At 35.3% G+C, this 72089-nt stretch overlaps 1 protein-coding gene across 2 annotated transcripts; it reads right to left on the bottom strand.

Annotated features, from left to right (window-relative positions):
• Nucleotides 1-22366: 22366 nt before the first annotated feature.
• LOC121427394 (segment polarity protein dishevelled homolog DVL-3-like) lies at nucleotides 22367-65401 on the bottom strand. 2 transcript variants are annotated; one of them, XM_041623762.1, is made up of 6 exons: nucleotides 65040-65395; nucleotides 59582-59651; nucleotides 55740-55867; nucleotides 47646-47722; nucleotides 24790-24825; nucleotides 22367-22413 (listed from the first exon to the last, which is right to left on the bottom strand). In XM_041623762.1, exons 1-6 carry the CDS (start codon nucleotides 65198-65200, stop codon nucleotides 22382-22384), a joined length of 504 nt encoding a protein of 167 aa, XP_041479696.1. In that variant the 5' UTR covers nucleotides 65201-65395; the 3' UTR covers nucleotides 22367-22381. The 2 variants fall into 2 exon arrangements, with proteins under 2 accessions (XP_041479696.1, XP_041479695.1); XM_041623761.1 differs by lacking the exon at nucleotides 22367-22413 and having other exon boundaries at nucleotides 24007-24825; nucleotides 65040-65401.
• Between the last annotated feature and the right edge of the window lie 6688 nt (nucleotides 65402-72089).

Here is a 72089-nt window from a genome sequence, read left to right as displayed (position 1 = left end):
ATGGTAATGTCACATGTTCAGGGGGAATAAAACTTTGCTTCACAGGACAATGAGAAGAAAATTGAAATATTTCATATAATAAGATATAAAAGAAATAGTGATGTCATCAGTCCCCTCATTTGCATATCGACCATGATGTGCATATAACTGTTTTGTGTAATTAAGCGAAACTTTCAAATGTCATAACTTTCTTATTTTAAATCCGATTTTTACATCAGATTTTGATGAAATTTTCAGTGTTATACTTGTTTGATTTTTCTCTTTTTATTCTAATCAACTTTTTGTGGGGTGGACTTGTCCTTTAAGCATTCAATTGCAAGGCTGCCTTTATGATGGATTACATAATGATTATGTGCAATCATTCATTCAAATCATCATGATCAATCAACATTACTGTTTATCGTTAAACCTTTTGGTTTAAAATACATCTCCAGGAGATGACTGGAATTGATAGTCAATCAAGGGATTCTAGAAATGCCAACAGAATGAATTGACATCTTAGGCCTCTTAAAAGTAACTTATTATTCAAGTAAATGAGAAAAATATTTTATGTGCATGACAGGTAAATGTATATTACAAGTTACTTACTACACAACTACCATGGTAGTTCTAATAAGAAATAATTCAGAGTTCAATTAGATCAGACATTCTTAACCTTGAATATGGTAAATGAAGGTAAATATAACCAGACCGATCACACATCTAGTACATGAAGAAAACAATGGAGCAGAGTTTGAAGAGAAAGCAGAACAAGTAAAAAAAGGCGCTACCCTCACGTTTGATGTTCCTTTCAAAAGAGTTTCACGAGCTACTGTTCTGAAACTAAACATCAAATATAAACACCAAGGGACGATGGATGGATAGACAGACAAAAATATAGGAATGTTCCCCATAAGATTCCCAAGCTGATCTTCTTTAATTGTTAATAATTATGATATTCAGTCCATGTATAACGTATACCACATACCATGTAATGTCTCTATGCACTCCCAAAGGAACATGGATATCATTACCCTTGAGCCAGCAAGTTTCCACTATTCCTTCCTGGATACCCATAACCTCTGCCGGGTTGAGTGCAGCATAATGTGGATAAATTTCTCGCTTAAGGAATTTACACTGGCTATGATTTTAATAGCATTCATTTACTGAAATAATAAAATCTGAATTATATCATTTCCTATTAAATACCCTTTATACCCCTTTATTTTATCAAGAATCAGTCTTCATCTTAAATACATGTATGTTGAAAAATAACTTGGTATTAAGGAAATTTTTAAATGTCATCTAGTGCACTTCAAATTATAAATTCTTTGCTAATGACCCTTACATCTTATAATTATTCCATCAACCCCCCCCAAAAAAAAAAAAAAAAACTTTATCTCTGTCACTTTCGTTCCTTCATTATTTATTTTCTTTCCTCTGACCCGATTCCCAAGAAAACCATCTGTCCATCACCACCTCTGCCTTCGCTCACAATATTTATCGACTGCATGTCACAATAGACATCCGCCCTCAACCGGAACTCATTACCAACACCAGGACAATTAGCCTGGGACTACACAAAGGTCCAGCTACCAATGGCTGTATTGATTTCTATGTTAACTGGCAGCACCGAGGCTAGCCGCCGAGGCTGGTTACTACAGACACGACGTGGCCAATTTGAATATCGGGATGGGTATGGATTGATCAAGTACGGAATCTAATTAGGCCATTTGTTCTAATGAAGAGATAACAAGATTATATTTAGTGGCATGAAATGTACATCTCTTTTTTCCATACACGTCAATTCAAGCATTACACCAATGAGGATATTTGTAAATTCATTTCTATACATGTACACTGTAGGAAATTTTCATGAGGTAGTTATATTTCTTTAGCAAAATCATTGGGTATTGAGTTTCCTACCAAAATTAATTCCTAACTAAATTTGTTTTTTAACAATATTAACCATACAAAAGTTATTTATTATTCCTAATTCTGATCTATGAACAATAAATCTGGTTTAAATAAATACAGATCTGGATAGTGGCAAGGAACATTAATCTAAATGAAACTGAATCAGCTTATTCTTTAAAATTGAAGTTCTATCATTTCATCAGATACTAGGATCAATAGGATGACCATTCGGACCCATAAATGAAGAAAAAGTGTCAGTCATTATTAATCTATATTTAAGAAACAAGACAAAAGGTTGCTCTTTTTAGAGAAATAGCATGTCTTACACTCACGTCCATCTAACAACATTTGTCATTAAATTCACTTTCCACTTATGACACTCTCATCCTCTCTACCCCCCTCTATTGTTCAACTCAAGTAGCTAAACCTGCTTTAAATCTCTTATGGAAGAGATTTTCCTCTTCAATTTTCAAGGGGTTATTCTCAATTCTTGGCCAGCAGGTGTCCTTTGTAAACATTTACCATTAGTATTTAAATGGGACATGATGATGTAGGAATATGAACACCTGGATATCAGTAGTGTACAAGATCTTGCAAATTTTAATGAAGTGATTATGGAGGGAATCTGACGTGAATTTATGAAAGCTTATAGCATAACAAATTACAGTAAATTACATGTATACACAAACATTGTAAATATGCTACAGCAACAGGGCCGAAGTCAAACAAATTTTTCTTCCATGGAATACCGGTAGGCCTATAGTCTCTATCATGCATGATTGAATGGAGAATCGCATTATGACCATGCATTTGAACCCAAACTATTTTAAACCCCTGATCCTTGGCCAAATTTGATTGCCAGAACACGTTCTTTTACTTAGGCTATACCAATTTAGAACCAGCGAGCAAGAATACCTCTGCGAACGATAACAACCCAATGCCTTTTGTTTCTCGACCAAACTTTCTAGGGTGAAAGCGGTTTCTCCTGTCTGGGTAGTTGAAACTGCATGGTCAGGATCCATTAAAGGATGGATATAAATTCACACCTTGTCAGTTGTGTTTACATATCTCATTCAGTAAATACTTCACTGCACAATATTAACACTAACCCCTGCCCTCCCCCCCCCCCTGCATGTAACAAGTAAAAAACCCTCAAGCCAACTTTTAAATCTTGAGGAGAGAGGCAGAGAGGGTGAAAATCCTATTAAAACCTGGTGGGTGTTTCATAAAGCTGTTCGTAAGTTAAGAGCGACTTTAAAGAGAAATGCCAGTTGTTGCAGTAAACACTGATTTCATGACAAAGTCTGTAAAACCAGGCTTAATTGTCAGAATATCATCCAGGATCTAGATCTGGTACAGTTACGTAAACTGAACTTGTGAAATCTTGAAATCTACGCTGAAAATCGTTCACACTGAAGAGCACCAACACAGATAGGCACACGTGGGACGCTGTATTATTATTGCTGGAATAAAGACCCGACGGAAGTGACCGAATCCGCGCTTATTTTGCTTATTTCTCACCAATTACACAATTTCTTCCAGAATCCTTTGGCACATATTTTTCATTCATACAGACACTTGGGTGGTCATTACATTAGATTCTGTTAAAAGTCATTTTGAGATATTTACCAAAACTGGAATTTATCTTTAAGAACGACTGGTGATCCGTCTTGTTGTAAATGGCAAATTCATTGGCGATGGTTAATGGCGCGAAAAAAGGATCACCAGTCGTTCTTAAAGTCGCTCTTAACTTACGAATAGCTTTATGAAACAGCCCCCTGATCTAGCCAGCATCCAACCTTGGTCATATTACTTTTGAACCTTTGGATGAAGGTTATATCAACATATTCATCAACTTCAAGCCAGTATCTCAATATTTTGTTTACTTGAATCAATAAACAAGTCATAAGGGAGTGGCAGTGGTTGACTTAATGTGTCAATTAGTGGGACAAATGATATTGTATTTACTAGATCAAATCTTGCCTTTTATCATTTCACTGGGAGAAGAGGGGTTAAGAATCTTGGGAAATTTTTTTTTTCTTTTCCTCAATCATTAAAAGTCTTCCTTTCAAATTTCGTCACGGTGCAGGAGCGCCCTTAGCATCACAATTTCGCGCACCCCATTAGTGCAGAAATGCCCATATGCACGCAACTAAGGGTGTTCGTCGCGCAGGAATGCGCAAACGTGTGACGCTACAGAGCAATCCTGGCAAATTCAAATATTATGCGAGATTATCAGACAAACCAAAATCTATCAGTCTCCAAAAAATAGACTACCCAATGCATAATCACTGATGGTTGTAGTAAGAAAAAAAGGACTTACATGACAGTGCAGCTCAAAATGTGGCAGAAATTTGAGTCGATTGAAATTAAGTCCCAAATCAGTAATATGACCCGGGTTTGTGGAAAAATATAGGGCTTCATAGAGGACAAAAAGTTGGTGGAGACATATTAAATAAACAAGAAAAATAAAGAAGAATGAAAATCAAATAGAACTTGAAGCAATTAAAGAACCTTAAAAAAAAATATGAAGCTATATTGATGAGCTTGGTGCTTCAGTAGGGTCCATAGCTATATTAACGTCGCCAGGCAAAGATGTACGATTTAAATTGAAATTACTGTACACAGGGTTTGTATTTACAGGAGCCCAGCTGCACTGATACTATCATAACATCATCATGGATCGGAATTCTGACTATGGTCAGACTGTTTGGACACATTTAAAAGGATCCCCATCAGTGCCTGCAAGGTCTTTGAAATTGAAGTGATGAAATCATATCTCAACACAATAAATAATGGGTCAAAAGATAGAGAGCAGGGCCCTCGTCTTACAAAGAGTTACGATTGATCCGTCTTAGAAAGAGTTACGATTGATCCAATCAATCTCAACTGTATGGAGATCCATCCATACCATAATATTTTTCCAAAGGACATTCGCATTTGCACAATCACCTTAGTAAACAAAGAGAATCAGACTAAACCTTCAAGAGAACGATGAATGTATAAATATACATTATAGTTTTCAATATCATACTTTATCCATATTATTTATTTTGTAATTATCTGTGTTATTGTTTGAATATTTGTGTCTTTATTACCTTGTGAATACATCACAATTCGGACTTAGCCGCGATGATGTCTTGACTTTTATTAATAACCATTTATCTATCTATCTATACATCATACCTTAAAACTATTTTGAACAAATATGCATTTTAGATATTGACGTTGCTGGCCATCCATAGTTGTAGTTGATCGGATCAAACGCAACTCTTTGTAAGACGGGGACCCAGGGGTGTTTCATTCAATTCTTCTGTTTGTTTGAATTGGTTTGAGTGTCTTTGATATCATACATTGTAACTGAGGAGTGCATAAAGACAAGCCTTTAATTCAAAACAAAGAAACTTTTTTAAATGCAGATAAAACACTACTTTAACTTCCCCTTTGGTTTCAAACACAATGAACTCCTGTTGTTCCAACGAAACTGTCAGATAATTAAATGTAAAACTGTCACTTTTCTGTAATGAAGTATGATATAATTGCTTTCTTTTTTAATCAATCTGCTAACTCTAATATGGATGATTATAATAGCTTTTCAACAGAAAGCATAATTTTCATTAAAGACTCAAGCGTGACAAAAAAATGAATGGAAAATCTAATGTAGGGGCCTAAATGTACACACAGCACTGTTTTTCTTTTTCTCAAAAATACCTAGATTCTTCAAAAGAATTCTTAATTTGGCAATAAACTTCATTACTTCATTACAATCAATTTCACTGCTTCGTTATGAATGGTACAAAATAAAATCATAATTTGTTATATTACAACTGCAAACCTGATTTTTCTTTCAAGCCTTTACATTTCTCAACAAAAATCTTGAAAGGAAAAATTATCCTCATCAAAAAGATATTCAACATTCATTATCTATTCTTTTCCTTCTAGATCTTGGCTTCTTGATCATTTTTTTTTCAGCCAAAGCTCTTTCCATGTTCAAGAATACCATCAACACAGTGTGATGATAAGACCACCATCGTTTTGAGTTCAAAACCTCCCTTCATCGATATTTCTGGAGGTCAAGACAGCTCTCCCAAAAGTGTGATATTGTCTTTCATCCATAAATAAAACATCTGCTCTCATTACATTCTATTTCCCACTGAAATCAAATACGCAAATAAAAACAGAAATGCAAGGAGGCTGTCTAACGGAATCCCACATTCTTTTTGTCATCTAGAATTTATGTCTTGGTTGCCGTTCCTCTCAATTTATTATGAATGAATCTAACTGAAAAAAAGTTTGGAATAAATTTTTGTTAAATGTCAAATGCACTTTATCAATTGCATCATTAATTCATGAGGTTTAAACTACATTGACGGATGTACTGCCCGCTTCTTGATTACTGCATTACTCATTTCCAATGTTTGTTTATTTTCCTTTGAATATTCCGATTGAAGTCAAGTAACCACCAATCTTAGGCCCATTGATTATAATATAAATTAGTGGAAACCACAGAATCCATATAGACAAATTCCATGCTTTGAATTATAACACCAAAGCTAAGATGCAAAATATCTAAATAATATACATATGGAGCAATCCTGCAAAGTTATTGAAATGCTGCACTATAATGAAAAATTGTACGATGAAAAGCAAATGAAAAACATGATTCTTATATCATTGATTTCAACAAGGACTGGGTATGGAATAATAGTCTGCTAGTCTCTGAATGAAAATTGAACAATAAAAGTGGAGATTAGCTTTAGTGCGGATGAAGAGACTATTATGAAGAGAAGAAAACTGCACCTACATATTCTGTTCTGTACCTTTCATTTCCTAATTCCAATGGAAGTATATTATTTCTGAACAAACTACAAAGCAACTGTCAGAACAATCCCTCTCATAACAAAATTCCATGCCACTGACAATTCTAGAAATACAGTGATTTGTTCACATTTCAATCAGTCAATCAAAGTTAAAGATGTTCATGAAATAAAATCTAACCCCGGGTTTGGATAAACCTAATCTCAAACAACATTTCAGCGTTCATCCAGCTTACAAGATTTACAACAAACATTGATATTTTGAGACATCCCAGGAAAAGTTTAAATAGCCCGGGGAGAAAACAATCAAAGAGAGTTTAAGAAAAGACAGAAAGTTCAGCAGGTTATATTTTCAATCAATCTATTCAGATATTTAGAAGGTTCTTAGAGTTTTGAACTTTTTCTCATCTCTTTTTATCAATTTTAAAGCAGGATCCAGCTGATAGGGTGAGTGACCTAAGGATATCATGGGAGCCTGTAGGGCTAGAGATTTGCCAAGGGACTGCTTGGTATTTTTCTTACTCCCTCTCAATTTAATTTACCATCACGACTAATATCCCTTCTTATTTTGATATGAAACTGTATCAAATTTGAACAAACAGATATATTATTATACCTTTGTTGGTATAGTATAAATATATTTGATTCAAACAAATTTGAAAATAAAATTTGTCTTCCAAACCTTTCATTTCCTTGAATACACTTTGGCAAGAAAAAATGTAGGCCTATATTAGATTGGGGGCATTAACAAGCTATTGAAATACATAACTAACAAGTCAGAGCACTATTTCACAAACCATATTTAAAGACAAAGAAATTTGATTTTTACAGGCCTATGCCTATCTATTTCCCGAAATATGTCAAGGTAAAAAATATGCAGGTATTTTGTAAACTAAGGACAAAAGTGTTGAAATTATAATATAGGGACAGTGATTTTCCGCGATCGCGGAAAACGGACGGAATTCACGGAAAATGCTTTTTGAAACGGAAAGTGGCATTTCAAACGGAAAATCACGGAAAACGCATTTTCCCTCAAAATACACAGAATAGCAACAGAAATTACTCCAAAATCACAACAAAATGAGAATATTAAATGGCCACAAAACCCCAGAAAACACGATCTCACTTCGCTACAATCATGACAATTCACAAATCATGACTGCACCCGACATCAGCACACTCGATTGTACAGTACCCCACGCCCGTACATAGGGTTGGGCTTCACTGCACTGTACCAAAGATCGTTCCAACTATGAACGGTCGTGTGTTGCTGCCCTCTACATTTGAAGATGTAACAGCACGATATCGTGGTCTTAAAATCCAAGATGGCGGATCGGCAAAAGCCGTTGACTGATGATAACGATGTCAAAAAACCCCCCAAATTATCGATGAAAAATCATTTCACCGTGAAATAATGCTAATGATGTGAGAGGTGAGGATGTATGCATGCTAAATGTCTTTGTAAAAATATTATTTACACCCGCATAGATCCGATTAGAACGGATTCTATTGTGTTGTTGGTACAGTAGCAGATACAAAGTTGGACTAGTGCGAGTGTACGTGTAATTTTGCTATTCAATGTGGAAACGGAATTGTCACTTTTCCGTGTGTACAAAGTCTATGGGGAAACGGAAATTCCGTTTTCTGACGTGCTGAAACGGAATTTGAGATTTTCTGAAACGGAAAAGGCAATTTTTTGAAACGGAAAATCACTGTCCCTAATAATAATATACAGTTCTTGTATAGCGCATATCACATGAATAATGTCTCTACTCTCTATGCGCTTCCAAAGGACTTGGATATTATTACCAACAGCTGTAGCTTGGCAGCCATTATTACTCAGATTACAGCGCACACCATTTCAAGGAAAAAATTCCTGGGTTGAGTGCAGCACAATGTGGATGAATTACTTGCTGAAGGAAACCACGCCATGGCTGGGATTACGGCTGGGATTTGAACCCACGACCCTCTGTTTCAAAGTCCAGGGACTAATCCACTGGGCCATGATGCTCTACTCAATAATCAATAACCATTGAAAAAAGGTAAACAATTCTGACTGATATTGATCAAGTCAAGAACCATTTATATAAATAGGCCTAGGCTTGCATACAAAATAAAACATACTGCCCTCATGGAAAGAATTTGTGTGAAACCCTGAATAGCATATGAAGTCAATCATCATTACTTATCATTAAATATAATTATTGACATTTCTATTACATCTACAAAATATTATGACCTTGTATCATTACTCAGACAAGACAAATGAGGTCAAAATATAAATGCATTTACCCATCGATAATCCAAGGATCATAAAAGTCAAATCAGTTGATGAGAAATTGGAAATCTATAACAATATTCCTCCATGACCAGAACACAAAAGAATGGATGATTATGGGACTTTAGTGAATCAATAGATAGAGAACAAGGTTGGTAAAAGATGGATGAATACACGGAATATACTTATTTAAATTGGAAGGCCAGTGGAATTGTTATTTTGGGTGATTTCTTTTTCAGCTCCTTTCTAAGAAAGAATGGAAGGTCAATATATGGATGAAAGCATAGGCCTTTTACACATTTTGGTGCATTTTGAGTTTATTTTAACTTATTGAAATCGAACAAAACTGTTCTGCTTTCAATACCAGTTAAGAGCATTATTTGCAAACAAGAGAAATGGCTTGGTAACAGAAAATATCTATCTGTATTAAGAGACCTTTATCGATGTATGCTCTCGAAGCCGATAAAGATCATTTTGAATACACAGAGATGACAGCCCCTGTGGTGATTTGGTTCTTGTCATTCTTGAAGTTCTTTTACTTTTTAAAGTAAAAGTTCAAGAAAGTATAACAAAATACATAGTATGCTGAACAAACAAAAGAATTGAAATAATCAGCCTTCACACTTCATGCAGGTTTGATCATCTCAATATGCTGTGAATTGCATATTGCAAGTGCACCTGACTACTGGTGTCAAATCCTACTGATAGGACGTAAAAACCAGTTCGGCACCTGTCTTAGATATTTGAGTGCTTGGTGTGAAGTCACAACTCCATTTTCCATAATAGGACTAGGTATCCGGCTGTCAACTTCTATCCTCCTCATACCTGCTTTCAACTTCATAAATGCATTTCCAACCAGCATACAACTAATACTGGACCAAATGCAACATTCATTGGGTATAAGCAACACTAATCATTCCATTGATTAATTTCAAATCATTTCTTCTGACTGAATCCATCTAGAATTCGAAGGACATGGCTTCTGAACAAAGACCTCCATCTCAGGTATCCAACAAACTCTCCAGAAACAATATCCAGAAATCGTTTAGAGCAACATGATCACAACGCACTTTTCAAATTCCGGCAGCACCTTCAAAACAGTTGAAAGCATACCAACACAACATGTGACAGAATCTCAACTATGTGGCGCACATGGGATGTACATTTCAAACAACACGCCCCCAAAACCATGATATATTCCAAGCTGGTTACCAAATCCTAGAAGAAAAGTGAAGAGGGGACGCTCAAGAGTAGCGAGTCTCTGCGATAAGGAGGTAGGAGGATGAGGTGGTAAGGATGATGGGGAAAGGAAGCAAGAGAGGATCACGAAGGGGAAGTGATTAGACACCAGAGTTTTGTTCTGTCTCTTGTCAGAGCTAATACCACCAGGCACCTCCCCTGAGCCCAGGGAGGGAGGATTACATCGCCCTCGCTGGCTGGTGTGTGTGACCTCACTTGACCACTTGTTGGTAGAGAGAGTTGGTAGTCTTGGTGACCAGACTCGGCTTGGTATACATTACAACATTCCAGGGCCCCCTTTCACAAAACTAACAAAATTAAGTGTGGTTGCTATACTGTATATGCTTTATACTACTAAGATAGAGATAATTGATTGGTGAGAGTATCTCTTTTTATGGTATCCAATCTCCTGCGCTGTTATTAATTTGAAGGTGAAAAAAAGAAAAAAAAATCAATACTTCTGAAAGAATATTGGTAGACCAATGTCTGCAGGGATTTAGATTCAGATTTGGGATTTATTTCCGTTCAAACATTTTTTTCAAAATACAATCAAAATAACAATAGGGGAAGGCGGGGTAAGTTGAGCATAGGGGCAAGTTGAGCCACCAGCCCCAGGCCAATAATGAATGAGTCAGACATTGTGGTGGTGTCATGTATTGATGACCCATAGCATAACCCCTAACCCCACCATATTGTTTTCAACTTTGAAACAAAAAGTAGTATATTAGAGGGAAAAATATAAATTTCAGCCAAAAAAGTAAAAAAGAATGTGAAATAGATAAGTGGTTTATAAACACACACGTCTTTACATATAATCAAGACAGGATAACAGCATTATTAGTCCAGGTATGGATCTTCATTCTTGTCATAGTCTTTTATATGATGGATGCATAATAAATGTGTGGATACAAAATTATCGCACTAAGTTCGGACTGGGGTAAGTTGAGCCAAACAGCATGGGGCAAGTTGAGCCCTGGTAATTCCTATGGTAATGTATCTTAAAATTAAACAAACCATAAAAATTGATTGAAATGCTGGCTGAAAGGAGCAAATTTACATGAATGCTCTTTTCCTTTTAAAGGATGTTAGTATTTATAGAGAATTAGCAAGTGAAAAGACTTTAAACAAAAAATTGGCATGCTGATTCTCCCCTCATACATTTTGTACATAGTTTTTGTGGCTCAACTTACCCCAGAAGGTGGCTCAAACTTACCCCATATATGGGGCAAGTTGAGCCATTTGACATCGTTTTTTTCAAAGGTCATGATGACTTTCAGTGTGGGGATAGAAAGTTATATATAGGTGGAAAATATTTCAGAAGAATTAAATTTCAAGGCAAGGTACTTATTTCAACAAGATTATTAATCATATCAATTCTAACATGCAAAAAGCAAAAACTGTCACAACTTACCCCGCCTTCCCCTACATATTCAATATAATAGATAATACAGACAAATCAATGAAATATCGTAACAAGTGTTGAATATAAATTAAACAAAACTACAATTTGTTGCAGTAATTTTATCAATGAAAAGAAACAAGAAATGAACGGAGGGACTTGCCAAGAAAAGCAAAAGCTTGTAGAGAAGGCAAGCCCCTAAACTTAGTTTCAATACTAATTATAAACAAACTATATATACAGTATGATGTATGAATAGCTGAACAAATTACTAAATAAATAACAAAAAATAAATAGAGAATTAATAACAATGAAAAATCAATGATTCTGAGCATAAATAGTAAATATTATAGTAAGAGCAGGACTAGTATAAGTAATATCAATTTTATAATAAAACAAAAAAAAACAGGAACAATGGCAGACATAACAAGATCCTGAATTATTCACTAATTGCTCAGTGTCTGAGTATGAAAATTTGTTTTCAAAATAAAGTATTCGGTCACTCTGCATTTATAAACATCACATCAGGGCTAGACCAAAAACTACCTTCAAAAAGGCATTCCACTGGTCATTTTTCAATCATTTAGAAAGGAAATTACTTACACCATAAAGTAGTGATTTCATTGCTTCAATGACCTCAGATGGCCACTTTGAATTGTGTTCGTTGATTTATTTGTTTACTAATATTTTAGGATATAAACAATCACCTTGCAGGCCCTGGTGCACTCACTGTTTTTTTAGGCCTTGGCTGAACACTTGCTATGTCCATCATTAAGCCTGAGTCGAATCGATTTTAAAATCGGTGTTCGATCGATGTCATCGAACACCGGTGCAGATTTTGCAAAATCGGTGCATCGAAAAAAAAAAAAAAATACGTCGGCCGGCCGATTCGTTTGGTTTACACAATCAATCATCAAAATATCAGTAATGTCCAACTTTACTACTACTTACTTGATTTCTATTGCCCCCAAAATGAAACCGAATGAGTAATTATGATGCTATTCACCATTAATTTGAAGTTTATTTCGATCATATTTCGAGTCTTACTCGTCTGCTCGTGCCGAGATAATTTATGCACGATGAATTCATGAATGGAAGTCATGGCCACCGATCGTGCATGCGCAGTACTGTTCTTTAATCAAACCAGAAAATGGCCGGAAATTGACGCGATCAACGTAAAATAAATCTTGCTTTCATGAACAATATTAAAATCATGACCATAGAGCATTATTTAATCGTAATATTTAACAATAATTTGCATATGATAATCATTAATATGAATTTAGAGCTTGATGTGAAACGTTTGTATTTCGTTTCAATTTTCAATGGCGGACATCTCATGACGATCGACTTGACTTGAGTCGAGCTAGTGCACTTGTCTAAAAAAATAATCACCACGTCAGGATTGATTCTCGAACATTGTCTACATGCAAAAACTCTGTTCAAGTTCGTAATATCACCATATAATAACATTTAACATGACAAAACAGAGAAAATTGCGTTTGATATTTTTTTCTATCAATTTGAAGCTAGTTTGTGCCTTGCCCCGGGGACCCCGACACGTCTTCAGACAGTGTACGTGTTCGGGCTGCCGCAGTAAGTTTGTGCCCAACTTTGGGCTCTGATTTCATGAATGGGAAAATATGTCATACGTCATCAAACACGCATGCGCATTGTGCTTATTTTCTCGGAGCTTGGAGGAGACGTCCAGAGATGGAATAACAATAGAAATAATCCCAGTATTATGTCTTCCATATGAACATAACATACTTTGCTGACATCGTCAATATTCTTAGTATGACCATAAAATCTTGTTAAATCGTAATAATTTAGATGAATTTAGGGCTCGATTCGAAACATTCGTATTTATTTTGATCGCATGCTCAATTGCGTCTAAAAAAACTGGATTGTCATCAGGATTAATTCTCGAACATCGTCATAACTCATATTCCACAATCTTTCCTCACAATCGTTATATCAGCATTGAATAGCAATTCAAATGACCATCCAGAGAAAATCACGTATTTATTCCCATAAATTTATTTGGAGCTCATTTTGGATCCAACTACACAATCTCAGGCAAGTTACAGCGCTCTCCGTTGATTGCACTTGTTTGCTGGCGCTGACGCCAAGCACGCCTGTCGTTTCGGGAGAGTGTACGGAGCTGCGGACGGGGCTGGTGAATGGACTGCGAATGCTAGTTGACCGAAAATCATTCGGATCGACTCTGCGTGATTCATGTCTTTATTATTGTTTCATTTTGAACTTATATGTTGTCATCTGCAAATATCATTGTTGAAGATATTTTGGGAAGAATTCTGCTTTGGTCCCCGGCCTTTTTTGTGTGTTTTGTGATCATGGAAAATACAAACGAACTTTGCTCTGTCATCTGCTTGTGCAACGCTCACCCGGCCAACGCCAGCGCATACCGTCAGTGCGTATATATGCAAAGCGCATCGCATCGACACAAAAACAAGACTAAATTTTCCCCGCCTTCAATATTCGATGCATCGATGTTCGATCGAATTAGAGCTGTCGAACACCGGTTTTCAAAATAATCGATATGACTCAGGCTTATCCATCATAATCCTAATATTCTTGATCATCTTGAGTTTCAAAAAATTAACTGTCGATAATTTAATGCAGAGATTCCTATTTTGAAAAAAAATCAATTCAGGGACTAAGTTTTCAAATTAAGGGACTAACTTTTCCCCAGTATGTTGCTGTAACCACTGACTGCTCCTCAAAATCTAGACTGAAAAGATTTTTTTTTTAGAACTAGGTTGAAATATATTCTCTGGCCCATATTCTGGACTCGGGGTTTATATTAAACCCTGGTTTAAAGTTGTGGTTTAACTATAGAGAGCCAATTGAGACACAAATCCGTAACAGAACACATTCATTTTATTAACTCATATGTCACCATAACTGTTCATAATTGTCTGGAAATGATAACTGAAGTATTTTTCCTCATCATGAAAGCAAAGGAAACAAAATAGCAAACAAAAAATATACAACGTAAACAGAATTTTTGAATGTTTGGCTCCCCATAATTTTAGCACAGAGTTTTAGACCGTGGTCTAAGTTAAACCTGACTTCAGACTTCAGAATACGGGCCTATGGATCTAAATGCAAAAACATCTTTTTAATCAGCTTGGTTGCTTTGCTTCCTCCCTTACAAACTCATAAACAGTTTATCACATCTCACCTTCGACAGAAAGAAAATCATCAGAGATTTGTGAGTAATAATTCCCTAGTAAAGCAATGCTATTCCTATACTTTTACAATAACACATGAAGATAACCAGGTTTGTAATGAATATAATTCTCAAACACGCCTTTCACTAAAATACCGTTTTAAATTTCTACAACAAAATTACGTAATTACAAATAATTTTTAAGCAGTATAAAATAAAATCCAGGAGTGAGAACAGAAGCTGAGGTGTCATTCTATAGACATGCTATGACTCAGTCAGTGGGATTAATTGAATCAAAATATAATGCTCCAGTTCATCTCCCTATGGATTTCATGTTTGTTTTACCAATCACAGTGATGTGACAGGTAGAATACAAGATGACATGACATCTTACCCTTATGAGAGCTAGGAGGGCGTTATTCCATGCTATGAGCCCTTCTTCTTGGGAATTGCAGTTATAGTCATAAAAGGAATACTGCATGAAATTCTGTGTTCCATGGATAAGAGCCAGGAGGGCGTTATTCCATGCTATGAGCCCTTCTTGGGAATTGCAGTTACCCGGTATAGTCATACAAGGAATACTGCATGAAATTCTGTGTTCCATGAATAAGAGCCAGAAGGGCGTTATTTCAAGCTATGAGCCCTTCTTATTCATGAGAACTGCAATTACAGTCATACATACTGCATGGAATTTCATGTTCCCTGGATGAGAGCTAGGAGGGCATTATTTCATGCTATAAACCCCTCTTCATGAGAACTGCAGTTCATGTTCCCTGGATAAAAGCTTGGAGGGCATTATTTCATAAACCCCTCTCATTGTGAAATTAACATGCATGCAATCAACATCTATTCCATCTATTTTTCAGTTTTATTTTTTTCACCCCTACACTACATAAACTTGTGTCAGATTTCATGTAAACTTACGTAAAATTTCAAGAAAAATCACTGACTCGTGTGTGATAAGCTATTGAAATTCCTGTATCTGATTGGACGAGAGCAATTCATCAATGAAATTCATCTATGAAATTCCCCAACAAGACACTTCATGAAAAGCTCCACAGAGTGAATATAATAAACTTCATGAAAAGCAGTGCCATGTCACACTTGGCCTTTATTTATTATAGAATATTCATCTTTATCATTCAAAAGATGACCCATCCCTTCTCCTTCGAGCAATAGACTTCCGCTAGTCTTGGATAAAGTAATGTCTAACAAATTAATTCACTTATAAAACTTAGCACTCATAAAAATTTCTGCCTGGAATATGCTTAGAAAATAGTACGTATTTTCACACCACCATAAAACTTAGATTCTTCTGAAATTTATCGAATTTCAGCACTAACACTTCAAGATAAACAATTGATTTTTCTTACATTTCTGATAAATGGGTCTGGAATTATTAGACTAATACTAGCCTGTGTTCATGACTCACTCCATGTTGAGGCTGATAGCAAGCTGAGCAATTATTTGCATAATTTGCATTTATTAGCCCTCCTACTGGTTGAGTAATAGCAACATCGGGAGGGGGTTCACCCCTCACAGCTCCAGACATTAAATGGTAAGGATACGTTTACTCAGGAAGAAAATTTTGAAAGGGTGTGCTTAGCCACGTAAAAAAATCAAAAAATGTATTAGTTAAGGGAAATTTCTGATTTCTTGGAGACGGTCAATGGCAACTGTACACTGAATTTTAAGGGATGGCTAGTGAGCAGTTAGGTCTAAACTCTAGAATTAATCAAAATATTAAAAGTTTATTTCAAAATCTCAAATGATTTAAATGTAATCTTTGAGCATTAATTAAAGTTTAATCGGTTAGTATGCACAGTCTACGTGGATTGATTTGAATAAAGTTTAAAGAATACAGATAGGCTTTAAATTTAATACCAGCACAATTTATTTCATAGCTCTACAAAAACAAAATCAGTGTGCTCCATTTGAATCATGGGAAAAATCAACACAGGGGCTCAGGCTGTTTTGTCCTCTAAAATGCTCAAAATGGCCCTAATATCTTTTAAAGACCTCTAGAAAATTCTTATTCATCTCAATGCTTATCCGATGTTGAAGATTTAGTTAGTTGTGGATAGAAGAAGCCCCTCAAAATAAATAAATAATAATAATTTAGCTTCTATGACTGTTGCAAATATCTAGCCATATGGTAAAAAAATACAAAGAAGACTATTTCAAACTAATATTTCTACACACTGTTTGATGTGATTACACGCTTCTCCGTTCTTTGAATGAAGTTTCTTTACATGAATCTAGAATTGTATGAACATGCCTGATATTTTGATGCGAGTGACATAATTCTGTCCAGGATTAGCATAATCAGCCTCCATTAGCATCCAACTGTGTGACTGGTTACCACTGCGGGTTATCTTCAAGATGTTTGCAGGAAAAAATGTAAATGAAGCTAGTATTTAATCAAGGGGCTAAACCGGAGGAGACTTTTTCTCCCTGCATCCAAAGATTTTAGGCAAATTCTGGGCCGACGTGACTTGAATAATCTAGGAATTGTGTCTTCCATGCATGTTTGCAAAGAATATCATCCCTCTGCCCATCTTGAAGAGTCTCAGTCTGGAACACGTGTCACATAGTCATTAGTAATGTTAAATAAAAATAAAACATCCCTAGAACATGAAACCATTGCAGAGCCATAAGGTTGTTTTTCCTGAATGCTTTATGATTCAGGTGATCTCATTTTTATAGTGTCTTAATAATGGGGGGGGTTTTACAGTTTCATGGAGTGCTAATCATTTCGAGTCTCTGCAAAACTTGAAAGTAAAGAAAGGGACCACTAACAATGAAAACAGCCTACAAATAGTTTCCTGGACAACTTTGCCATTTCTAAATTGGTATTTTATCATATTAACATCTCATTTGAATAAATAAATGAAATATATCCAGAAAAACTTGTAATCACAAGAAATGAAAATCCATAGCAAGACTTACATGTATACCGGTAACCAAAAATAAAAGGATACCTAATATTCCAGATGAAGAGTTGAGATTTAAATTTTCAATATCAGATTAATTTGACTCAATAACAACAATTTATAAGACAGCTTTGATCTCCACAGCACAAGTCAGATTCTTTATATCTGTATTAATCCTATCCAATTAAAATACCAAGACCTCAAATCAGATAACCTACAATGTATACAAGAATACATGTCATCAATACATGATAGAGATCGCATGAAGAGGGTACGGTCAGCTACGCATGGTATATAGTATAGGCAGGATCGCAAACTCTGTCATATCACTCAACACAAATCTGATCCGATTTTGATAAGATTACCTCCGCTATTTTGACCGTGACATTCTAATGTATCCATTTTCCTTGCAGACCATGAAGAGTACAATGAGACTCACAGTTTCAAACTCTTATAAAAGCATTAAAGTCCCTGAGAAAAGAATGTCTGCATAATGTTTTGTTTAGGGGGAAATTGCCAAGCCAGTATTCTTTTTAAAAATTCCAGAGATCTTAAGTTAACAGCCACTTGGAATCATTATCATTATAAAAAATTGTCTGACCTTACCATCGCATGAAAATAGATTCAAGGTTATCTTCTGCTTTTAAAGGTCAAGTCCACCTCAGAAAAATGTTGATTTGAATCAATAAGGAAAAATCAGACAAGCACAATGCTGAAAATTTCATCAAAATCGGATGTAAAATAAGAAAGTTATGACATTTCAAAGTTTCGCTTATTTTTAACAAAATAGTTATATGAACGAGCCAGTTACATCCAAATAAGAGACTTGATGATGTCACTCACTCACTATTTCTTTTGTTTTTTATTGCTTGAATTATACAATATTTCAATTTTTAAGAATTCGACGATTAGTACCTCCTTGCCTGAAGCACAAAATGTTAAAATAATGGAATTCCACGTGTTCAGGGAGGAATGAAACTTCATTTCACATGAGTGACAAGAATTCATTTCACATGACTATGACAAGAACATAAAAATATTTCATATTTCATGTAATAAAATACAAAAGAAATAGTGAGTGAGTGATGTCATCAGTTCCTCATTTGCATATCGACCGAGACATGCATAGAACTGTTTTGTGAAATGAAGTGAGACCTTAAAATGCCATAACTTTCTTATTTTACATGTGATTTTGATGAAATTTTCAGTGTTATGCTTGTTGAATTTTCCTATTTTTATTCAAATCAAGTTTTTATTGGGGTGGACTTGTTCTTTAATCATTTAAAAAATCTAAAATAATATGACACAGGCATCTTTCCCCTGAAGAGACTAAAAATAAAATCAACAAATTCCATATTTTCCAACTACAAGGTCAATATTGGTCTGACTTTCCTCCAAATATACAAGATATAAATTCAAAAGACCTAATACCCCCCCCCCCAGCTTTCCCTTCCATAATTCTGAACTTCTTAAAAAAAATGTCCCCCCAGTCCCAACATAAATTAACAAAACAACATTTCTCTTTTTATATTTCAGAAACAATGTTCAGAGCAGTGCTTCAGAATTTATATTTTGGTATGAAAAAGATATCAAATAAATAGGCCTACACAAAACTCATTTTTTTAAGAAAAAAGTCACAAGACTGAAACAGTCCTTGAAGAAAAATATGATTTTCTCCAGCAAGATTCATTCATTTCACTGGTTATATTATTTTAGCATTTTACAATCATCAGGGGGTCATTTTTCTGTCTGTCGATTAGGTATGAAATCAATATGAATTCAAATTATTAGAATGAGGTCAACTGCTTCTGGTGGCATATAAATAAATCATATAGAAGTATTAAAATCTATAGAGAAATGCCCATTTCACAAAGGTTTGTGACTCACAAAAATTGTAATCATAAAAAGAGCAAGAAAAGAACCTGGGGAGTGTTTCATAAAGCATCTTTTCAGTGATTTTCACCAACTAACTTTGAGCCAATCAGATGTCAGGATTTCAGTAGCTTGTAACAGATGTCAGTGTAAAATCACTGGCTATTTGTCTCATGAAATGCTCAAGTGAAGTGCCCTGTTTATTTATCCCCGGACCAAGAGTGATCACCGGAAACAACAAGGGACTGGGAAGTTTGGGTTTCTGGGCATTACACGGATTTACACAGATGGGACCGGAGGGGAGGAGAATGGCCTGCCGGCAATCCAGCGCATTTACCCAACTGCTGGGAGGGTGACAAAGGTGGTGACAGTTTGGAGTAATTCCACCCGACGTGACACCAGATGCGTGTCACTGCCAATTTGAGGATGAGATCTCTCCGCTGATAATGTTCCGAAGGTGCACCACATGAATGTTTTCCTAAGCTCAATGGTGTCCCTTTTTTTAGCCGAAGATGTCTGGTGGATAATAAATTGGGCTGCAGGGGTTGTCACAATACATTCATGACCCAGGAGAACTTCTATCAACACAGCCCACAGCTCTGGGAGACAATCGGCACTTGTAAAGTGATCTTTATCTCCATTTTCCTTGCATTTCTAGAGGCACAAGAATTCTTCCAAGCACATGAATGCAGATTTTGCAGGAAAATGTATGCAGGAGGTATGAAGTGGTAAAAAACACTTTCAGAATCATTAACATTATGTTTTGAAGATGCAATCATTAAATTCATGTCCAACAGACTTTTTAACGTAAACTACTAATTTGCATATCATCAAAAAACAAAGTTTGAAACCTCATTAATAATGTAAGCCCTATTTCTTGTATAGGCCTCAGACAATTAGTTTTTTTTTTTTTTAATTGTTAATCTGGAACTACCTACCTTGCTAACCAGCCCGAATCTGGTACATTATCAATCACAGTTTACATTTGACAGGTCAACCAGAAAAACTTGCATGTGCTCATCAACAGAGCCTTCATTGCACAATAACCATTGGTAGCATATGAATTGTCAAGACAAGTGAATAATTAATGTAATCATGTTTATGCATCATCAGAAACCACGGTTTCAGAGACACATCAATTTCAAGTATTAATTTCTGAGTTTATGATAGGCATTTGTACTAAAACAATATTTTCAACATAACCAATTTCAAAATGCTTCCTCGCCAAACAAAAAGTGGAGTCTACAAGGACATAAATTTTCAATAAATACTGAAATATCTGTAAAAAAACTACATATATTACAAAAAAGTGGACCATTCTGTGAATGTCTTCAGCTCCAGGACAGAGTGGAGCACTTGCTCCGTCACTGACAGATCTCCCATCAATTAAAGGTCAAAACCTCCAGTGTGATTGGTTTACATTAGCATTACCCTACCAAAACAAGGGGGCTTCATCCCTATCATAATAGGAATTGGTTCCTTGTTTTGTTCCCCACAGGGTGGAAAGGAAAAGTTCATGACCAACGATCAGTGGTGATCCAAATAGGAAGTTATGCATAATGAGAAAAGGCAATGCTAATGCACTTAGAAATCTTAGCTACCTACCCCCCCCCCCTTCCATCACACCCCTTTATACCGATGAAGACATTGCTTTTATTAACCTTCAACAGAAAAATATAGGCCTAATGACTTCCTCCCGGCATAGTTCTCAACAGAGTATTTACAAAATAAACTGACCTATGATGTTCCATTCACATTCAGATGTCAATTTCTGATTTGTCTCAAGAAATAAATGGAATACATGCAAAAGTAAAATGGAACTTAGAATCATAAAAGTCCCCCAGAATATGAAATAATAAATCAACTTGCAGTAATGGTAAAACCCAACAATGGTAAACAGGCAGAAACCAATCAATCATGAATACATCAACTTTAAAGTTGAAATCATTGAAAACAAAACAATTAAAAAAAAGAAAACAAGCATAGATTAAGATTAAATAGCAAATCAAACAAAATAAAGGTTAAAGCATTGTAAACTGCTTAGGACTCATCTACTATAATAATCTACATAGTACATGTGCCACCAGATACCCAATGTCCCAAAATATAATATGGAAAAAAAAATCTCTTCAAAATCATCTCAGAATAAATTTGAAATTCCTACATGTATGCCCTGAATATGAAACTTTAACACTGCATTAATCAAATTCCCATTTTCAATTACAACTTAACTTGTAAGCTTATAAATATAAAGTGTTACATGGTTCTTTTTGTAAGTAATAATTATTTCATAAGCAAGTTGGCACAAGAGTTTGACACTAAGCATAATAGCCCCATCTAGTGGCCAAGCCCTGACAGTCAATCATACAGAAAATGGGGCAGAATGCTTGTGTCTCTGTGTTGAACACAAATCTGTTTATTTTCATTTCAATAAGTTATATATCAGACAAAACAAAGCTACCAATCATAAAATTGGGATATTCTGGGTGTACAAAACTATAATATGACAAAGTGCATTGACTAATTTTGGAAAAGGGCGTTATATGGGAGATAGTGTTAATCTATGTAAATCTATGCACAATAGGGGACCGTCAGTTTTGACTGGAACAAAATTAAACAGTGAAAATAAAATGTAAAATAATACTAAAATGGTTATTAAATGCAAACACAAAATCCAAGTGAAAACAAATATGAATGGATTATATTGTGCAGTAAAAACAAAATACAAATGTAACTAAATGAGAAATGCTATTACTTACATATACTGTGCACATTTCGGACAACTTTGTTATGGTAGGAATTAGGAAAAAACGGAAGATGTTACAATTAAAAATGTAATCTCCATGTGCATCTAAATGTAAATTTTATTCTGTCATTGCTGCTTGTTTGAGAGGTGTCATTCCTTAGGTATGGATTAAGCATACATGATTGATTAATAGGACAATATCACTCATTGCTAATGACTTTATCTCCGCATAAATCACATGAATAGGTGACATACTGTACTACTAAGACAGAAATAGAATTTATGGTGAAATTTTGAAATATGACTCTAGAGAAGAAAATGTTGCACACACAAAGTAAAGATCGGATATCACTACAAATATTTTTAAAGCATTCTTCAAGTAGTAATACTAGAGGACCTAAGTGGGACATTTTTTTTATTTTATTTTTTATTATTTTTTTATTGCATTTCAGCATTTTGAAAACCAAATTTCAAGTATGAGTGAAATCCACCACAGATCAAATTTGACATGAACTGATTTACAGTGACCATATTAAAGCCTGATTAGCATGGTTAAAATCAATGTAGATCAGGGCTATTAGGTATTTGTACAATCCAATTTCCAGGGCGGCAGACCCCCCCCCCCCCCCCGCATAAACCAATCCCCAGCAACTGTAGATGTTTTTCCTCAAACTCCTCCGAGATAAGGTATCCATAATGCTGAAATGCATCAAAAAACCTTTTTGACATTTCTGATTCAGTATTATATTTTCATTTTTAACTGATAGTGATTACAGACTTTAATCACTTTAATACTATTCACTAAAACAAATCGCCCAGATTTAATAAACAAAATACATACTAAGTGTATTCTATATTAGGCATTTCCTGACCTATGGGGAAGGCCTATACATAAAAGTGCTCAATGGATTCTACCTTATTTTTACAAAAGATACATCATTCAGCAAAAAAATTCAATGTATAATATACTTATATATTTTGTTACTATCTAGCTATTTCTAAAGGATCATATGGACAACTACATGGTGTTGCAACTGTGTATCTATTTAGCGCTACCTTGTGCAGGTCTATATCCAAATGTGATAATATATATGTATAATATAGGCCTATGTATGGGAAAAACCAAGGCAAAGGTGGGGGAAGAGTTTTATCTAATATGACCCACAAGCAAACAGTGGGAAACATTTCAAAATCCTAAAGCCAAGTTGAGAAACACAGCAAGCAAATAGGAAGAGGGGAAATTATATTCTGTAGAGTAGAAATTAGTTTGTAGAGGTGCCCTCTTTTTTAAGAGTGAATAACCATGAGTATTATCAGGCAAAGGAAAATCATAAATATATTCATATATAACTTCAAGAAGGACTTCATAGTAACTAAACGGGTATAAAGTTTTTTATTATTTTCATCATTTTCGTAATTTCAAAAATTAAAGTAATATGCAAATGAATGTCAACAATGTAGATAAGACATTTTTCAGGCATTTAAGTATTCTGTGGGGCTATCAATTTATTCTGGAAGAATACAGTCAAAGTTTTCCCAGAAATCCGATAAATGATTCAGCATCTTAATTGGCTTTGATATTCAAGTCAAATAGTTCGATAACCTAAATACAACTATTATTTTTAAAATCCCATGTACATGTATTGATCTAAATATTGACATCTTTTAAGAATCAATCTGCATCCCCCCAACAAAAACCTTTCAGTCTCGATTTGTAATAACTACTCTAAAATATGAACACTGCAAATATGTGTGATAGAAACTTCTATGATATTAGGCTTGTTACTAAGTGGGGATCTACATCCACTACACTTTATAAATAGGCTCCGATGAAGAAGAGAGAGATATTCACCCAAAGCTAAAAGACAAAGAGGCTTAAAGCAAAAAAAATGCTACATGCTTGTGTGAAGGATAAAAAAAGGTTATATGTAGGCATATACCTCTATAAGCACTGCAAACGATTTAATCTGAAAAAGTGCACTGAAAAAATAGAGAGATGAGATACCAATAAAGCAGAAAGCTGCTTGCAAGCTAAAGTGAAAATCGTTGATTATTAATATTTGAGATTAATCTACTATGTATCACTCCTTGGAACAACTTGAAATGAGTGAGCATGATGGATGTCTACTGTTTCTATGGTAACAGATGAATGAAGGTCTAGGAAGGTGAAATGTGTAGTTAACAGGTGGATGTGAGTGCCGCAATAGCTTAGACCCCATTCATACAGACATACTAATCCAGGTGAAATGGACCGATCTGAACCGGACCAAAAAGAACCAATCCACAGATGGGTATTCACCCGTCCAGACAGGAACCTGAATCTGTATGAACAGGGTCTGAATGACAGAAGAGGAGAAAAGTGAAGAGGGTAAAAAACAACAAAACAAAATCAATCCAAAGCATAAAAACTCACAGTTATTGTACTTGTCTCTCCTCATGCGGTGGTGACCTAGGGAGGGAGGATGGCAAGGATATATGGATTAATAGGGGGGCTTGTGGGGGAGAGAGATTAATGATTGGGATTAATGAAGGGAGTTGATTGGGGAGGATTCACAAGATGATTTATGATACACAAAGTTCATTTGGATTTTCATTTTTTTTCATTTTGGATTGTAATCATATACACCCACAGATAAAAACTGATGAAAATCTTCCCTGAAGTGTTCTCCATATCACCAGGTTCCTTGAAATCTAACTGACTGCTCAGATACTAGTCAGGTACGTTGAAAACAGTTGCACAAATTGCCAAATATTTTATTTTTACAATATCAGGGAATAATTTTCCTGGTATCACATCGCAATTTGCTCCACATCTTTTAAAGACTGCTACGCATAAAGTCTTTTGTATAGCACATTTTTACATAGAACTGTATATTACTTGGTTGAGAGCTTTTCTCTTATGACCAAAAATGCTATTCAAATTTGTAAAGCAAAATTACTCCCTGAATATGATACACCATTCTTGAAGAATGGTACTCTTCATATGGTGGCTCTGAAGTACAGGCAATCATAGACAAAGACGTGTAATGAAGTCTTCACGACAGACTTCATCTGCGATTCCCCATACTTCAGAGTCGCCATGGATACACATGTATATAACATTGACTAGTACGCCAAATAAATAGATAAGTGTTGTTTTAAATGGCAAATCAAAAATCAAATAAATGTTAATCTAAAATACTATAAATCTTTAAAAAATTAAAATTTAAAATTCAAATCTAAGTACTATAAGCCCCAAAATACTATCTACTGAGACTTGTTTATCATACAAGCAATTAAAAAGAACATATCAATTCATACATGTATTTGTATTTCCAGAATTACTTGAAAACTTTGACAAGCATGAACAATTCCTGATATTAATAGGGTCCTTGAGGCCATTCTTATACTTTCTAAAACTAGATTACTGGAAACCAATTCAGGAAACCACTTTGGAAGATCGCTTTGCTAGCGTTCCCACTTGATCACACGAAAGTGGTTTTCAAAATCACTTCGCGTAAAGCGCTCTTGTTGCTCTCAGTGGGGTGACACGTTTCGCGCGAAATTCCAAACCGCAGCATATAGGCATTCTACACCTGTCGTGTGGAGTAGCGCGCTCAAAGTGTGCAAAGATCGCTTCCCGAAGAACGGTTGTATCCTCACGCTAAAACCAGTTTAACGAGGCAAAGCGATCTTGAAAACTACATCGCGAGATGGTTTTCCAAACTAGTTTGGAAGATCGCTTCCAAGACCGCTTTGACCGTTCTCACTACGCGTTAAACTAGTTTCCACTAAGCTAGTTTCCAGTAAACTAGTTTTAGGAACGTAGTGAGAACAGCCTCATTGATATATGAACAAATTGAAGCAGAAATGTTGTAGTCTTCCCTCCAGGCTAACATACATGACCAAGGTGAGAAATTCGATATTCATTTTTCTCCAACAATACCAACTGGTCTTCCTGTGATTTTTTTTTTTCACAGGCAGACTTCACACAGCAGTTGTTGTGGTATTACTGTTGTGTTGGAGCAAAATGAATGCGTTATTTCTTGTCTTTATCCCCCAACAAATTTTTCTTTTGATATTACCAAGGTGATTTCAGCATTCTTGGAGAAGACTACTTTATCAGCTGGAACCCAGATGCTGCTTATGTTTAGGTAGAAAGCTTTATCAAGATTAGCGAGAAGCTATGGGGGCAAAAACCGAGGGGGTATTTGAACGTAAGCATGCCAGACCTAACATAGCATGCATACGTGTAGGTTCAGGATGTAATTTTGACTGCTTTACAGGTTTTTTGTGGGTAAAATGTTTCAAGAACAAGGCTTCGTCTTGTTACTGAAGTCACGTCATAACCTCCATCACCACTGCAATCATCATGCACTTCCCATCAATCAATATCAACATCATTATTACCATTAACATTTCCATGACTATCATTACTATCATCATCATCATCATCACCACCACCACCACCTTCTTGACCACCATCATCATATTCATCATCATCATCGCCATCATCATCGTCATCATCATCACTATCACCACTACTATCATCATCAGCATCACAAAATCAACACCACCACCACCAAAGCATTCATGAATGGTTTCTTCATTCCTAGAGATGTATAAAATTCATATGCCCTTCTTTTTCTTCCATCCTCCATCTCACCCCCCCCCCCCTCATGCTCTGATCATGGACCTACATAGGGTCCACGCTCTGATACTCTGCCATCTACCCCCCCCCCCAACCCTCTCATGTTCTCTCTCTCTCTCTGATCATGGACCTACATAGGGTCCACGCTCTGATACTATGCCACCCCCCCTCCACCCTCCCTCAAAGGTCAACGTGGGTCACTAAAAGTCTAGTTTCAGCCATGCTGGGGTCAAAGAGACTAATCTGTCACTCAATGAGATTTGTTTACATTAGAGTCTATGCCATACATCCCTATCATTCAACCTTCCATTAGAATGCATTACACACTGTCTGCACATTACTCTATAGGGTCTATCTGCTTGATTAGTGGTCCGTAGGCTAACTACCTTTGTCATGATAAAAATGACTGCAAGGAAGAACAATACAATAATACATTCGAAAGAACAAAAATGGAAAGGGCATAGATCACGAGCGCTCTACCACACAGGCTAATACTACCCAACCTGCACCGAACATTAGCTCCTAATTGAGAAATCAGATAATTCCACCAACATCTATTTTCTTCATTTCAATATTTATTTCTCAGAAATCACCTAACCAGATTTACCACATTCCATTCTTCCACATGTTCTAAAATATTATAATTCAATAATTGCTATAATTCTTCCTGTTTCTTAATGCAGGCTTTGTGGCCAATATTGGCATATGATAAATTCTCACACAGTTTAAAAGTTAAACTTCTGTTCAGATCATGTGTTGATACTAACACTTTTTAACCATATTCCATATAAAATTAAGCCCATCATTGAATAGTTTCAAAAGGAAAATGAAATTTTATTTACTTCAAAACTATTCTCAGAAATTACCTAACCAGATTTACCAAATTCCATTCTTCCACATGTTTTATCGCATGATAATTTAATAAATACATTTCTTCCTGTTTTTTGTGGCCAATATGGGCATATGATAAATTCTCACACAGTTAAAAGTTACACTTCTGTTTAGATCTTGTGTTGATAGTAACACTTTTTAAACATATTCCATATAAATATTTCAAGAACTTGAAAGCTCATGATACTTATTTTCATCATTCCCACAACGAGTGCTAAAACAACTAGAACAATAATGCCCTTGGCATTGTAAAGAATAAAAGAATTGCTGCTCATTCATTGCGTAGTGCAAAATAAGTCAATAAAACACAATGAATCAGGCAATGTATGCATGGGGTTTTGAACAGACAGACATTGATCGATAAAAGCAGCATCTGCATTAGGCCCGTTTCGGGTACACGTGTACACGTGTACACGCACGGTCAAGTCAGTGCACGTGTACTAAATTCCATCACCGTGTACACGGTAGCATCTGCATAAACAAGCTCACAGCCTCACATTAAATCTTAGTTCTCAGACACTGCACATGTTTTAATTACTAATATGTCAACATATATCCTGGTCGGTATGCAAATGAGAAGACTGATGACGTCATCCACTCACTATTTCTTTTGTATTTTATTATATAAAATATGAAATATTTTAATTTTATCCTCATTGTCAAGTAAAACGATTCATTTCTCCCTAAATATCTGGAATTGGCATTGTTTAATACTATTGTTCAGTCAAGTTGGTCCTTATTGTCAAATCTGTAAAAAATGAAATATTGGATAATTCAAACAATAAAGAACAAAAGAAATAGTGAGGGACATCATCGTCTCATTTGCATGTCACTGAGTTGTGCACATCACTGTTTTGTGAAAAATAAGCGAAACTTTAAAATGTCATAACTTTCTTATTTTACATCCGATTTTGATGAAATTTTCAGCATTATGTTAGTTTGATTTTTCTCTATTTATTCAAATCAACATTTCTCTGGGGTGGACTTGACCTTTAAATTCATTCCTTTTCATTAACTTGCAAGTCATGCATCACATGAACTTTGAGAGACAGGGCCGTTTCATTCAATTGCAGCATAGCATTTAACTTGAAAAAGCTGAACAAATTCTTATTTTTTATTTGAAAAACCCCAAACATAAAAGAATGTGATCATAATCTGATTTGTCCACAAAATCGGTCATATGACTAGAAAATGTAAGTCTCCCAAAGATGTGGAAGGGGGGGGTAAACATCTACATTTCTACAGATGAAACTTTACAAGTTCACCTAAACATTAGGTTGATTGCTTGAATTTGAATAAGTAACCTCAGAGTATACAGTTTCATTTTTCTATTGTTTGACACTGACTACATTTAATAACAGTAAAAGGCAGTGATGAGTGAGCATGTGCCACAGATATACTCAATTTTCCTTAAGAATTTATATTTCACCCATGATATTTCTTCATTTTTTATTCTCTCTCTCACGATAACTCCTCATCAGACTATTATCAAGTAAATGTAATTTTATCAAAGTTCATGAAAGAAATTCAATCATTATAAATTACTAGTTTATAATTAAGAAACAGTGTACATGACATTTCAACTAGCCAAAATATCCAACAAACGGCGGGGCAACCCAGCTTCTGACTTGTTTACGGGTGGCATCCCCCTTCAGCTATGTAATTATTAGAGTTTCCATTGCAGGGATAGTTCCCGATCATCCCCAATGTATTATCTCATGTTGAAATGTAATTCGGCCTGTACTTTCGGGGTAATCTCTGCGTCTGGGTTTTTATTTATAGGCCAACTTTACATCCAGGAGAGCAATTGCATCAACATGCTAAATTCCTTTTTCTGAATATCCACAGGTCTACTAGCAGGGAATTGTTATAGTATGACCACAGTGGATGTTTTGTGTACGCCCTGCCTGGACTTTGTCAATCGTTGATCGAGCTTCTGTCGATCCATCTGCTTCAACAGCCTATGGAATCATCTTTATCTGCTTTCGCTAGAAGAAAAGCACACGTTTTTATGATTAAATGAACCAGTCACGTATAATTGAATAATGTACCCATCTTTCTTATTTTTGGGGGGGTTCTTCATTTTTTGTTCACATTTTTTTTCGCCATCTCGTTATTACATCAGACTCGGCAAAAATAAAACACAGTATTCATTTTCTTTCTTTTTTGGGGTAGGAATGGGAAATAGCATATTGCAAAATTTGCATGCTGACTTCAGACTTCTTAAGATACAATATTTTTTTTCCCTCTCTCACTTTCTTTCACCTCTTTAAACATTGATAGTCTTTTATCTACTCTTTTGAAAATGAGATAGGCCTGCTTAACTGTTTCCAATCATCATCAGTCCCTATTTATGTCATTATCATCATTTATCCAGCCCCCATTCCAATGTAAATCTCTCCCCCAAATCCGATTTCCAGTTTTTCTTTTCGTATGAAGCATCAAACAAAAAACCCACCATAACACAACAAGAATCCCTCCCCCAACTCTTTAGTCCCAACCATAGAAACAGGCAGTTTTATTTCAAGTGCTAATGGTTTCCCCAATGCCCCCCTTGGTGGCCGAACCATTGTTGTACCCTATCAATCAGAGATTGCTCCCCTCTACAGTACATCCTCAGCCCCTTCGCTATTGTCCGCCAATGGGGTTTACTTGGACCGGCTCTTGTGACGGGCACAATAGGCTGCGCTATTCTCGACCCCATTCTTTATTATAGTGGTCGGGAATAGATTTGAGCTGCTACTGAACGAGTTCCCCCTCATCGAAAAGGAATGTGTGGGACTGAATTGAGATTTCTGCATGGAGGAGAGGTTCTGATGTTCAGATGTCTGGAGTGTTATGTTGTTATTCATGGGTCCCTTGGTGCATGCAGTGGGAAGCACATTAACACCCCACAAGGGGCAAAGAGGGTTGGAGAGGATAGACTGTCTATGGTATTTCTCAACAAGCAAATAAAAAACAGAGCACAATATAAACAGACTGACTCAACTGGAAGCAACATATCCACATTGACTACATGATTTACTAGTACATGTATGTACTACATAGGCCTACATGATGTATATTTGTATTGTTATTATCATGCTTCATTATAAAAAGGTCCTTCAAATTTCTCTCCAACAATTTTAGTGATTGCACATATCAGAAAGATGAGAACGAAAAATAAAAGTCTCTCAAACTTTTATGCCCATTTCACTCTTGACAGTTTTTATTTCGATGTCTATAACTCAGAAGAATATAGAAATGATAAAAAAGGGCAGAATATTCTTGAAATGTCTGACCATGTTTGTTCACCATACAGAAATTATAGGAAACTTTCATGCCTTATATATTCAAAAGGTCCTATCACTTATCCAAATAATCATACGAACAAGTAGTATTTCATTTGTAGCATGGATAAATGTTATTCCTACAGGTATATCAAAAACAAACATGTACAGTAGTAATCTACAATGCATGTATTTGCAAGGGAATTATGAAGAGGCTTCTATATTCATTAAGCATCTATAGACCTATATGTATACATACATCCAAATAAAACTGGAACGGTTTTAAGAAATGATGTGAAAGGGTCCAAAATCAAAACAGGCGCTGCCAATCGCATGACCAAATGGACATTAAAACACCATTACCCATACACTTTGCCATCTCAGACAATTTCAAATTGTAATGTCAATACGAAATGTGCCCCACAATTCATTGTTACTATTTGCAGTCTCTCGTTAGGAAAACATGAGACCACGTGAGTCCCATCTCAGACTTGAATACAGAGTAGACTCACTCTGTCAACAGGAGAGCATTTCATGCAACAAACAGTCAGTGATTTTTCATGTACTATTTGTTACAAGTTACTGAAATGCTTGCATCTGATTGGCTGAGAGCACACTGGTCAGTCAAAATTCACTGGCAAGATGCTCCATGAAACAGTCCCTAGGCTGAACAGTCAACAGATTCTCCTTGTAGACCTAGAATTCACAATGGATCCAACATGTATTGTAGCAATAGAGAAATCATCAGCTCTCTGAAATATGTAACAGCCTCTGACAATATGAAAACAGAGGCCTATCTCTCCATCATTACCAATTAAATGAATAAATAATCTTGGGTTTTTACTTTTTAAAGTGAAGAATGGAAATTTTGCCTGTGGGTAACACCACCAAGACCTACATGTAGTATTATACCAACGTGCAGCATTCAGTTTGATATTGCTGATTTGATATATTGGGATTTTTAAAAATAAAATACCATAACAATACATGATACAAATAGCTTAATACAAACCATCATTCCACAATCGAGTTCATGTAATATGGAAAACCCATGCAAATTACATCATCTCTTCACAGACTGATGAATAATAAAAACAAGGTCGACAAATTTGCTATCGCACCATCCATCTTTGTCACCAAAGGGGAGTCTGTGGGATATTAATCACTAATCACCGGGAGAGTAAATTCAATAATTCACTAACACGATTTAGCCCCACAACTTGACCAGTGGAGTTGTCTGAAAGTGGGTTATTTGTACATGGCTAATGAGGAACTGTTCCCATTGGCCTTAACAATCTTGGACTTGAGATGTTGATCTGTCCTGCTCAGAATGATTCAGGAGTGGACATGGGGGTTTAAGTGTTGAATTACCTACACTCATCATTATAGGATGCTAGGGCAGGCAAAACCTGCCCAATAAGATCAAGATCGAATGCAACTTGTTATGATTCAAAAGGCTAATTGTGTCTAGCCAGAGCTTGAATTTGCCATACAAGAACTAGAAGTTAAATAAAACGTGACATGAAAATTGCTCCTGCGTCAATTACTCTGAGCTTTATTTTGTCTATGGTTAGGGTTGCAGTTTGGTTTTGTGATATGTTTAAGATGCGGTTTACGGTGAGGAATAGCGTTAAATCCAGGGTGGTAATTGGTCATTCAATTAGTGTGTGGAACTTATTAAAGCAGAACACTTAATGCAGGAGCAAATGAAGTGGAACCAATTAAAAAGGTCTAATGGTGAGTTGGTGACTAGCCTAACTTTCACATACATGTACCTGTACAGAACAAAATTAGAGGGTGATTTAATAGGGCCATTGGTGACTGAGTATGTGACATCGGTCACATCTCATTAAACTTTCTAAGACTGGTTTACTGGAAACCGGTTTAGGAAACCGATATGGAAGATTGCTTTGCTAGCATTCCCATTTCATCACCCAAAAGTGGTTTTCAAAATCACTTCAAGTAAAGCGATCTTGTTGCTATAGAAACACTCTCAGTGGGGTGACACGTTTCGCGCAAAATTTGAAACCGCAGCGCAGGCATTCGACATACAGTGTGTGGAGTAGTGCACTCGAAATGTGCGAAGATCGCTTCCCAAAGAACGGTTGTGTCCTCACTTATGCTAAAACCAGTTTAACGAAGCAAAGCGATCGTCAAAACTACATCGCGAGGTGGTTTCCTGAACCGGTTTGAAAGATCGCTTCAACCGTTCTCATTACATGTTCATCTAGTTTCCCAAAAACTGTTGTGTCCTCACCTACGCTAAAACCAGTTTACAGACAAATTCCAGTTTTGGTAACGATCTCAAAATGACTTTTTACAGAATCTAATATAATGACCACCCAAGTGTCTGTTTGTATGAATAAAAAGTATGTGCCAAAGGATTCTGGAAGAAATTGTGTAATTGCTGAGAAATAAGCAAAATAAGCACGGATTCGGTCACTTCCGTCGGGTCTTTATTCCAGCAATAATTATACACTGTCCCACGTGTGCCTATCTGTGTTGGTGATCTTCAGTGTGAACGTTTTTCAGCGTAGATTTCAGGATTTCACAAGGTTCAGTTTATGTAACTGTACCAGATCTAGATCCTCGATGATATAGTGACAATTAAGCCTGGTTTTACAGACTTTCTCATGAAATCAGTGTTTACTGCAACTACTGGTATTTCTCTTTAACGAGGCAAAGCGATCTTCAAAACTACATCTCGAGGTGGTTTCCTGAACCAGTTTGGAAGATCGCTGCCAAGACCGCTTCAACTGTTCTCATTACATGTTAGGCCAAGTAAAATAAGAAAGTAGTTGATCGTCCTCGCGCGCATCACTTTTGGCCGCCGCATGAAAATTTTTGCTATTTACTATTTTCTAAAAAAAAAAAAAAAAAAAAAAAAAAAAAAAAAAAAATTGTGTTGTTTCTCGTCCTCGCCATCTTCCCTTTTTAATTGCAGCATCAATTTTCTTGTTATTAACTATTTTTATGGCTGCTGAATAATGAAAAAATTCACAAGATTACTCTGGGATCTCTCTCGCAACTTCAAAAACAATTGCAAAGTCCGATATCGCCGTAATTGCAAGAAAGAAAAAAATTCTGATTTGTTTTTTTATTGGATTTTGAAGATACCATCATAAATTAGCGAGGAAATAAAGTTTGCAAACTCGGAAAAGATCGCGGATTTCTTCATTTTTAGTGCATTTTCGGGGACCCTGCTTACTGAATCTGAACTATTCCGTCGCATGCTCTTGAAATATGGCGCAGATAAATCAATTCTAATGACGTAATTTGTATTTCAGCGGGTTTTTTTGGTGAGTGATTGCGCCTGTACTTCGACGTGTGTTACGGTGATTGTGTGCTTGTGACTCTGTTGGGTGAACTGCATGTGTGCTAGGATGATGTGATTGACTGTGCTGGCGTAACATGTGAATTTGTGAAATGCATTGAATTTTCCTTCGAGATTTCTAATGTCAGGAGGCAATGCATCGAATATTCAATGAGGGATTTAATATTCAATATCAATTTTAAAAATGAATAAAAATTGAGCAGTAGTATTAAACATTATGTACACGATCAAGCACCCGGAACCTGCGATGCGAAACCATACCCAGAGCTAAAAATGAGATTGGCTCTGGAAAATTGAACAAGACTCCATGACAATAAAAAAGACCCCCCATGCATTTTTTTTTACCCTTACATAAATTAAAATGTTTAAATTATTCACTTGACATGAACATTCTGTTTGACAACAATACAGTACCAGTATACATCAGTAATAATACATCAATAGATTTTATTTTCCATAGATTTCCAATCAATCGTAGATATTTATACATATATAATAATATGTATATATATGTTTCTAATCATTTATTATTACTATTGAGCATACATCCATCACATAATTCGAGCTTGACATGGCCTGACAATCATTTGAATAAAAAATATCAAAAAAAATAGTAAATAGTAAGGACCTCCCTCATCACTGATGTCAAAAATCAGACCGAGAAAATGCCTCCGTGTTCTTAAAAAAAATAGTAAGATAGCAAATAGCAAGGACCTCCCTCATCACCGCTCTCAAAAAACCCGGACGATCAACTACTATCTTTTTTTACTTGGCCTTAATCTAGTTTCCACTGAACTAGTTTCCAGTGAACTATTTTTAGGAAGGTAGTGAGAACGGTGTCTCTGATTGCTGGATGAACCAGAGCTGTCTATAATGGTTTCCCTTGAGTGCAATTAGGGGGTATAGTAGGGTTCAGGTGGGTGATCATCATCATTGTCTACAGACCCACCATGCATAGGAAAACATCACTCAAATACACTGTTCCTGACATTATGGAAAACTGTATGGTCGTAATGTAGGTGTCAATCAGGAGGAAAATAGCATGGGGAGGGCTGAAGGTGATTACACCCACAAATTCTCAAAAGTGCCACGGAAAATCACAATTCACTGCAAATAAAGCTTAACTAATATTGCAGTTTTAGGAGGCCCCCCCAAAAAAAAATAATAATAATGATGACAAAAGTAACAATAAATAAATGAATAAAAATAAAACAAAGAATAGATAGATAGATGGTCGATGAATGGGTGGGTGGGTGGGTGGACGGACGGACGGACGGATGGATGGACAGATAACTATGAATAAAATATTGATTTTCTGTTCTTGGTGTCAAAACTGTAAATTGATTTACAATGTACAGTACTGACTACGTTCATGCTGTATTGCCTCAAAAATTTCAGCTTAAGTCACACATTCTAATTTGGAAATAGTTGAGCACAGAATTATGATTACTAAATGAAACAGAGATCTCTTTGAAAACAATTAACTCTTTGCACTCCCAAGAAACTGATATGTGAATGCCCTATTAACAAAACAAAAATTTGTAGACCTAAAGAAGAACCTTACGTGCAAAAAAACAACAACAACCCTTCCTGGACAACTGAAACAGACACACAAGTGAGACAGACTGTTAGGTATCTCTAACTTGACCTCAAAAGGTCATGACCTCCAGGTCAGCTGTAAGGTATAAGCATATTTATGATATCTCAAGTATTTAGAGGAACATTCCTTGCAAAGTACTCATAACCAAAGTATCAAGCATTATACATTGCTCAAAGCAAACAATAGGCGGTTTCAGACCGCCTCGAAGTTCGCCAGTTCCAGGTATTCTCTGATCGGGAAATTTACCCCGATCAGAAAATACCAGGTATTTTGGTAATGTGAAAGCAAACTACGCGTAATTTCCCCGAAAGAAAATACCCGCTAAATAGTAGGTACTTGGCGAAATTACGAGAACTTTCGTGGGGATTTTTCCAAGGTCGCAGGTATTTTGGCGATGTGAAAGCAAATTACGGGAACTTTTATCCCAGCGTGTCGTTGGGCGCGGCGGCGTGGGTGGCTGCTGGGCTAGTGATTTTGAATCTCCCGCCTTGCCTGCTTATCAGACCACACTGCGCATGCTCGTAACTTCGGGAACTTATCCCGAAGGATGTGTTTCGGGGCGGTGTGAATGCAGGAATAATTAACGGGTATTTTTTAGCCTTAAAAAGTTCTCGTAATTTAACGGGGATTCTTGTGATCGAGGCGGTTTGAAACCACCTAATAACAGCCTACTGCTTCAAAACAGAGTATTAAATTGAATAATTATTTTCAATGACTCTTGCACTATCACAATACAATGCACATCTGAAATCAAGAGATGGTTCAACATAATGCATAGGGCCTGTGTGTAAGTTTACAGTCTAACATCAAATTTTCTAAAGCCAGATAATTGGTCTCCTCTATCTTAATCATACATGTAGCCCACCCTTTTTTCTGTGGTTTGCAAATGGCCTGAGTCCCGCACTAGCACAAGGGGAATAGCAAAGTGGACTTGACACCAACTTTTTAAGTGCCAATGACATTTTATTTATTTATTCATATTTTTATTGGGTACTCAAAACTGATTCACAAGGTACAATTACAGGTTTATACAAGTCAGATAATAATAAAAACAAACTTATGCATGAAATGCCAAGATCAGCTTGTGAAAAGATGACATGAATCTAGACACAAATTTTTGGCTCCAGGCCTTGTGAATGATAATAATATACATTTATACAGTGCTTTAACGGATGCATGAAATAAGTACAGTAGGCCTACATTAATATCAAAATTTTGAAGCCTTCATAATTTGGTGAGTATTTTCTTCAGACAGGTGTAAATGTGCCAAAATTTACATCATAATTCTTCTAACATTTACATAAAGGTATTTGAATTCTAACCAAACTCGTCTATCAATCAATTTGGCATACAAGAGCATTTCAGCAGACGCAGACAAAATACAACACCGTACATTGTTGATGGACAGACTTTTATTAGACCATGAGGATTGAAAAAGAAGACAATTTTCTTTTCAGCGCCCTGAGTGACTATCCAAACATTATTTTGCGAGAGAGCATTTAACTCCTCATGTAGATTAAACATGAGTATGGGGGCACCCAGGGTGAGCTGGTCATATGACAACTAGTCTACAGATGCAGGCACTTGACAAGAAATTTAAAAGCAATGCCATTTAGTCTTGAACCAAGCGTAACTCTTAAAATCTATCACTATGATCATTCTCCCAAGCCTATGTACACGCATGGGTGTGAGCATGGACCTCTTTAGTAGGTCCATGTAGTAGGTCCATGGTGCGAGGGACTGAAAGTATAGATAAAGGCCTATTCTTTCAGCAGTACATGTATATTGAATAACAGACAAGGATGTGTACCAGCAGACTACATAGTACTACATATAAACAACCTGGTAATGTTTGGTGGCCATGATGGATTTATCTCAAGCGGCTAATGCATGTTTCACACCTTGCGCTATTCACAGAGCATTGATCATCGATGTTCATCTCCCTTTGTGGTGTGATGTCAGCTCAACAAAAGCATTCAAGACTATAATGCTTTCTCTTTCTCTTTTAGAATCCCCCTCATAATTATTACTGCATTTATTGCTTTTTCAAGCTTTCTCCTCTCTTTGTCTTCTCTTTGCACCCCTCTCCTTTCCTTGCAAATCCCCCTCCCCTTCTATCTTTTTCTCTTTCCCCTCTTGTTTTCGCTCTGTGCCCCCTCCTACTCTGTCTCTTTCTCTCTGCATCCCCCCATCCTCCCCCTCCCCTCTCTCCACCCCCTCCCTCACTCTCTCTCCCTGTCTTTTCATGTCTCTCCATCTCTGTCTCTCACTCCCTTCCCTCTCTTGTTCCCACCACTGCTAATTCCCCAAACCTGACATGAACATGCTGACTCACAATTCATCATTCCTGCCATACAATCTTCCATCATGTGCAGTCATGCGAAATTGCTTGGATGTTTCCTCCTGTTCGCTTGCCATATTCCTTGATTAAAATACGCAATCTGTTCTCTATCCACTGTCCTGATAAAGAGCAATTCCTAAACCATGAACACATAGGGTCCTGATTCACAAAATCCAGTGACTGATCGCAGAGCTAATTTGTATATTGATTGCACATAATGACCAATGCAACAAATCATAAAATCTCATTGATTGCTAAGCTTTGATACTGGGTCCAGAAAGCACACATTAACCTTGACAATGAACCAGCGAATATCAATGAAATTAATAATGCAATATGTAATGATCCTTATTAGTTAATGAATCATTAAATGAAATATCTTGGGTCTACATGCCTACAGATAAGAATTTTATAACAGGTACATGTACCTCATTCACTGTTTCAAGATGGTTTATTACACAAAACATAGTCATAGCAAATACATGCAAGTTGAAACATACATCACTGCTACTTAGGTAGGACTTTGAAAAATAGTATGTAGGCGATTCCAAGCAAAAGTGGGCATTTTCCAAAACTTCATATTGGCTCTATTTCAAATCTGAATCAAAATTGTCTATCAAAAATACAAAGGGGGAACAAAATTAGCCACAATTTTTCTTCACTCATCTTCTTAAAGGATAAACTGAACCATACAAAAAAATTATATACATGGGACTACATATGTTTTTTTTTTTACTTAATTTCAATTTAACAGAAAAACTAATGTTTTGTTTTGAAAAAAATTCGTTTGGATAATCTAAAGGCCATCATTTGACATCATATTAAAAGAAAATTTCCAAATAAAAGTTGCAGGAAGGGTTATTAAATGTCAAATTTGTGGTGCCGCACGAAGTGCACTGCGACTGACCGTAATGCAACTGACCAGAGTGGTTATATCTACAAAAGAAACTTGAATTGTCAATGATGAATTATGAATATGCACATGATCATCTTAATCTACCCCAAATTACAAATATGTTCAGAAGATATTCAAAACTTACTAAGAAATACATGAAGGGAGAGTGACACAAATAATAGCCCTTTGTTCTGTTTTAAAAAAGCCTAAAAAACTATGATTCTATAAGAATAGTTCTACCAATACCAGAAGAAATCTAGAAAAGGGGCACACCAACTACATGTATGTTGAACATACCCTGTATGTTATGCAAAGCAAAGATGAACAACCCCAGGACCCACATGTATGCCTTTATGCCTTCCCCCAATCCACATAAGGGGTGAAGACAACGAATGGAACAGCCATCAGTAGGCAACCATCTTGTGTCAAGCTGGGTTCCATTCTTGCTCCATATTTTGTGACACCCCTCAGGGTAAATGGGTTATAGTCACATTTTCAGTATCAGGCTACTGTCTGGGCAGTACCATTTTCAGTAACACAGGGTAGATTTTAAAAAGCATATTCATAAACAAATACAGGAGATTTAAATTTAGATTTCATTTTTAATCAGCACAAGTTTGTTCCCCCATACATACCTGAATAATCTCACATTCACATTTATTACAATGTGCGATTTCAAGTACGGTGTTGAAATCTGGTGTTGGCGTTGCATCAATACAAAAACAACACCAGCCATGACACCAAATGACGATAAAACGTAATATCTTCTTTCCTGAACATAGCGAATTGGAACATTTCTTGATAAGCTGTAAAATGCATGAAGCTGACTTTGTTGTATTTCATGTACATGTAGCTTCTAAACTTTCAATTGGTTTATAATTCATCAGTTCAATTTTTTTGCTTCCAATAAGGTCTATTAATGCCCTTTCAGTATTCATCATCCATGTCGCTGTTCCACAAACTCAAGTGCAAGATAAGATAACAAGATCGGCAATGACAAGGTACAATTTGAAGAGCAGGCTTATACAGAAATTAAACAGCAATAAAAATACTGCATTGGGGTGACGGGGTCACCATATTTTGTACCACTCCACTGTTGTATGATCTGTGTACCGTAATCGCATCTTTGATAATAAGATCTTATTCCCAACTGATTAAAAATATGACAATTACCAAAGACTTGATGCAAGGTATTTTCTCTTGCATGAATTCCCACTACCTTCTCTTCCTTCCTTTTGATTTATTGTTATGAATTTTTCAGTCACACTTTCGGTAGGTCTACAGTGTTTTTTTCACATGCATGGAAAAATTTATTCCCTGGATATCTTGTTATAAATGCTTTAAATACCAATGCACTATAGTTTGGCATCAAAAGTACAAGTACGTGTAGGTAGAAAATATTACAAAATATTACTCTTTTTTCAGGATTACAAGTGGTGTATAGGCATTTAGTCTTATTCAACAGACTCAGGCTTCTTTCTATGATTCATTTTAGTAAATTAAGAGGCACAATTTACAGTATATTGTCGATTCCTCAACAATGTTGGCATAATGCAGGCCTGCATAATGCTATTCAATCATTCAATGTTACGATGCTTCTTTTTTATTCCTCAATTTTCAAGGGTCTTAAAAACTCTAAGTTTATTTATTTTGCAAACCAGCATCACAAAAAAAAGACAACTGTCTGCTAAAATAAGGCAATTCCGTCTTTTTTTTTTAATTATGTGTTTTATTGGTATTCAAAATCACATATAATCACAATATTTACAGGTAATTGGAATGATTTGAAACAGTTCAAAAGCAGTAAAATAAAAATTGCTGACACTTCTGTCTTATTATGGGCAATTGGGGAGGGGAGTAGTTAAACCTTTCAAAGGGCTTTCAAAGATGTCTGTGGTCTATTGCAGCAAAAGTTTTGTTTAAAAAAAAACACTCTAAGCATCAAACACAGCTTTCAAAATGTACACTTCTGATTGGCCGACATTCAAGTTTCTTCTGATTTTAAAGTTGCATTCCATTTCTTCAACTGTTTACATGTCCCTGGATATAAAAATACTGATTTCATACAGAATGATAGAGTGATAAAGTCTGAATACAAAGACCAGAGTTATATATCTGAAAGCAACAGAATATATCAACACAAAAAATAGAATGGGTACATTAGATTTTTGCGGATGCTTGATGCGTCATGAAAAGGAGAAAGCTAACCCATAATTACAAGCGCCCAGGGGAAGGCGGTCGATCACAGAAGAAATATGGCAATTCTATTTCTTTGTCACAAGGAAGAATACAATAAGATGAGTGGAAAGGTTGATAGGTGACGAGAGAAGAATGTAAGAATGAAGGATGAAAGAATGAAAACTAGTGACAAGTGTAGTCCTACAATATGTACAGGCACAGAGAGCAAATATTGAACATATTTCTGTTTTTTATACAATATCATTCCTTCACTCTCAGTGAAAAATATTGGGTTGGTCAATATACATGTATGAACCTACTGTTGGTTAAAACTTAAAAGAAAACAGTTTGTAAGACGAATGGAGATTAATCAACCTGACCAATTGGATAAACATTTTAAAGTCCATCATAAAGAAATTTCCAATTCTTTATTTTTTCTTTTCACTTTTGTTTTTCACTACTTTTTAGCCTAAAAACTTAGGCCCCATAATTAAATTGGTTTTCCCCCTCTGTAACTTTGAATATCAAAGAGAAACAGCAAAAAACATAGTATGGAGTTCTCTTTTATCTTTGTAAACTTCATGAGGGTTTCCATAAACTAGCATTTTATTATTATTATTCTTTTTCATTTCACACTAAAACCATCAAGACAGAAAAAACCTTCAAACTGATAAAGGCAATGTATGGAAGCGTGACATAATTTTACTCAATCACTGTATATGTATACTGCTCCAAATAAAAAAAAATATATTAAAAAAAAAATTCCAGATTAATTAGGGGTAAAATTTATCACATACAAACCAAATTAAATCAACTTTAGAAGACAAACTATTTCCACAAATCGGCACTACCAAACTCTCTCTCTCCATTCTCAAGCTCTGCATACATTATTTCTTGTCTTTAAAGAACATTCTATTACTCATTACATGTCACAAGGGGCAATAACTATGAAGTACCTGCCAGAATTCCACTCAAGTATGATTTTCCCAGTTCGTCTCACCTTACTTGGGAAGTTTGAATAGCTACAGGATTATGTTTCCAACCATAGGTCAAGTACCCCACTTTTTCATAAATTTTTATTTCTAAATGTTGCCGTTTGAAGTGCCGCTATAAAGAACCAATCAATTTTCCCCTAATCATCTCCCTAATGGTTATCAAGGTGAATAGTGCTCCTAAATTATTTTGCCATTCTGGGATGATGATGATGATTGATAATTACTAGGGTCAGGAAAAATACATACATTGTATAGACAGATACTATAGGATCTCGTATTTCATTGAAGATACTAAACTTTCAAAAATGGAATGCCCCCTTTTTTATATCAAACTATAGGAGAATCAATGATTTGGGTTTCTTCAACACTGAATAGGTGAATGAGAATTTGAGATAATCAGACAGCAAATCGTTAAAGGGAAACATGTGATAAATTGCTTGATAAAACTCAAGACGATAAAATTCCATGCTCTTCCCATTCGGGGCTAGAGGGGCCAATACCCCCCCCCCTTGTTAAAAAATATCATTCATATGAAAAGAAAATTATGTAGAAGTACATAATTTGATTGAGGATTCTCTTCGGGCTGCAAATCCCATTAACAACATAACTCGCACGAGTACATGCTCTACAAGATTACATGAAGATTGCTCCGCCCAAAAAAATCCTTAACCCTTTTAAAATCATTTTTGCCCCCATCAATGATATTTGTCATTTTCTTCCCCTTGGAATGCCAATGCTCGTGTTATGGGCAAAGGTGCGCGATTGCAAGGTCGAGCGAAGACGGTGGAAGCGTAGCCTCCCTGGGCGTCACATCCACACCTACCGGTTCGTGTAATTGGGATATGGCAATGCATGCGTAGCTGTCATTTAATCAAGCCTGCCATTGGTACCTGTGCCCTATTCTCACCAAAAAAGAAAACAATCTCAAAGATGGATTTAAAAGGATTTTCGATACTGCTCTAACTTTCTGTTTTTCTGTGTTTTCATTTTAACTTTGATTTTCTTATTACTTCTGAGGCTAGTACAATCAACAATTCAATTACTGTATCATATTACAAACACAAACATAACAAACAATATGCTTTCACACTGGAAAAATTCCATACATCCAATCAAGGTGGAGATTTCATAATCAGGAAATGCTCAGTATTTTTTCAGATCAAACAGGTGTGAAGGGCACAGACAGTAATGTTGGACTGATTTTCCCTCATCCAATCAGATGCAAGGATTTGCAGTAGCTTGTAACATCAGTCAATGAAAATCACTGGTAAATCTTTTCATGAAACACTCCTGACATTTAAGTGTGAATGGGGTCTGAATGCATCACCTTTTCCACAATCCGTATTCTTCAAGAAATGGATGGGATCTATTCTTTAGCTTCATTACAATGATGAAACACACCTGAGCAACGGAGCTTTTCAATCATCAAATTGAAGCCCACTCCCCTTTCTATACCGAATTTTTTTCCTTCTGCCGTATTTCTTCATTTGATTTTGAACGCAGCTCCGGTTCAAAGGAAGATGCCATATTTGACATTCAATGACCTTTCCAAAATTAAATGGGACTCAAAAACAAAAGCAGTGTTCAAGCCACCCAGGTAATCAAGAATTCCTACATGTATGTAAAGGTAGACCTTCGCCCTGAAGAAAAGTTTGTTGTAAAAATAGCAGAAAAATAATAAAAATATTGGTGAGGGTTTGAGGATAATCCATTGAAGATTGAGAGTTATTAGAATTTCAAGTTGTTTATTTGTGAAGTCATAAACAAGCAGCTGCCCCATAATATGTAATATAAAATGTATTTACCATCCGATATGTAGAAAAGCTGCTTGCATATGATGTCACAAATCAAATGATTAAAATTCTAATAACTTTTTCATTTTTTATAGATTTTTCTAAAACCTTCGGCAATATCTTTTTATTTTTTCTGCTATTTTCACCATAAACATTTTGTCAGGGTGTACTTCCCCTTTAAGTTGTCCAGCATAAAACAATATCACCCAGCTTAACCAGTCTTTTCTACAAACCGAATGCATATCACAAGGTTCATTCCAATAATTTTGATGCAATTCATATTCTCAAAACATCATAACATTGATAATCTGCTTCATTGGTTTTTTTTTCTTCAAATCTAGACTTTAAGTTTAAAGTAACATTACAGTATCTTTCGCAATTGCATTTCTTTCTTCAATGTCTGTATTTGGACTAATGAATGTACATCATACTTTCAAATCTAATAACTTTTAAATAAACATTATTTACTCTGCACTTGCCTTTTCCATTTGCATTGCAACCACATCCTTATCTAACATCTTCAATATATCGCAAAATGGATAAAAGGCAGATTCATCAAATGATAATCCAGCTACTCTCAAGTAAAAAACCAATTTCAGGATAATGACTAAATCAGCAATATTGCGCATATATTAGGAAACAGAGGGATAGACTCGCCTTCTATGCACACACACACACAAACTCATGACTAAAGCATACATCGCATAGTCTTTGACTGGGCAGACAAGTAGAGGTGAGATCCTAATTTTATGCCATTAAAAACCCAAATATGGGTATTATTAAAAACAAAGTTCATACTTCTATTCAATGTTAAGTGTGTTTACTCATAATTATATGACATTAAACCCTAGTCAATATTCAATATAATTTTGTCAAATGATACAGGTTGGAGTATTGAAGTAAAGACTACATCCCAATGAGTCACTATTGTCGGAAGTCTTCTGGATAAAAGCATACTGCATCTCTCTCTCTCTATCTCTCCTCGCATCACTGCCGTGCATGGCGCAAAACCGTTTAAATACCAATACCCCATCTGCAACCTGTACAAATGCATTACCGTTATCCCAGCTTGTCTTCTCCCCTCTCCTACATGCAAACATGCACGTGGGGACTTATGCCCCGACAACAAACGACCGCATTACAAAACACCGCCGGGTTGAATTTCGACCATTTCTTATTCATTTGGGCAAAAATTGCTACAGACGTGGCGACCTGGGGCAAGATTTCCGAACCGGCGGTGGAAGAGCGAGATGGAGAGGCAAATGGGCTCTTAATGTAGAGATGGAAGAGAAAGAAAAGAACTTGAGATGGAATGTATGGGGGAGGGATGTAAAAGAAAGGGGGCAAAAAGAAAAGAAGGAGAGAGGAACGGTGGAGAAAGGAGAGAGGGGAGAAAAAGAGCTGGAAAGGGAGTAACACTGGAAGAATTAGAGAAGATCATGACCTGGAAAAACATTTCAAGAAAGTCAAGGATGACATTAACAAAGAAGGAATTGTGAGAACTGAAAATGGTCACATTTGGGTTATTAAGAGATAAATGTGAAGAATTATGAAATTATGAAGAGAGAGAATTAAGAGAGAACAAAATCGAAAATGCAGGAGCAAGAAAGAGAGAGAGATCAAGATGAAACAAATAGAAAGAAGACAGAGACCTGCCAAGGAACAGAGAAATATAAAATGGCAATAGATGCCCCAGCTCCGGTGACACAAAGTTTAGAGATTGATTACACTCTGGATATTTACAATTGATTTTACACAATGACCAATGCCATTGATCACAGAAATCAGCCTTACAATCATTCACTAGGCTTTCTGTCACAGGGCCCTAAAGAAAGATGGGCGGGGAAAAAGAGAGAGGAAGAAGAACAAAAGAAAGACAGACATATAGAGAAAGAAAATATGGAAAGAAACTAGAAAAAATCAAGCACTAAAATAGACAGTGAAAAGGATCGGACTGATGATAAAAAATGAAAGAAAAACTATAGAATGCAAATTTCAAGGGAAATGATATAAAAGATGGATGGGCATCAAATGACTGAGTCAGTGCTCAGAGAATAGGCCCTGTGAAGAAGTATCTGCTAGAATGAATATCACGGACAGAGCGCTCCCCCCGTTTCCGATAAGAAACCTCAATCCACTCCTATTAGGAATCTTGATTTTTAAGAACCAGGGCCAGGGATGTCGCAAATGGAAAGATAATTCTGGAGAATAAACCCGTCTCCAGGGTAGGCACACTCATATTGCACTTTTCTTATGCATTCTCCAGATATTTTCCTTCAGCCTTTTCTTTCAAGCATTGACTGCATACTTATTTCCTCCTTTCAGTTTGAAGATCTATGTACTTGCGCTTGATAGCATTCATGCAAACTGATTTGTCCAAATGTCAAATGCCAAAGCTCTCAATATTCTCTGCATTTGATCATCTTGCTTTCTCAACCCACTTGAGAATAGTTTCTTTTGTATTGCAGAGTCTACAATGCTACAATGCAGGGGAAAGAAGAGTTTTTTTTTAAACAAGGGTATAATAAATTTTTCCATGGAATACCCAAGTTTTCATACATTAGTATTACAGGGTTGTGCTGTGGAAATACTATTGGGAATACTAGGTTTTTGCGTCAAATATCAAAGAGATACACCATGCAAATAAAATTGTTTTACAAAAAAAATATGCTTTTACACAACTAATTAATGCAACAAGCAGAAACCCCACATTTTTCTCCACAAACTGTAGGCCTACTGTTTGCATTTCCCCGAAAATGTAAAAATTTCTTATTTTGGGGTGCTTTTTCAATCTCTTCATTGAACTGGCTGGAGTGGTTTATCTCAATACATTTTAAATTCAAAAGACAAATTATTTTAAGATTACTATTATAGTCAAGAAAAAATCAAACAATTCATGCCAAAGACATTTATGAAAGAGAGACAAGTTTAAGGGGCAAACAAATATCTAAAAAAAAAAAAGAAAAAGGGGGGGCAAGCAAAAAAAAAGTGTTCATCATTTGATTTAAATAAAGTGCTAAGAAGGGAAGGATTCCAAATGAATAAATGCCCTTTTGCCCCTAAAAATAAAAAAAAAATGAAAAAGATATGTACTTTTTAATTCATCAAAAGTTTTGTTCAAACAATTACCATTCATCATTTTCAGTTCCATGGTTTGCTATACCATATCTGAACGACACCTGACAGAGGTAGTGGGCCTATCGATAACATGCACTGGAGCAGCTTAGTGGTTATATGTGAAATGGGCAAAGCAAAGATCAACATACATGTATGACCGAAGCAATTCATTTCTCAAAATAAAATGTGGGTAAAATGAAAAAAGAAAGAGAAACATGCAACCTACCTCTTCTTGAGCTTCTTTCCGATTCTGTACATGTGTCTGTGTCGTCAAATTTATCTTGAACACCTCCTCCACTTGAACTGTAGAAACAAAGAAAAAGAAATACTTAGCATGAACAATGAATTGGTACATTTTATTCTAAAAAAAACTGATACTCTGTGACATCTGCGGTACAAGTATGACTGAAAAGTCAATTATTATAAATGTTAATGACAACAAGCTATAAAATCCATTTAAAAAGAGATGCAGAATAGGACAATATTAGAAAGTAGTCTTGATGTTTTGTCATGATTATAGAATGTAGGAAACTATTTGTGGCTCAACATGACAGGACATAATCCCTTTATATTCAAAATGGTCAACTCTACCCGAATAAAAACAACAAGTACACCAAAAATAGACATGCATGAAATAAATTATAACTTCACATTTTTATATCTTAATAGATGTAGTTTACCTTATTAAAATATTTTGTATTTTATAATAAGTTTGTATCATGCACATTACACACATATCCACAAATATTTCTCAAAGATGCTCCAGTAGTAGTGCTCGCAGCATTCATACTAGGAATTCATTCTTGCCAGTATTCATCTACTCCTGGGTGGAGGGTGGTAAATTGTTTTCAAGCTTACATATCTCACACAAACAATCATCAACACCAAAGTAGTATTTCTGACCCCAACGTAGGAAACACATAAGGGCGACGGGTGATTTTGCCATCACGAAAGCCCAAATCACCCCTGAAATTCCCCCAAAAATGCATGCTTTGGGGCGACCATTCTTTCTATAGTTGCCCAAAGATCTCACGATAGCCCAAATCGCCCCTGAAATTCCCCCCAAAATGCATGCTTTGGGGCGACCATTCTTTCTATAGTTGCCCAAAGATCTCACGATAGCCCAAATCGCCCCTGAAATTCCCCCCAAAATGCATGCTTTGGGGAGACCATTCTTTCTATAGCTGCCCAAAGATCTTACGATAGCCCAAATCGCCCCTGAAATTCCGCCAAAAAATGCATGCTTTGGGGCGACCATTCTTTCTATAGTTGCCCAAAGATCTCACGATAGCCCAAATCGCCCCTGAAATTCCCCAAAAAATGCATGCTTTGGGGCGACCATTCTTTCTATAGTTGCCCAAAGATCTCAAGATAGCCCAAATCGCCCCTGAAATTCCCCCCAAAATGCATGCTTTGCGGCAACCATTCTCTCTACAGTTGCCCGAAGATCTGTTACAAAAACATATTCGAAATTATGCTATGGCACAATAGAAATGATATACTACATAATTGCTTGAGTTGATACCCCTTAACAAGTAGCTTTTAAATAAAAGAAATACCCCAAAAATTCTGCAATCACCACAATATAGAAAAAATAGCCCCTTAAAATCAAAAATATTTCCTGCCCTGTCTGACCCCAACATGGAAGTACACCGAACCCAAATTTTTTTATAAAGTCAAGTGGTGCTGGAGCACAGGCCTGTTCATCAACTACAAATTAGAAAATTGAATTAAGAAAGAAAGTGGGTTAAGTGTAGCATCTTGCATTCTGAGTGCATGGATACCTCGCAGGTAATTGACAACAAGGGGGTATGTCATAATGTAATTAACTTTCCACATGCATAACTCTTATTGTATACTTTCCAGTGTGTGTTGATGACATTAATAAGCCTTATGGTATAAATATTGATCCATGCTGCATTTGTGTTGGGAAGAAAATACTCAAGTGTTATATCTGACATTCATAATGCAAGGCGATATGTCATGATGTTGTTTAATGTGCTATAAAGGTATGATGGGTTTTCCTTTATTTTATTGTTCAATCATTTTTGTGTAAATTTGTATTTAGTGTTTTATGTTGATAGTAAGTTTGTTTAATTTGCACAATTCTAATCATTTCCACTTGGCCCTCTTCAAGATATGAAGATATTTTTGAAAAGCACGTTTCATATCATGAGCACAAAAACTGTTTCATAATCAATCATACAGTTAAAATCTACATGTACACGTACATGTACATTGTGCTAATCTCTGCATACACCGGCTACAGCACAAGTAAATTACGTATATAATACATTGTACAGCACAACCACAAGCATTCAAAGAATTCTTCTTTTTGGGTTCTTATTTACTACACCCGAGTGGAGAGCGGCAAAGGTAGACAATTGCTTTGCATTTTCAGGGACTTCTCCACTGATCGAGACTATTTCTTTTGCAGAATAATCCCCATTTTTGTTCACAAAATCAATTAATACTTCACTATTCCACTGGTGGGATATTTATCATTTTGAAAAACAAAAAATTACTAATCAAATTGACATTGATTAATATAATCAATAGTCATCATACATGCCTCTACTATGTGTACATGTGACAATATTTTCTGCATTAGAAGAACTTCAGGAAGTTTTATACACTTCACAATGCACGCCATATCAAATAAATGTAGAGTGTACATGTACCATACATACAAATTCGAGCTGTTAAATATAGATTTCAACTTGATGACAGAATAGCATTGTGGTTGATCTTTTTCAAATGGATCATTAAATAGGGGCAGGTTTCACACCTCCTTTCAGAGATATGTATTCAGTTCTTTGTTCGAGGAATAACAAAAGGTTCAAGGTCAGTTTGTGAATCCTGGGTAGCTAATAGTCTTCATTCAAGACTTCAGGAAGATGATTATTTCATGATCAAAAATTTATAATTTGGATGGATGGATGGACGGACGGACGGACAGACGGATAGACAGATAAATGAATGACTAGTATACTGAAATGATGGAAGTGTTTAATAAATGATGAAAGATTCAATGATCAATAAATAGATATATGAATTAATTCAAAGAGAGAGTATTCACCCCACATCTCAAGCCACATGATATGGTCTATCACCAGCCGTACATGTACACTGTATATAGGTCATTGGGCCAACTGCATCAGCGCATTATTTCTGTCACAATGTAAAGAATGCATACATATTTACACAATGCCATCCACAAATGATAGCAGTCATAACAGTATTACTACAGGGCCTCTCTGAGAAACAGGGGTCCGTTGCAGAAAGGGTTGCGTTTAAACGCAAGTCAAAAAATCAATCGCAAGTCCAAAATGTGCACTGTTGATTGGTTGAAAATCAAGTTGCGTGTGATTTTTAGAGTTGTGTTTGATTGCAACTCTTTCTGCAATGGGCCCCTGATCAGACAAGTAATTTTGAATACATATTATGGCATCATCATGGTCATCCTATCATATGCATATGTTATTTTCAAAATATGTATATATATTGTAGGAGCCTACATCAGGAAATACATAAGTGCAACAAGCGTACACATGTACATGTAACTCGGTAGTACTACTAGACTTGTGATATTTTATATCTAAATTTACATGTAGGTAAATTATGACCAAACCAAAGATAAAATTGCTAAAATTAATTTCATATAAATTACATACACAAATCTGATCATGCATGTAGTTCTCAAAAAAAATATATTTCCCACCAACAATCACATTTTCAACCAAATCAAACCGCTTTCTTTCCTCTGGTGTAAACAGGCCCCAAGGGAGGGCAGCATTACAGATGCTTCCAATAAATGTCACTAATACACCAAGACTTATTGCAAGATGCAACTGAATACTGAACAACAAAATCCAGAGCTACATGTATCTCTCAAATTGAGACTTAAAGTGATTAGTTCACATTGGTTTGACTTTCAAAAAATCTGAGCTAGAAGGTCACACTTGTCACCTGTGTCTGTGATATGTTACAAAAATGAAGCCCAGAAAAAATTGTGTTAGAAATAATTATTTAGTGCTTCAAAAGTTGAAATATAAAGTGACCGGAAACATCATCTTAATTTCATCCCATACACTTATGTGTACTATTGTGTCTATAAGACGCCTACATGTATTTACAAAATCAGGGTTTGCCTTGTAGTTTTCGCTTTTCATTCTCAATAATGGTTGTTTTCAGGGTTTATTAGTTCTAATACATGCACTTGAACACATGTTTCATCTTGGTTTGAGAATTTTTTAAATCGACTGCTCACAAAGTTAAACAATACCTTTAATTGATGAGTGTTCAAATGCACAGTAACGTACACGATCACACTTCAAACACTCTCCTTATAATCATCTGCAGCCTCTAATGGGGGTTTTCAATTATTTTGGTTTATTTCCTTGGCTATCACAAACCCCGAAGCAATTCTATTTCTAAATACTCGTAAATATTACTGGTGAAAAATATTGAAATGATCAGACACTGTCTGTGCGTTGAGGTCCAAAAAGGGGTCAGCATAAAAAAGTACTTAAATCTATGGATCAATGCAAAGTATAGATATTGAATAATTCAGTCACATACATGTACATGTAATGTCAGTGACCAAAAAACAGAGGGAAGGGTGGCTGGAGGGGGCTTCAGCACAATTTATGCGCTCTTTTCAATAAATGTGTAGAAAACTGTCTTAAGTTCATAATTACATGTAAAATACCATCTGATTTCTAAATTCCATTTCAAAGCTCTAGAAAAGGTGTTGATGGTATTATGTCACAGCTTTTAATATTAGTCTGTTTTGACATTAACATGCTCATGTTAACATGCTGATGCAATCATTCAATTAATTAGTGAGCAATATCAATTTGGCATCAGAATGAACATGTGAATTTACAATGTACAGTTAATAGGCCAGGCTACATAATAACATTCGCATACAGGTACATGTACAAAAATCCAATACACTCTATGAAAAAGGTCATACGTATACACTGAGTGGACAGGGATCAATGTTGGCATGTTTTGTTTATATGTTCATGGTTTGGATCTCCTGATTTAAAGGTAAATTCCAGTTCTGATAACAATCACAAAATGACTTTTTGTACAGAATCTAATACAATGACCACTCAAGTGTCTGTTTGTATGAATAAAAAATATGTGCCAAAGGATTCTGGAAGAAATTGTGTAATTGCTGAGAAATAAGCGCGGATTCCGTCACTTCCGTCGGGTCTTTATTTCAGCAATAATAATACACTATCCCACATGTACCTATCTGTGTTGGCGATCTTCAGTGTGAACATTTTCAGCGTAGATTAATAGATTTCACAAAGTTTAGTTTATGTAACTGTACCAGATCTAGATCCTCGATGATATAGTCATACTTATTAACCTCAGTTTTACAGACTTTCTCATGAAATTAGTGTTGACTGCAACTACTATCTTAATAGCTTTAATACAGATTAGTACATTACCATGTGATTGACATTGAATATTCTTCACACATGACACCAGCGACAGCAGTTACAGGGTAAAGTCCATTTGCAAGAAAGCTTAAAAATCTATACAAAATATAATCTTCTATAATAATATAGGACGTGACAAGTTAAATCCAAACGACACTTCTTGTTACTAGCAATGATGAATCTTCTGAAGACAATTCAATTTGAATGAAGTACAACTGTACTATGAACAAAAAATATTTTATAGTACACAAGTGTCCTTTTCTAAATACAAGAAGGGCTTGTCGCTTGTAGTGAATTAAAGGATATTCAATCACATAGTTTTATTCTTTGATTGTGCTTTATTTAATTTTCGGTATTCCTTGACTGCTACATATATATAGTTTAATGTCATTATTGGGGGCATTTCTTAAAAACCAATTTTATCAAGACAAAATACAGCTTTGTCCAAACACATTGAATCTTTAATAGAAACAATTAAATAGTAATAAGCATCATCTATCTCAAGGTATTTAATTGGTTAACATTATAATTTGGTTTGATTTGTTTCAACAAAAATAATAATGTGGGGGAAATCAAATTTTCAATTTAATGCATACTGTATTTGATTTATTTTGACTACAGTGTATGATTAGGGAATTTACGGTAATTGTGAAATACGAAAATGAAATTCTTGCCTACAGATGTATAAGTTTTTACAAACAGTTTGTATAGATGAATTTGAAACAACATGTACATCTTGTGGTCATGGTTGTATTCTGCTTTTAACCTTTCTTTTTCAAAATAAGATTTGTGTTGTTGTTTTTCTTCTTTAATAGGTTGATAATGTTGTGTATTCCCTTTAAACGGACAATCCATCTTATTTTCTACACCTGTGCACAGCTTGATGCATTCCAAGTGAAAGTGATGCTGCCTCATCTCAAAGTTCACAGCACTTCATGGGAAGGCAATTTCTCATGAAAAACAACATCATAGCAACCTTTCCCATCCCTTCTTTCTATTTCTCGAAAGAATTCAACTTGAAGACGACATCTGACATTTTCTGGGGATATGATTTGATTTGTAAGGGGGGATAAAGGCTACTGGCATCTACAGGACAGTCTTATTTGAAGGTCTGGAATTGAGTCTAAGGACTAACTTCCCAAAGTAATTTGTTCTCCAAAGTCTCTATATTTTTTTCCCATATCAAGTTATTTTTCTTTCATACAGCACTTTATGTAGAGGACACATTCCCTCTGTCTTTTTTGTTCTTGTGTTGTTGTTTTTATTTATATTTTGAGTAAGTGAAGCTGACCTTGATGACATGGTTAAATTGCTTCAATTAACAATAGAAATAAAGTGTGAATTACACATAGAACATTACAATGAAATTTGCATACACTCTATACAAATAACAAAGATGCTATTACTCTGATTTAAAATGGAAAAGTGACGGGTATCTTTGAGTGGCGGGGAGGGGGGATTCTGAGCAAGGGCAATAATATGTACAGTGTACATGTATTTCTATTATCATTCATCCTAATGACACTTTGAATATAACCCACTAGCAATTAACAGGGAATCTCTTAAAACTTTAAAAAACACTTTTGGGGGGTAATTTTGGGGTGGATCTCATTTTGGCACTTAATAATTTTGTATAGCTAGAGGCCAAGGTCCATAATTTTAATTCAACCCAAATTTTAATCACAAGCCTTTGCAAGAAATCGCACCAACAAGAGTTTAAAACATGAAGACTAATCCATGAAAAGCTCTTTGGCATTGTCAAGTCTATGACTGGGGCCGCTCCTTCCATCCCCTTCATCAATACACATCTGCGACCTCCACGACAACGTAGAGTTTGTCACATGTCACCATGAATTATGAATGTCATGCATTCCTCGGGGGCTTCGTCTTCTTTCAAGTGCTGTCTGTGCTGTTGCATAGCCTTGCTAAAAGTTTGAGATATTCCCTCAACTCCACATATCTACAGTGTGATATGGGATGAGTTACACGGGCAACGGTTCCAACATTGAGTACAAAAACATAAAAATGACCACTTTATTGTGATTTTTTAAATGTGACCACCCCCCCCCCCCCCCCCGAGAGTCACATTTGCATTTCTGATCCTTGAGTTACATGTAATACTCCCCATGGCCCTGTAACATAAAGCTTTGTGATTAATTACTGGGCATTTTTTATGATTGATCATAAACCGATTACAATCAATGCATCAATCGCAGATATTAGCCCGATTGATGCCACTATTAAAAGAAAAATCATTGATTCATATGCATCCCCCTCTTCAAGTTAATTATTCAACTGCCCTTTACCGCACCCGCACCTGCACCTGCATTGCACCCACTTGATCAATGAAAGAAATTTATGTACCATTTTACGAGGCCGCCATCATTTTCAAGCTTAACCGCTCACGATGGCGGTCTCCTGCATTCGTTTAAACTGTTGTTTTTTTTCATTGAATATTGCTACTTTTCAATATTTATTTTTCATTGCTTTGTTATGACTATTTCTTAACTTGTTTTGTAAAACTTAATTGTATCACCTAGATGTTATGTTGAATATTTACGCTGAGTGCAGAAATAAATTCAAATAAAAAAAAAAAAAAAAAAGATATTAGCCCCATAATAAATTGCCAAGCTCCATGTTTGTAAAATTGAATTCAATAGGCCTACATGTACTTAATTAAATAGGCCTACTTATACCATGTGGAGTGTGGAATGAAACTTGTTTAATTAGGCTCATGGCACCAGAGTGGATTGGCACTGGATTAAAGATTGGGAGACATGTGCCCTCTATGTTAGCTTTGGAAAAGGGAAATTCCATATACCAAGGTCCAATCTGGACTAAAGTGGGACCTAGTCCAGACTTACTGAAATGAAGGTGGCCTAGAATCTCCTATACCACCTGTCCTCTCTGGTGGGAGTTGTGAGTCCCCTCTTGTATCTGTTGTGACCGAAGCTGTGTCTGACCCGTTAGTGCTGCCCTCTGCTGGCACCAGCTGTACAATAAATACAATAAAAAAACGTAGTCACAAGGTTGGATTAAATTCAAAATCAAATTGCACCATGGATAATCTAAATTTTACATTACGAAATTTCGGAGTAATTAGAAGATTTTTTTTATATTTTAAGGTAGCTACACGTATAAACTAAAGAATTGTTGCTGGGCTAGTGCCACAAGCATCTCTGGACAGTGCGGGTGCACTCTGCAAACTTGCAAAGCCAAGCGCATGCTACACAATCCATTGAGATCTGCTGTTCAAAGAAATTATTTGACATTTAATATCGAGAGTTCAACCTATATAAAAGTCTGAACGATCAAAGTTCTGAAAAGTGGGATATCAAAATTGAAATTCACGGCTAGTTCAAGCCTCCATGTTGAAATTCTAAGCAAATTCAATGCTAATCATAATGATGTCATCATCGGCTGCAACTTGAAGCCGATTTTGACTTTACTCCGACTCTTCTGTGAATTCATTATCATGGAACATGTCAATAAATCGCGACAAATACATGGGCATTATTCATTAGTTTATACTAATAATATACATGTATATAACAACTGAAAATGAGGAAAATTAACATGATCCCCCCCCCTCATAAATACATGTATGTGTGCTCAGGTATGAACATTAAGGCCTACTTGTCTGGAAAGTTCCAATCTTAAACACATCACATTTACACTCACAGTCAGTTTGTGTAAATGTACGTACGTGTAGCTATATGCTTGCAAATTTTACACAAAGAAGAACCCCTTCCAACCATGTACATGTATGTATCCCCTACCTCCCTTGTTGTTGTCTATTTATTGAAGACTTCTCATTAGTAGCCCACCAAATCCCAAGGATCAACAGTCCCACTAATCCCCTTTACTGTTGGGACTGACCAAAAAAGAATACAGCCTCATTACAATAAGACATTACAGGTGAGCACTCATGGATCCATTCCCTTTGTTCATCCTTCCTCCTTTCAGAGAGAGTGCTTAGTCTTTCTGTATGCATCTGTTTATCCTCTTTTTCAGGAACTGACATTGAATGTAAAGTGTTTGGCTATTCATGTTATAATGGAGATAATAGTGGTGATGATTGGCCCATGGAGAGGATATTGCTGCTCAGAGGACATACATCATGTACTGTATTCATCCATGTACATGTACCTCACAGAATACACAGAACATTGCATATGGGGAGCATTGCAACATGATGTACATGTATGCACAGTTCATTTCCATGTAATGTAATAGTGGATGTGATGTAATGTACAGGCGCATATCATGAGCTATCAAAGATATAGGCCTACGTGTACATGTACAATGTAGACCCTATATGTACATACATGTACACATTAGATCTATGATAACACGGTCTCATTAAACCTTGATTTCCAAGACTTTCTCATGAAATAATTGTTTGCTGCACCTACTTTCATTTACCTTTAAAAAAAAAAAGAGGTAAAACAAAAAAAAAGAAAGAAAAGTCAAAACACTCTTGCTCGACCAACCTTGCATTGTCTTCCACTGTAATCTACTTTTTCTCTGAATTCAAAATGAACCCCCCCCCCCACTTTCTCCCCTACATGTATGTACACTACACTACTATTTTCCATAGTAATTTCCCTGACCCGTGCATTTTGATGATCCCAATGAGACAGTAATCCAAGTACACAGTATGACACTCTTTTTCAGAGACTAGCAACCCAATACACACATATACATGTAATGAATAATAGAAGTGGTAAAAGTCATCTTTATGCTATGAAATATGCAATATATCCCCATCCATCAACAGGCAATAAAAACACCATAGCACAGTTTAAATCACCAGCACCTCATAGAAGTGAGAGGTAAATTGCTTGCTACATCATTTATGCAAGCAATATGGAGAAGCTTAATGACAAAAAATGTATTCTATCATGACTTGTATGCCTTGCAATTAAGGCTCGATTGGGAGCTGAAACTCAGCCCTCGGGGCAAAGCCTACTTTCTATCACTTCTATGTTGCCGCTTTCTAAACACCGCTGGTCACTCCACCGTGATATGGGGGCCATGTTTTTTCTTGCCATATACGGGCATTCAAAGGGATTGCCGACATCACACAATACTTTTCGTCACCTCAGGATGGAATCATTCGCTGGAGAAATGTCAGGCCTTTTTGCCTGGCTTGTAATAACCGATTGGGCTCAAGTGAGCATGTAATCAAAATCACAAACACTTTTATAGTAGCAGCACCACTTATTGCACCATCACCATATTTTTCCACTTCACTTAATAACAAATTGATTTGGGATCAATAAATATATTAAAGCCAGCACATGTAAAATATGCACATGTACATGTCCAAGCACAGTTGTATCTAATATTAATATTTCATTTGAGTGGGATTAACAGATTTACAAAGATGACGGGTTTTCAGGCACGGCATTACATTTCTTCAGTGTACAGGACTGGTTCATTAGGAATAATTTTAGAATGTGCGTACATGTACATGTATATCTAACAGTAGGAATTTAATAAAAAAATTCTGGTACTTAAAATAGTTTATCAAAGAACAATTATGTTTTGTTGCCTGACATTGTGAATTTACAAGCAAGCAACAATTAAATCTTAAGTAAAAGTACTTTCAATCTTCCAAACAATAACTAAAGACAATATTTTAATATTTCTCTGTAATTTGTAATTATCAATTTGCCTCCAGTTCATTTTCATCAAAGTTACATGCAGATATCAGCTGAAGACAATATCTGGCACCACAATGTGATGTAACACATGTACAAGCACACTACATGTAAGTATTAACATACACAGACCAAATAATTTTATTGAAGTTCATATTATTGGCTGTCAAACATTTCTGTCCTATCTGTCTGACACTCCAAAGGCCCTCACTATAAAACCTGATCATTCCTTTGTGGGGAAGATGGAAAATCAATTTCTGAAAGTTTGAAAGCCACCAACTTGGCATCAATTTGATTTCTGACGTGCCTTACGCCACCCCATGCCTCATTAAAATGCACTCACGGTGGCAGGGGAAGAGTGTTTTGAATGGCAATTTGAGTGGCGAATTGTGTCCTGCAATTGAGAATGACTAGTTGGTAATTTAGCAAATTACTTTCTTCGGATCCAGTCATCTGGATTCGTGACTCGGATGACGTCAAGAAGCCACTATCTCCTCAGTGGTTTCTTTAGAACTTAAAGTTCAAGCACTAACTCAAAGGAAAAGGTCAAGAGTTCAGGTGCAATATTCATATATGTCATCCAAATAATGAGCTTTGCAAACTATTATTGGTACATTTGGTGATTTCATGCCTCACTAGTTGTACTTGTACATGTACACTGTATCATTACCTGTTTGACCTTTCATTCAACAAGGATTTGTATTTGCAATGTGTGTACTGTCTAATGTTAAAGTTCAACCCATATTCCTGCTTACAATACTTGTAGAGCTACATTCAAGGTGATAATCTTATACAAATTTTAACGTAAAATTAATAAATTCCTTTTATACTTGGTATGTTATATGAACATGTACCATACACAGATGTGTGTAGTCAATGTGGATTTCAAGAGGGATCTAGCCCCCCCAAAAAAAAAAATAATAATAATAATTATAATAATAATAATAATAATGAATAAATAAATGATGATGATGATGATGATGATAATATCATTAATAATTTTGAGTTATTTGAAAACTGTATATCAATTACATACTCACCCATGACACAACACGACCATTAAAACAAGGTAATTTGGCTTCATCATCAACTATTTCTTCTTTTACAACTCTGCAGAAAGAAAAGATAAGATAACGAATCAATGAAATACTACATATATTACATTCAACAATCATACAAACTTTTCTAACCTTTTTCATAGTACATGTATAACTGTACATGGTATTTTGTAGACGTTGGAAAATTCAATGTGCACTCATGTGCACATGTGTCATTCATTCAAGAATGTTTACTCATTACAGGAGAAAAGATGAGGCATTTAAATGACTGAAGAAAAAAATTACACTCCATGAACAACCATCTCTATAAAATTCAATAATATTAGCAGGCTTATACTTTCATAATGATTCTAAAATGTAATTCAATAAGACTGCTTCAAACTTTAACTTGTACATAAAAAAGCTTTGATTAAAAGATATTATTACATGGAATGAACGTTACATGACCTCCATAGTCAACACAACATTAAGGCAGAATTATAGACCTGAATAGACCTTTATAGACTGGCGAACTGGACTGGACTGACTGTGTACACAACACTGTACATGTATGTACATGTACAAATGTTTACATCACAAATCAACTTTACATGTAATAAAGACTGTTTGCATCTACACTGTACACGTACATTAGGCATTAATACTCAAAAGTCAACACAGATGAATGGTGTATTATAATATGAAATCATCTCATTTCACATTGAATCAGACATATACCAATTCATTTGCAAAGTGTACACTACTCTGAGTGGGCATCCATGACTCATCATCGTGTCAAATAAGGGTCAAGTGTAGTTGGCTATTACAGATGTCTGCAGTAAGTCTAAACACAGACAAATCAACATTTCCTCTATATTGTGGGTATAACTAGTATTAATCCATTTGTAATCAATTACAATGTAGGATAAAAACCAGCATTCTATTTCATATAATACACCCATGATGGGATGCTGCCCCCTACATGTAATAGTGACATCTTAGCTCTTTTCGCATCGCAACTCATACATGTAGCAACTTTTACATACGTATGTAATGTACAGTACTGACATGGTATCAAATACAAATACATGTACATGTAATGTATTTTTTTCATCGTGCACAAATTTCTTTTTTTCCTTCTTTTTTATTTATTGTTGTTTATTTTTAAGGCATACATGTATGCCACAAATGTTGGACAAACTTTAACATTGTACAATATATTTTCCAGGGCATTTTTTTGTTCGATTTTTTTTGGGGGAGCCCCATGTAATTTCTCCTTGTTTCCATGGCAACAGAACTCCAATCAATAGGTTATATGCAGCAGTTTCATATGTATGGATAATGGATTGCATCATTGCATATATAAAACTAGGTATTGAAAACAAATCTTTGGATAAAATACGTGTAAAAAAGAAAGACCAAAGTCAAGATTGCCAGCTTTTTTAATAATAAATGTAATTTTATTTCAGATTTTGGTGCCAAGTTTGTACTGTAAAATGTATGCTTTGAAGACATTTGCATAGATGACTTGCAAAAACATGTACATTTTCACATTGCCAATTTTGAATAGGTTACTTAAATTTAATACATGTATTGAAGGTCAAGTCCACCACAGAAAAATGATGATTTGAATAAATAGAGAAAGATCCAATTAGTAATACGCTAAAAATTTCATCAAATCGGATGTAAAATAAGAAAGTTTACATTTTAAATTATCGCTATTTTTCAAGAAACAGTTTTTATGCACATCTCAGTGACATGCAATTGAGACAGTCGATGATGTCCATCACTCACTATTTCTTTTGTTTTTTATTGTTTGAATGATACAATATTTCATTTTTTACAGATTTGACAAGGACCAACTTCACTGAAGAATATAATATTAAACAATGCTAATTCCACGTGTTCATGGAGGAATTAATTGTTTTTTCACTTGACAATGAGAAAATTAGAATAGTTCATATAATATGATACAAAAGAAATAATGAGTGGATGACATCATCAGTCTCCTCATTTGCATACCGACCAGGATGTGCATATAACTGTTTTGTGAAATTAAGCAAAACTTTAAAATGTCATAACTTTCTTATTTCACATCTGATTTTGATGAAATTTTCAATGTTACGCTTGTTGGATTTTTCTCTTTTTATTTAAATCAACTAACGGTTGGGGTGGACTTGTCCTTTAAAGTCTCTGAGATTTACCATACAAGAAGCATACTGTACTGCAAATGTACTCTGTTACTGCTTCTGGTTTTATTAATGAAACTGGTCTTCAAATTGGCCAGGATATTGAAATAAATACAGTAGAGCTATAAAGTGGAGTTATAGGATTTCTACAGAGAGTTATGACATTTTATTAAAGATTTTGATTATTTTGGTGAAAAAATTCCATACATGTCTTCATGAATATTCCATGAGCAATCAACGTCACATCTCCACTTCTTCTTTTGTATTTTATTATATGAAATATGTTCATTCACATTCTGTAATCCAAGTATTAAAAATATTGGATTTGACATCAAATCCAAAATCAGTTTTCAAATATTCATTTTTGCGATTTATGTTATCATAGGGAGACAAATCAGACACATTTATGAAAATGTAAAATAATTATGATTCTTTAAAGGAGAATGAAACCATTGGAACAAGATAGCTTGTGTGAAAACAGAAAAATCAAAGAAACAGATCAACAAAAGTTTGAGAAAAATCGGACAAATAACAAGAAAGTTATGAGCATTTGAATATTGCGATCACTAATGCTATGGAGATAGCAAATTGGCAATGCGACAAAGATGTGTGATGTCACTTGTGAACAACTCTCCCCATTACTTTAGTATATATTTCACTTGAATTGCCTCTTTTATCACATCTATCCATAGATCATGTGTTCTTTCTACATGAGGGCATGTAATACATATTTTTTAAGAATACATCATGGACAGAGAGTTTGTATCATCATAAGAAAAAGCAAAAAGAGACATTTTGAGGGTATTTTATAGTCCATCAGAGGGAAAGTTGTTCATCAGTGACATCACACATCCTTGTCGCATTGCCAATATAGGGACAGTGATTTTCCGCGATCGCGGAAAACGGACGGAATTCACGGAAAGGGCCTTTTGAAACGGAAAGTGGCATTTCAAACGGAAAATCACGGAAAACGTATTTTCCCTCAAAATACACAGAATAGCAACAGAAATTACTCCAAAATAACAACAAAATGAGAATATTAAATGGCCACAAAACCCCAGAAAACACGATCTTACTTCGCTACAATCATGACAATTCACACATCGTGACTGCACTCGACATTAGCACATTCAATTGTACCCCGCGCCCGTACCCGGCCGGCCGGGTTGGGCTTCTCAACTCTATGGCTTCACTGCATATCGTTCCAACTACACGGTCCTGTGTTGCTGCCCTCTACGTTTGAAGATGTAACAGCACGATATCGTGGTCTTAAAATCCAAGATGGCGGACTGGCAAAAGCCGTTGACTAATGATAACGATGTCAAAAAAACCCCAAAATTATCGATGAAATATCATTTTACCGTGAAATAATGCTAATAATGTGAAAGGTGAGGATTTATGCATGCTAAATATCTCTGTAAAAATATTGTATACGCCCGCATAGATCCGATTAGAACGGATTCTATTGTGATTTTGGTACAGTAGCAGATACAAATTTTGACCAGTGCGAGTGTACGTGTGATTTTGCTATTCAATGTGTAAACGGAATTGTCACTTTTCCGTGTGTACAAAGTCTATGGGGAAACGGAAATTCCGTTTTCTGACATGCTGAAACGGAATTTATGATTTTCTGAAACGGAAAATACAATTTTTTGAAACGGAAAATCACTGTCCCTGCCAATAGGAGGATCTCCATAGCATTAGTGATTGCAATATTAAAATGCTCATAACTTTCTCATTATTTGTCCGATTTTTCTCAAACTTTCTTTATTCTTATTCTTTGATTTTTCTGTTTCTACCCAAGCCTATTTGTTCCAAAGGTTTCATTCCCCTTTAAGTAAAGCAGGGATGTGAAATCATCAGCCCACCTTATGAATATTCATACGAAGTACATGTACTGTTTTTCACAAATATTTGTTATTTGTTACCTCCTGTTTGTGTTTGTTCACGTCTTATGTGCTATCTCACCTGGCCCAGGCCAGAGCAAAGAGAAGGAAAGGTAAATGTAGCCGACTTCGAATGAGAGGCACTAATGCAGTTTTGCAATGGCCGACTTCAAGGAATTGTTGGCAAATGTCATGGAAAGTCAGTCACATTTCAAAGTCAATATGCCCACCGCATTTCCAAACATTGCGATCAGGAACGCCAGACATCACGCTTCACTTGGCTTTGCCAGAATATTTCTAGAGACTGAAGTTAGCGACCAAATTCATGCGAGCAAATGAGTGAAAAGCCGCATGCAAATCTTTTGGTCGCTAACTTCAGTCAGAATCAAAATTAGCCAAAAGTGAAGCAATGTCTGACTGACCATTCGTAACGATAACATTAAGATCAGAGCCGAAATATAGCCATTCCCAATTGCGATATTGGGAGAGCGGTGGGCATTGTTTGACCTTGAAGTGTGACTGAGAGACTTGCCATGACATTTGTGAACAATTTCTGCTGGGGAAATTTACTCGAAGTCGGCTGGTGCGAAACTGCATTAGCACCAGAATGAGACGGTGAACAGGATAATGTTCTATATTATAGAGAGCACGCTACATGTACCTCCTCCCAAGCCCCCCCCCCCCAAAAAAAAAAAAAAAATATTGAAAAAATGAAAATATCTGCTGGATAGTCGGCCTGGTGCTAATGCAGTTTCGCACCGGCCGACTTCGAGTAAATTTCCCCAGCAGAAATTGTTCACAAATGTCATGGCAAGTCTCTCAGTCATAATTCTGAAAAAAATTATTACAATCAAATGGCAAAGCTGCAAAGGCCAAAAAATGAATTTCTTTATCTCATCTCACTCTCAGTTTTACATTTGATAAGCCAATAAATTCAAGCAAATCTCCAAGACCCAATGTCAAGGTTGAAGGTAGCTGTATCGAGAAACAAATGATTTAGTTTCAAGTTGCATGGTCCACTGATGAGCTCTGATGTGATGAGTAAATGAGGTTGCACAAGTTGCATTGGGACTGCAGATAAACAATGTCTAACTCTGTTACAGCCATAAACGTTGACGGGATTGCAGCACAGCTGATTAATCACACACATACTGCACACTGATGTCACACCGCCACGAGTTACCCGGTGATGCGGAGACAGGGTATGGCTTCATGTCCGTACACATTCGCATAATCTCATCGGATGACCGCCTAAAATCTTGGATATCTTCGCAGATTTCCAGGAAAAATATACACAAATTTACATCATGCTAGAAGAGTAAATATGGTATCATATGTTTGCCTCTACAGCCGAAGGATTGCTTGAATTTCATCAAAATAACTCACCCAAAATCATCGTCCATCGATTTGAAGAAGAATTTATAGTTTGGCCGATTGAGGACATTCTTGAAATCTCCGAGTGTTACATCGGCGGCAGGAATTGGTAATTTTACGAGATATGGAGTATCTTCATCGTCTATATGATAAATAATCTTAGTCTCCTCCATTGTTGGAGGGACCTCTTGCACAATATTTTGAATCCAAGGAAGAAAAATACAGTCCTTTTGAAGATAATTCCCGTAAAATCACGTTCGATTCAGCAGAAATTCGCCGACTTCGCTGCTGACTGCATAGACTTTACACGTTAACGCACACAAACACCATAGCGCCTAGCGAATATGTTCAAAAGCTATGCGATTTGTCGACACACTTATGTGTGTATGTACAGTACGGCCATTGATAAACATGAGGCTCTTCCGATATCTGAATCCCCTCCCTGTTCTCAATGTCACTCCCCAATCGGCAGGCCATGATTACAAGATTATTCATAAATTCTTGACATAATAATTAATTCCGTCGATATAAACATGCAGTTTTCAATGGTTATGCAATCAATTTAAAATGCACTAACCTCTTTAATATGAAATCACCTCAGATGAAAAAAAATATGTGGGAAATAGAAAGGGAAAGTATCAGTAAGGTTAAAGGGATGGTACGGGCTGAAAATATTTATATTTTCAGTTCAGTTCATTTTATTTCAGATTCCATATAAAAAATAACATTAAGAAAATACATATATCTATACACAATAGAAACAAGGATTAAACAATAATTTGGTATACATGGTATATACGAATAATGTTAACATATTGCAATTTACAGGAATTAGGGGAAAGCCAAAAAAGCCAGATGGCTTGTCGAGCAGGCTACCCTAGTAGGGGGAAATAAATTATTGTCAATATTGAAATAAAACCAGATATAAAACTATATTGAAATTAAATTAACAGAAGAATAGGACAGATACCACACAACCCTATACAAAGCAGCATATCTAAAATATTCAGGATGTCAGCAAATATTTCTTAAGCTTCCTTTTAAATACGTTAAGTGTTTTACAAGATCGAATTTCAATTGAAAGACTATTCCAAACTTTTGGGGCACGATGTCGAAAAGATTGAAGTGTATAATTTTTTGCAACTGGGTATAAATGATAATTTTCCCTAGTTCTTGTGTTATAAGTATGTATATTACAATTTTTATTTATCATACATGAAACTGTGCTAGGAAGAATATTATTTTCATTTTTAAATATAAGTATTGCACATTGGTAATCATTTAGATTAAATATTTTAAGTACATTCAGTTGAATAAAAAGATCTTTTGTATGTGCCAAATAATGAGAATGAGTGCATATTCTGACTACTTTCTTTTGGAGAAGATACAATAGTTGTAGTTTTGAATGATAAGTATTAGTCCATACAATATTGCAATAACTTAGGTAAGATAAGATTAATGTATTATATAAAGTCAAAAGAACTCGTTGAGGGAGAATATGACGGAGTTTGCTGATAACACCAACATTTTTTGCTACCTTATTTGTAATAGTAGAAATATGAATACTCCATGATAATTTTTCATCTATTAAAACACCTAAAAATTTTGTATGATGGACACGTTCAATAATTTTATCATTCATTTTGATTTGAAAATTATCCAAAGATTGCTGTGGTGAATTTTTTGAGTTGATATGAAAATATACATAATTAGATTTTTCTGTATTCAATAAAAGTTTATTTGAAGAGAACCAGAGTGAGACTTTTTTCAGTTCAGTATTAAGTAAAGTATTTAATGAAGAAAATGAATCACTGGAGATTAAAATGTTGGTGTCATCAGCAAACAAAATAAATTTGAGTTTGTCTGTGCAATATGGTAAATCATTGATAAAAATTAAAAATAACAGTGGGCCCAGAATGGACCCTTGAGGAACGCCACATGAAATTGAACGAGAGTCAGACAGGGTTTCATTGTACGATACATATTGGGATCTATCATACAAATAATGTTTGAACCAAAGTAAAGAGGTACCTCTTACACCATAACATTGCAATTTATACAATAATATTTGAAAATCTATACAGTCGAAAGCTTTACTAAGATCAAGGAATATACCAATAGTAGTTAATTTTTTATCTAAAGCATCAATAATGTAATCATGTAATTTTATAACGGCAAAGTCAGTGGAGGAATTCTTCAAAAATCCAAATTGAGACTGGTTCAAGATATTATTTTTACATAGGAAATCATACAGTCTGGAGTAAACTATTTTTTCAAGAATTTTAGAAAAAAATAGCAAAACAGATATTGGACGATAATTTGAGACATTATGTACATCATCTTTTTATATATAGGCGTAACTCGAGCAATCTTTAAATTAGAAGGAACAATGCCTGAAGATAAAGACAAATTAAAAATATAACACAATGGTTTTAATATCAAGTATATAATTTTCTTTATGACAATAGGACTAATACCATCGATTCCACAAGAGGAAGTTGAATTTAAGGTCTTTACAACATCAAATATTTCGCTATCTGAAACAGGGTGAAGAAATAATGATTTATCACATGGTTCCGGAAGAAACTTTGTAAAAATATTTAAACCACCAAAGTTTGTAGAATTATTTGAAAGTAAACCAATTTTCACAAAAAAATCATTAAAACAATTGGCAATATTCTCATCACCATGGATTGAATCATTACCATTTAATATAAAATCTGGTAACTTCTTTTTCTTTTGACCGAGTAACTCTCTAATAGCATTCCATGTTTTTTTAATATTTCCATTGCATTCATCAAATTCATTTTTAATATTTCCATTGCATTCATCAAATTCATCAAAATAAATAGACTAAATTTCACAGAGCATAATGCTGAAAATTTCATCAAATTGGATAACAAATATCGATGTAATTGAATTTCAAATTTTATCAATATTTTTTTAAAACAGTTCTATGCATATGGTCATGAATATTCATTAGGTGGGCTGATGATGTCACATCCCCACTTTCTTATGTTATTAGATGAAATCAAGTTCATTTTTTCATACATGTGTAAATAAATGTGTCTCCATTATGATAAAATAAGTTTCAGCAAGAAATAACTATACATAATGTACTTAATCAGTTGTCAATACAATTGTTTTAGATCTTGGTAGAAAACTTCCGAATAAACCTAATTTCATATAATGAAATACAAAAGAACAAGTGGAGATGTGACATCATCAGCCCTTCTCATAAATATCATAGAGACATGCCTAGAACTATTTCACCTGAATAATGCAAATCTTTAAAATTCAATAACTTTGTTATTTGTAGACTTTGATCGAATTTTCAGCAATTTGCTCTGTGAATTTTATTCTATTTATTGAAATATCTCCAGCCTGGACCATGCCTTTAACTTGGGGAAATAGGGCTGCAAAGGAATGAAACGAAATTCATGCAGGCACATGTTTTTTTTCCAATTGGCATCAACCCACAAAAATATGAATAGACTTACAAACGAACACAAAACTGATGGAAGGGAACCCCCCCCCCCCTTCACGCATTCACACACACTTTTAAAAAAGGGTCAAAGAATTTACAACCCCCCCCAAAAAAAAAAAGAAAAAAAAAGAACCTGATCACAAAATTAGATTTTCATTTCTGTTTTTCGATCGCTCGTAACTCTTCAGAAAATTTGTGCCCCATGTAGGCCATATACGATTCCCTTTAAAAAAATCAATCAGCTCATATCCCAACCAATAAAAGAGATAGGGATGCTTTTCATTAAAAACCTTGTCGGATGTTTCATCCCACAACAAGGTATTTTCATCTGATAGTTACCATAGCAACCATGCTTCTCAGCCTGTCAAAATCAAGACAACTTGTCATCAAATTAAAGTTGATGTAACGATCTCCGGAAGTCAAATTCGGCATTTAGAATCATATCTTAAAGGTCAAGTCCACCTCAGAAAAATGTTGATTTGAATCAATAGATAAAAATCAGACAAGAACAATGCTGAAGATTTCATCAAAATCGGATGTAAAAATAAGAAAGTTATGACATTTCAAAGTTTTGGTTATTTTTAACAAAACAGTTATATGAACGAGCCAGTTACATCCAAATGAGAGAGTCGATGATGTCACTCACTCAATATTTGTTTTTTTATTGTTTGAATTATACAATATTTCAATTTTTACGAATTTGACGATTAGGACCTCTTTGCCTGAAGCACAAAATGTTGAAATAATGGAATTCCACGTGTTCAGGGAGGAATGAAACCTCATTTCACATGACAATGACGAGAAAAACAAAATATTTCATATTTCATACAATAAAAAACAAAAGAAATAGTGAGTGAATGACATCATCGACTCTCTCATTTGGATGTAGCTGGCTCGTTCATATAACTGTTTTTGTGAAATGAAGCGAAATTTTGAATTGTCATAACTTTCTTATTTTACATCCGATTTTGATGAAATTTTCAGTGTTATGCTTGTTGAATTTTTCTCTTTTCATTCAAATCAAGTTTTTGTTGGGTTGGACTTGTCCTTTAATAAGAATTTTAACAATTTGAGATTTAGAAATATACATCTTTAGGATTTAAAGCTAAATCCGACTGGTCACAGCCGATGGGGATTTGTTTCAAATCTATAAAATTTAGAGTGATAACTTTAAACGCGTTTAGTTTTTTTTATTTGAGATTTAAATGTGCATAAAGGATGCGTAATATCCCACAACTTAATCGACAAGTTATCAACCGAAATTCTTTTGAATATGAATAGGAACGTTACTAATAACCACAACTCAATCAACTAGTTGTAAAATTATACATACATAACAGGTGGGTGTTTCATAAAGCTGTTCGTAAGATAAGAGCGACTTTAAGAACGACTGGTGATCCTTTCTTTTGCTAAATAGTATACACAATTGGCGATGGTTTAGCACGTAGGAAAGGTTCACCAGTCGTTCTTAAAGTGGCTCTTAACTTACGAACAGCTTTATGAAATGCCCCCAGGTACTTATATAATGCTTTACCATGAACAACTAATAATAATAAAATGATATTGAACAGTAACTAAAAATTTATCTATACGGGAAAAGAAGCCTGATCCATTCACCCACAGTTTAAGGAACTTGCCCAAAATGGAATCCGGCAGGTTCATATCTCACAAGGGCTCTAAAAACAACAGGTATATATATATAACCCTAATACTAAACCAATTCACAAAAGTCTCACAAAAAATAACTAAACATGAATAATCAAACCACTAGGTAAACCAAAACATTGTATAAGGAGAAAACGTTTCAATTCAATTCATTTATTTCCTCTTTCAATCTTTTTATATTTGCAATGATAGTTCAAAATAAATATTTACAAAATATAACATTGAAATCAATTTTTATAATAGAATAATACCATGAAATCGAAAGGGAATGAGACCAATTAAAAAAACAAAGCATGTAGGGTGAAGGCCCCTTTTATGAACACATTTTTATGAATTAAAAATAAGATAAAATGAATAAATAAACAAAAACAAAAAATGTAATAAATAAAAAATAAAAATAAATAAATAATGAAAATAAATGATTCAGTATACACTATAATGACTATATACAGAAATCATAAAACGATTAAACTATACAAAGAGCAATTAATAACGACGTTTACATATTAAGTTCTGAATTGCATTACTTTGGGAAAAGCGATAATGTATATAATATGAGCAAATAAATGCGTTTTAAGCAGAGATTTAAACGTTTTAAACTTGTCAGCAGATTTTAGTGTTGCTAGTTTATTCCATAATTTGGGCAAAATTAGTAAATGCTTTATAGCACCTAACACCTCTTCTGTGTCTAAGGAGATATTGGTCAGCATGTGATCTAAGGAATTATGAGACGATTTGCATCCCAGATTTTTGTCAGAAAATTTTCGAATGATAAAAATACAAAGATCTCTGTGTATTTCTCTCAAAATAAAGGAATAAGCGGGCATTTTTAGTGACATAGATAACTATTCTGCAAAGAACGTGAAATGATATATACAAATAGTCCCATGGTATCTCTCTTTTCGAATGTCATAAAATGATTCCATACCCCCCCAAAAAAAAAATGGAAAAAAAAGCTCTGCCTCGGTTGCTTCTCTCCCTCGTTTTCACAATACCCAATATTAATCTATACAAATTTTTCATCATGAGTTTGTTTAAATTTTAACGGACGTCTATCAATAATAAGTTACGTCTGAGACCGATATTTAACGTCACTATCCGAAAGACGATTCGAACCTCAAACATCTGCATCAATTGACTGGGTTGCCACGCAGTCATAGTGGCAACCCCTGCAATCTTCTAATAATCGATATGTTTTAAAAGAAAATGCAATTTTTTCTATGTTTTGCTTGTCAGTTATATATCATCATTGTATTTTCTTTAATAATGTGTTTATGAAAAGTGTTGCAGAAACCAATAAATAAAATAAAATGAAAATTTGTAACTTTTCCACATAAAACTTGGATTGCAGGCGCACTTCACGACTTCTAGTTATAGGTAGATTCATCGTTCTTTATACAGTTATTTTTGTCATAATCTTATGCATTTTGCTAGCGATGACAATCCTCCTTCCGCAAAGTGATTTCACGTTCAATATTAGGAAATCTGATTTATTGTGCAAAATTCTTTTTTTTAAATATTTTTTTGTATTACCGTATTATATTGTTATGCAGAGGAAAAATAAATAAATAAAATAAAAATGAGAGAAGTTTGTGTTCACTGAATGCAGGTATGGTTATAGTTATTTTTAAAGAGCAATATTCTCCAAATTACTTGAGATATAATCAAAACCAACATTTTTTGAAGGCAAACAAATTGCCCTGTAGCAAAAGTCCTCAACACGAGTACTCATCATCGTCATCATCAACTCTATCATCATCATTCATACCATCATCATTCATACCATCATCATCATAATCACCATCACGATGATGATCATCATCATCAGAGGCGGACCGTGACCTGATGGAGACAAAGCATTAGAGGGGCATAGCATTGTTCACAATGAATACAGCGCCCCTCCGATCAAT

This window comes from Lytechinus variegatus, chromosome 14, assembly GCF_018143015.1.
Source record: "Lytechinus variegatus isolate NC3 chromosome 14, Lvar_3.0, whole genome shotgun sequence".
In the NCBI taxonomy this organism is placed as follows: domain Eukaryota; kingdom Metazoa; phylum Echinodermata; class Echinoidea; order Temnopleuroida; family Toxopneustidae; genus Lytechinus; species Lytechinus variegatus.
This window is presented reverse-complemented; position numbering and strand designations above follow the sequence as displayed.

Bases quoted from the DNA above. Each gene is read 5' to 3' on its own strand.
- LOC121427394 (XM_041623761.1), bottom strand. From the start codon at position 65,200: ATGGAGGAGACTAAGATTATTTATCATATAGACGATGAAGATACTCCA. The intron at 55,868-59,581 runs GTGAGTATGTAA...TTTATTGTACAG, and splicing joins ATGGTCGTGTTGTGTCATGG to CTGGTGCCAGCAGAGGGCAG. The intron at 24,826-47,645 runs GTAGGTTGCATG...CTCCCTCCCTAG, and splicing joins GGAAAGAAGCTCAAGAAGAG to GTCACCACCGCATGAGGAGA.